This window comes from Ovis canadensis, chromosome X (assembly GCF_042477335.2).
Source record: "Ovis canadensis isolate MfBH-ARS-UI-01 breed Bighorn chromosome X, ARS-UI_OviCan_v2, whole genome shotgun sequence".
Taxonomy (NCBI): domain Eukaryota; kingdom Metazoa; phylum Chordata; class Mammalia; order Artiodactyla; family Bovidae; genus Ovis; species Ovis canadensis.
The window spans coordinates 55,649,521-55,721,609 of record NC_091727.1 but is presented as its reverse complement, the minus strand read 5'-3'; the positions used below and the strand labels follow the sequence as shown (position 1 = coordinate 55,721,609).

The window sequence follows — 72,089 nt, the reverse complement described above, 5'->3', positions numbered from 1 at the left end:
AGGGGAAATTTAACTAACATTGATTGACTATCACCTAGGCACCAGGCCTTCAATCTTCATATGGGCAAAGTTCGTACTATTAGTTTCATTCTTCAGGTGGGAAATTGAGGCTCATTGAGGGACTTTCCTAAAGTTACGTACCTAACAAGTTGGCAAAGGGGAATTTGAACAAAATGAGTCCAAGGTCCATATTCTTTCCACTACCCTTTGACAACTTCTATGGGAATTTTATTTACCAGGTTCATCTGTATCCTATATTTCCCAAGCTTTATCTCTTATCCAGTTCTCCAACTTCCTGTTTCTTCAAAGAACTAACAAAATTCACCTATGGAAGAAAATTATTCTTAGTAGTTGGTAGGGAGCAGAGTATAGGGGGAAGGTACAATGGAGCTTAATTTGATTTTCTTATTCCTCCCTTCCTAGTCTAGTCCAGGTTCTTGGAAAAGGGTAGACATCTTTTGACCTGGGATATTGGCCTCCCATAAACATCCATCCTAGCCATCCAAGGAGAGCCTGGTAGACTGGGTGAGTTTGATTTCCTTTTGGGTAGGTCTAAAAACGGCCAGAGGAGGAGGTATCTTCATCTTTCACAAGGCTTTATGATATCTGTGAGCCAGACCTCTGTCCCTCCATGGGTACTATGAAAAAACTGGGATTAAAAAACAAATCTGCTTGTCTTATGGACTTGGTTTATGCTGCTGCTGCTGCTAAGTCGCTTCAGTCATGTCTGACTCTGTGCGACCCCATAGACGGCAGCCCACCAGGCTCCCCCTTCCCTGGGATTCTCCAGGCAAGAGCACTGGAGTGGGTTGCCATGTCCTTCTCCAATGCATGAAAGTGAAAAGTGAAAGTGAAGTCGCTCAGTCATGTCCAACTCTTAGCGACCCCATGGACTGCAGCCCACCAGGCCTTTCGTCCATGGGATTTTCCAGGCAAGAGTACTGGAGTGGTTTATGCTAGGGGATCCTAATCCACCCATGTTTGTCCTTCTCAAGCCCAAGGAGTCTACTGAAAATGATCTATCTCTGGAAATGGCCCCAACTCCCTGCTACATCCCACTTAGTTCTCTACCCTGGGCATATGGGATTGGGAGTATACATGATTCAATCTGCCTTTTCTAGGTCAACAACAGGATAATTAAAATTGCTCAAAGTTTGTTTTAGGCTTTAAGTCATTTTTTCCCCCCGCCCTCGGTTATATTTCAGATTGGCTTGTTTCTGCTCCAGTGTCATCACACCATCAGTTCTGGGCAAAGTGGTACTATTAACTTTCCCTATCAGCTCCCTTCCACTTTCAATTTCTCTTTCTGCCCCCCTTTTTCTTTTCTAGCACTCCTCCTTTCCTCAGAGACTTTGAGCAATACCAAACCCTTGCTCAGGGACATAAAACTCATGGGATAAGTTCCAGTGATAAGCTAACAGGCGAGTGAATGAGTGTTAGTCGCTCAGTTGTGTCCAACTCCTTGTGACCCCATGGATTGGGGCCCCCCAGGATCCTCTGTCCATGGGATTTTCCAGGCAAGAATACTGGAGTAGGTTGCCATTCCCTTCTCCAGGGGGTCTTCCCCACGCAGGGATCGAACCCAGGTCTTCTGCATTGCAGGCAGTTTCGTTACTGTCTGAGCCACTAGGGAAGCTAATAGGAGTGATGGTTTAATACAGTGAGGAACTCAGTGATATCTTGAAATTCTACCATGTAAATATGCTCTGATTTCCCCCAATAAATACCCTACTTATGACCATGTACAGCCATGTAACCACTCTCAAAAATGGCCAAGGAAACTGAGGCAAACACATTCATTCACTTACTTATTGATTTAACGTTGTTTTTTTTGTTTTGGTCAGCTTAAGACATTCTAGGCAAGGGGAACAGCATGAGAAAATATGGGGGGGGTGGTTTAAGGGATAGCTTGCCTGATTCTAAGAACTGTAAGTTCTTGAACTTAAATGAAGTGTAGGATGCAAATGTGGGTCTTCCCTGGTGGCTCAGCAGTAAGGAATCTGCCTGCAATGCAGGAGACACAGGTTTAATCCTTGTGTTTGGAAGATCCCCTGGAGGAGGGAATGGCAACCCACTCCAGTATTCTTGCTTGGAGAATCCCATGGACAGAGGAGCCTGGTAATCTACAGTCCATGGGGTCACAAAGAGTCAGACACAACTGAAGCAACTTAGCAGACATGTAGGATGCAAATGTGCATGAGAATATAGATGAGACCCGAGAAATAGTTACAGGTCAGATCAGAAAGCGCCTTGCTTTTCATTCTGAGGAGTTTAGGACTTTATCTTGAAGGTAGTGGAGAACAGTTGAAAGACATTAAGCAGGACAGTGAGATGATCAGATGTATGTTTTAGAAAGGTTACTCAAGTAGTCACAGTGTGGGTAATGTTGAGAAAAACTAAAGACAGCTTCAAGATGTCAAGCAAATGTATAAACAGGTCCTTAGCCTATAAAAGTTACCGGAAAATCCTGCTTCTTTTATAAGGGTCATCAGAAAAAATTAAACTACAGCTTACTTAAAAGTAGCTGAGAGCACTACAGTTGTGTCTGCTCAGGACACCCCAAGGGACTCTGCTTTTGTTGGCAGTGGGCCCAAGCATTCTATCTATGACCTGACCTTGACTAATTTATGGTCCTTGGAGCTGAGAAATAGAGTTGGTACATGATACTTTCCCATCAGCAGTTATGAGTTTCTCCCATTAAGAAAAACAGCATCGCCCATTAAAAAAAAAAAAACTTCCTGGATCCCACACATTCCTCTAGCTATCACTTTATCTCTTTTTCCTCCTTTGCAACCACACTTGTGAAAGGTATTTCTAGTCTCATTTGTTTATTGTCTCACCTCCTACTCACTCCCCACCCTGATACAATCAGGTTAATGCTACCATTACTTGACCAAATACAGCTCTCACTAAGGTCATCAATAACTTCAATGCTAAATCTGATGGTCACTTGTTTGTTCTCATATTCTTTTCTTAATTCAATACAGTGCATAATTCAATATAGTTCATCACTTCCTTCTTGAAACTTTTTATTTAGCTTCTGAGTTCAGCCTTCTCCTGGCTCTCTTCCTGCCTCTTTTACCCTCTTAACCTCTACTCTATATCACGATGTTGGAATCATCTAAGTTACACTCTAGACCCTTGCCTTTTCTTATACTGTGCTTTCTCCTCCAGATGAACTCAACCATCCCCATGTCATCAATAATAACGTATATGCCAACAACTCCCAGTACTTCTAGACTTCACTTTTAAACTTCAAAATAATATATCAATCATTTACTTGATGTGCATCTGAAATCAAACTCATCCAAAACCAAACTCATCTTCCCTCTTTTTCAAACTTGCTAAAAAGACCACCATTCCTCCAGTGATGCATACCAGAATTCAACTATTCTTGAGACCTTCCTTTCCCAAATACAAAATAATTGTTATAGTCTAAATGGTGGCTGTATGGTTTGATCCCTGCTGAATTCTCTGGCCTCATTTTATGTTCTGTGTTCATGCCAAACTTGCCTTCTTTCAATTCTTTCAGAACACCTGGGTGGGTTTTATTTTGTTTTTGCCTCAAACTCTTTATATTTATGAAACCTCTTTCCTGGAACATCCTTTCCATGAATTTTTACCTGATGAACTCCTACTTAACCTTTATGTCTCAACTTGAATGTCATTTCCTTGCATAAATCTTCCTGAACCCATCTGACTAAATTGGCTCTTCCATCACACACTTCACATCTACTTCTGCTTCAATGACTATGCTAAAGCCTTTGACTGTGTGGATCACAAAAAACTGGAAAATTCTTAAAGAGATGGGAGTACAAAGCCACCTCACCTGTTTCCTGAGAAACCTGTATATGGGTCAAGAAGCAGCAGTTAGAACTGGACATGGAACAAAAAACTGGTTCAAAATTGGGAAAGGAGTATATCAAGGCTGTATATCATCACCCTGCTTATTTAACTTATATGCAGAGTACATCATATGGAATGGTGGGCTGGATGACTCACAAGCTGGAATCAAGATTGCTAGGAGAAGTAACATCAACCTCAGATATGCGGATAACACCACCCTAATGGCAGAAAGTGAAGAGGAACTAAAGAGCCTCTGATGAGGGTGAAAGAGGAGAATGAAAAGCTAGCTTAAAACTCAACATTCAAAGAACCCAACACAGCCAAATAAAACAAATAAATAAATATGGTTTTAAAATGAAGAAGAAAGGCCGTCTGAATTTGGGTGGCATGTTTCAGTATCTGATGAGTGGATAGTCTGAAAGATTGACATCTGTTTTTGACGATTCAGTGAAATTCTCAACAAAGTTCCTAAACACAAAAGTGTAAAAACAACCATTTCCTAATTGGAGGTGGATATTATACTTCTTTATCCTTTTTTTTTTTTTTTTTGGCCCAAGGCCTCTCCCCAGGGATTTATACCAGCTTTTCTTTATCTTTAATTGAAGCATACTTGATTTACAATGTTATTTTAGTTTCAGGTATACAATAATTTTATACATGATAATCCATTAAAGTTTTTACAAAATAATGGTTATATTTCCCTGTGCCATACAATATACCCTTGTCACTTATTTGTTTTATACATAGAGGTTTGTGTTTCAATCTGCCACCCTTATATTGCCCCTCCCTCTTTCCCTTTCCCCAGTGGCAACCACTACTTTGTTCTCTATATCTGAGACTCTGCTTCTGTTTTATTATATACATTTGCTTTATTTTCTAGATTTCACACATAAGTGATAACAGGCTATTTGTCTTTCTTTGACTTATTACACCAAGTGCAATACTCTCTAGGTCCATCCATATTTTTGGAAATAGTAGAATTCCATTCTTTTTATATGGCTGAGTAGTAGCCCATTGTGTGTGTGTGTGTGTGTGTGTGTGTGTGTGTGTGTGTGTGTGTGTGTGTGTGTAAACTCTTCTTTATCCATTCACCTGCTGATAGACATTCAGGTTGTGTCCATGTCCTGGCTATTGGGAATACTTCGGCTATGAACATTGTACATACATGGAGTGCATGTATTTTTAAATTAGTGTTTTTGTTTTCTTCTGATATATACCCAGAAGTGGAATTTCTGGGTCATATTGTAGTTCTATTTTTAGTTTCTTGAGGAAAACTCCATACTGTTTTCTACAGTGGCTACACCAATTTACATTCCCACAGTGTAGTAACTTTCCCTTTTCTCCACATCCTCATCAACATTTATTATTTGTGTTCTTTTTGATGATAGCCATTTTGACAGATGTGATTATTTTACTGTGGTATGGATTTGCATTTCTCTGATAACTAGCGATGTTGAGTATTTTTCCATGTGCCTATTGGTCATTTGTATGCTTTCTTTGCAAAAATGCCTATTCAGGTCTTTTGCCATCTTTTAATAACGTTGTTTGTTTTTTTCCCTGGGTTGGGAAGATCCCCTGGAGAAGGGAATGGCTACCCACTCCAGTATTCTTGCCTGGAGGACTCCATGGACAGAGGAACCTGACGGGCTACAGTCCATGGGGTCACAAAGAGTCGGACATGACTGAGCAACTTTCACTTTCAATTTTACTTTTGGCTTCTTTGACATTTTGGTATTTTAATATTTTTATGAGCTGGTTATATATTTTGGGCATTAACCCCCTATTGGTCATATCATTGGCAAAATATATTCTTCCATTCCATGGGTTGTCTTTTCATTTTCTAAATGGTTTCCTGTGCTATGCTAAGTTTGATTAGATTCCATTTGTCTATTTTTTCTTCTGTTTATTTTGCCTTAGGAGACTGATCCAGAAAATATCACTAAAATTTATGTCAAATAGTGTTCTGCTTATGTTTTCTTCTAGGAGCTTTATGGTTAAATGTCTTCATCAAAGTTTTATAGTTTTCAGAATATAGGTATTTCACCTCCATAGTAAAATTTATTCTTAGGTATTTTACCTTGTCTGATGTGATCTTAAGTAAGATTGCTTTCTTGTTTTCTCTTTCTGATGGTTCATTATTTCTGTATATAAAAGGAACAGATTTCTGTATATTAATCCTGTATCCTGCAATTTACTGAATCTATATATTAGCTCTCATACTTGTTGGTGGAGAATTTCTGTTGCTGTTGTTCTCCAGTTGCTAACTCATGTCCAACCCCATGGATTGCAGAATGCTATGCTCCTCTGTCCTCCACTATGTCCCGGAGATTGCTGAAATTCATGTCCTTTGAGTTGGCGATGCTATCTAACCATCCCATCCTCTGCTGCCCAGTTCTCCTTTTGCCTTCAATCTTTCCCAGCATCAGAGTTTTTTCCAGTGAGTCAGCTCTTCACATCAGGTGACCAAAACTTTGAAGCTTCAGTTTCAGCATCAGTCCTTCCAAATTTATTCAGGGTTGATTTCCTTTAGGACTGACTGGTTTGATCTCCTTGCTATCCAAGAGACTCTCAAGAGTCTTCTCCAGCACCACAATTTGAAAACATCAACTCTTTGGTGCTCAGCCTTCATTATGTTCCAACTTTCACATCTATATATGACTACTGGAAAAACCATAGCTTTGACTGTATAGAAATTTGTTAACAAGAAATATCTCTGCTTTTTAATATGCTGTCTAGGTTTGTCATAGCTTTTCTTCCGAGGAGCAACCATCTTTATCTTCATGGCTGCACTTATCATCTGCAGTGATTTGGGGGCCCAAGAAAATAAAATCAGTCATTGCTTTCACATTTTCCCCTTCTATTTGCCATGAAGTGATGAGACCAGATGCCATGATCTTACTTATTTGAATGTTGAGTTTCAAGCCAGCTTACTCACTCTCCTCTTTCAACCTCATCAAGAGGCTCTTTAGTTCTCTTTGCTTTCTGCCATTAGACTGCTATGATCTGCATATCTGAGGTTGTTGATATTTCTCCTGGCAATCTTGATTCCAGCCTGTGATTCATCCAGCCTGGCATTTCACATGACGTACTCTGCATATGAGCAGGGTGATGATATAAAGGCTTGTTATACTCCTTCCCTAATTTTGAACCAGTCCATAGTTTCATGTTCTAACTGTTGCTTTTCTGACCCACATACAGGTTTCGTAGGAGATAGGTAAGATGGTCTGATATTCCCATCTCTCTAAGAACTGCCCACACTTTGTTGTGATCCACACAGTCAAAGGCTTTAGTATAGTCAATGAAGCAGAAGTAGATTTTTTTTCAGGAACTCCCTTGCTTTCTCCATGATTCCATTAATGTTGGCAATTTGATCTCTGGTTCCTCTGCCTCTTCAAAACCCAGCTTGTACTTCTGGAAATTCTTGGTTTACATACTGTTAAAGCCTAGCTTGAAGGATTTTGAGCACAATGTTGCTAGCACATGAAATGAGTGCAATTGTATGGCAGTTTGAACATTCTTTGGCATTGCCCTTCCTTGAGTTTGGAATGAAAACTGACCTTTTCCAGTCCTATGGCCACTGCTGACATTTCCAAATTTGTTGACATACTAAATACAACACTTTAACAGTATCACCTTTTAGGATTTGAAAATAGCTGAGCTGGAAGTGCCTTCACCTCTGCTAGCTTTGTCCATAGTAATGTTTGCTAAGGCCCACTTGATTTTGCATTCCAGGATGTCCGGCTCTACATGAGTGACCCCACCATCGTGGTTATCTGGGTCATAAGACCTTTCTTTTATAGATCCTTTGTGTACTCTTGCCACCTCTTCTTCATCTCTTCTGCTTCTAATAGTTCCTTACCATTTCTGTCCTTTATCATGCCCATACTTGGGTGAAATGTTCCCTTGGTATCTCCAATTTTCTTGAAGGATTTCTAGTCTTTCCCATTCCATTGTTTTCCTCTACTTCTTTGTATTGTTCATTAAAGACCTTCTTATCTCTCCTCGGTATTCTCTGGAACTCCACATTCAGTTGTATAAATCTTTCTCTTTCTCCCTTTCCTTTCACTTCCCTTCTTTCCTCAGCTTTGTAAAGCCTCTTCAGACAACCACTTTGCCTTCTTGCATTCCTTTTTCTTTGGGAAGGTTTTTGTCACTGCCTCAAGAACAATGTAATGAACCTCCATCCACAGTTTTTCAGGCACTCTATCAGATGTAATCCCCTGAATCTATTAATCACTTCCACTGTATTATCATAATGGATTTGACTTAGGTCATACCTGAATATCTCAGTGGTTTTCCCTACTTTCTTCAATTTAAGCCTGAATTTTGAAATAAGGAACTGATGAATCACCATCAGATTCAGGTCTTTTTTTTTTTTTTTTTTTTTCCTGACTGTATAGAGCGTCTCCATCTTTGACTGCAAAGAATATAATCAATCTGATTTCAGTGTTGACTATCTGGTGATGTCCACATGTAGAGTCATGTCTTATGTTATTTGAGAAGGGTATTTGCTATGACTAGTGTGTCTTCTTGACAAAATTCTGTGAGCATTTGCCTTGCTTCATTTTGTACTCTAAGGCCAAACTTCTTCTTTTTGCTTTTTCATACTGTTCATGGGGTTCTCATGGCAAGAATACTGAAGTGGTTTGCCATTCTCTTCTCCAGTGGACCACATTTTGTCAGAACTCTCCACCATGACCCATATGTCTTAGGTGGCCCTACACAGCATGGTTTGGAGTAAACCTCATAGTCAAAAAGAGTCCCAAATGCAGTACCTGGGTGCAATCTCGAAAACAACAGAATGATCTCGGTTCACTTTCAAGGCAAACCATTCAACACCACAGTAATCCAAGTCTATGCCCCAAACACTAATTCTGAAAAAGCTCAAGTTGAACGGTTCTATGATGACCTACAAGACCTTCTAGAACTAACACCAAATAAATGATGTCCTTTTCATCATAGGGGACTGGAATGCAAAAGTAGGAAGTCAAGAGAAACCTGCAGTAGCAGGCAAGTTTGGCCATGGTGTAAAAAATGAAGTAGGGCAAAGGCTAATAGAATTTTGCCAAGAGAATGTGCTGGTCATAGCAAATGCCCTCTTCCACCAACACAACACAAGAGATGACTCTACACATAGACGTGATCAGATGGTCAATACTGAAATAAGATTAATTATATTTTTTTTCAGCCGAAGATGGAGAAACTCTATATAGGCAGCAAAAAAAACACCGGGAGCTGACTTTGGCTCAGATCATGAACTCCTTATTGCGAAATTCAGACTTAAGTTGAAGAAAGTAGGGAAAACCACTAGACTGCTCAGGTATGACCTAAATCAAATCCCTTATGCTTATATAGTGGAAGTGACAAATAGATTCAAGGGATTATATCTGGTCGAGTCTATGAAAAACTATGGACTTAGATCTATGGACAGAGGTTCATAACATTGTCCAGAGGCTGTGATCAAAACCATTCCCAAGAAGAAACATGCAAAAAGGCAAAATGGTTGTCTGAGGAGGTCTTACAAATAGCTGAGGAAAGAAGAGAAGTGAAATGCAAAGGAAAAAAGGAAAGCTATATCCATCAGAATGCAGAGTTCCAAAGAATAGCAAGAAGAGATAACAAAGCCTTCCTAAGTAATCAATGCAAAGAAATAGAGGAAAACAATAGAATGGGAAAGACTAGAGAGCTCTTCAAAAATCAGAGATATCAAGGGAAACTTTCATACAAAGATGGGTACAAGAAAGGACAGAAATGGTAGGGACCTAACAGAAGCAGAAGATATTAAGAAGAGGTGGCAAGAATACACAGAAGAACTATACAAAAAAGATCTTAATGATCCAGATAACCACAAAGGTGTGATCATGCACCTAGAGCCCGACATCCTGGAATGCAAAGTCAAGTGGGCCTTAGGAAGCATCACTACAAACAAAGCTAGTAGAGGTGATGGAATTCCAGCTGAGCTATTTCAAATCCTAAAAGATGATGTTGTTAAAGTGCTACACTCAATGTGCTAGCAAATTTGGAAAACTCACCAGTGGCCACAGTACTGGAAAAAGTCAGTTTTCATTCTAATCCCAAAGAAAGGCAATACTAAAGAATGTTCAAACTATCACACAATTGAACTAATTTCTCATGCTAGCAAAGTAATGCTCAAAATTCTCCAAGCTAGGCTTCAACAATACTTGAACCAAGAACTTCTAGATGTTCAAATTGGATTTAGAAAAGGCAGAGGAACCATATAGCAAATTGCCAACATCCACTGGATCATAGAAAATGTAAGAGAATTCCAGGAAAACATCTATTTCTGCTTCATTGACTATGCTAAAGCCTTTGACTTTGTGGATTGCAACAAACTATGGACAATTCTTAAAGAGATAGGAATACCAGACCTCCTTACCTGTCTCCTGAGAAATATGTATGCAGGTCAAGAAGTAACAGTTAGAACCGGACATGGAACAATGAAATGGTTAAAAATTGGGAAAGGAGAGGAACAAGATGGCAGACGAGTACATGGACATGGAATATCTCTCTCTCCATGGATACATCATGAATACACCTTCAGACACAGAAGTACATGCAGGACACCAGCTTAGAGTGGACAGGGGTACCTGTCCAGCAGAAAGAATGTATCAGTTCAGTTCAGTCACTCAGTCGTGTCCGACTCTGCGACCCCATGAATCGCAGCATGCCCGGCCTCCCTGTCCATCACCAACTCCCGGAGTTCACTCAGACTCACGTCCATCCAGTCAGTGATGCCATCCAGCCATCTCATCCTTTGTCGTCCCCTTCTCCTCCTGCCCCCAATCCCTCCCAGCATCAAAGTCTTTTCCAATGAGTCAACTCTTCGCAGGAGGTGGCCAAAGTACTGGAGCTTCAGCTTCAGCATCATTCCCTTCAAAAAATCCCAGGGCTGACCTCCTTCAGAATGGATTGGTTGGATCTCCTTGCAGTCTAAGGGACTCTCAAGAGTCTTCTCCAACACCACAGTTCAAAAGCATCCATTCTTCGGCACTCAGCTTTCTTCACAGTCCAACTCTCACGTCCATACATGACCACTGGCAAAACCATAGCCTTGACTAGACCGACCTTTGTTGGCAAAGTAATGTCTCTGTTTTTCAATGTGCTATCAAGGTTGGTCATAACTTTTCTTCCAAGGAGTAAGCATCTTTTAATTTCATGGCTGCAATCACCATCTGCAGTGATTTTGGAGCCCCCCAAAATAAAGTCTGACACTGTTTCCCCATCTATTTCCCATGAAATGATGGGACCAGATGCCATGATCTTCATTTTCTGAATGTTGAGCTTTAAGCCAACTTTTTCACTCTCCTCTTTCACTTTCATGAAGAGGCTTTTTAGCTCCTCTTTACTTCTTACCATAAGGGTGGTGTCATCTTCATATCTGAGGTTATTGATATTTCTCCTGGCAATCTTGATTCCAGCTTGTGCTTCTTGCAGCCCAGCGTTTCTCATGATGTACTCTGCATATAAGTTAAATAAGCAGGGTGACAATATACAGCCTTGACGTACTCCTTTTCCTATTGGGAACCAGTCTGTTGTTCCATGTCCAGTTCTACCTGTTGCTTCCTGACCTGCATATAGATTTCTTAAGAGGCAGGTCAGGTGGTCTGGTATTCCCATCTCCTTCAGAATTTTCCACAGTTTATTATGATCCACACAGTCAAAGGCTTTGGCATAGTCAATAAAGCAGAAATAGATGTTTTTCTGGAACTCTCTTGCTTTTGTGATGATCCAGCGGATGTTGGCAATTTGATCTCTGGTTCCTCTGCCTTTTCTAAAACCAGCTTGAACATCTGGCAGTTCATGGATCACGTATTGGTGAAGCCTGGCTTGGAGAATTTTGAGCATTACTCCTGCAAAATGCGAGATCAAGCCCTGAGCCTTTGGAGGGGGAGCAATGACTCCAAGACCCTTGATTACCAGAGAACTAACGCTAGGGAGTATCAAATAGTGAGAACTCACACAAAGGAAGCCACTGGAATATAAGACCTGGCATCACCCAACCACCAAAAGCACCCTGTGCAGGATGCCTCATCTAAACAACAAACAAAACAAAAATACAAAACAAATCATCAGCAGACAGGATTACCACCTCACTCAGCTTTGCCTCTCAGAAGAAAAACAAACAAACAAAAACTCAGCACATCTCACCCTATAAGAAGCTTATATGAACCACTGGACCAACCTTAGAGGGAGAAACCAAAGAGAAGAAAGAATTCAGCCTTGAAGCCTGGAAAAAGGAGATCTCAAACACAATAAGTTAAAAAAAAAGAGAGAGAGAGAAAAGGCAGAGAAATACTACACAGATGAAGGAACAAACTAGAAACACAGAAGTCCAAAAAAATGAAGAGGAAATAGGCAAACTACCTGAAAAAGAATTCAGAATAATGATAGTTAAGATGATCAAAAACCTTGAAAGCAAAATGGAGAAAATGAAAGAATCAATTAGCAAAGACCTAGAAGAATTAAAGAATAAACATGCAGAGACAAACAACACAACTACTGAAATTTAAAAAAAAAAAAAACTCTAGCAGGAATCAATAACAGAATATCTGAAGCAGAAGAACGAATCAATGAGCTGGAAGATAAAATGTTGGAAATAACTTCTGAAGAGGAGAATAAAGTAAAAAGAATGAAAAGAACTAAGGATAGTCTCAGAGACCTCTGGGACAATACCAAATGAACCACTATTTGAATAATAGGAGTCCCAGAAGAAGAAGAGAAAAAGAAAGGGTACAAGAAAATTTTTGAAGAGATTATAGTTGAAAATTTCCCCAACATGGAAAAGGAAATAGTCAATCAAATCCAAGAGGCACCAAGAGTCCCATACAGGATAAACCCAAGGAGAACATGGCAAGACACATAATAATCAAACTAACAAAAACTAAACACAAAGAAAAAATATTAAGAGCAGCAAGGGAGAAGCAACAGGTAACATACAAGGGAAACTCCATATGCTTACAGCTGATTTTTCAGCAGAAACTCTGCAGGTCAGAAGGGAATGGCAGGATATATTTAAAGTACTGAAGGGAAAAATCTACAACCAAGATTACTGTACCTGGCAAGGATCTCATTCAAAATTTATGGAGAAATAAAAAGCTTTTCAGACAAGCAAAAGTTAAAAGAATTCAGTACCACCAAACCAGCTCTACAACAAATGTTAAAACAACTTATATAGTCAAGAAATACAACAGAAGAAAAAAGATCTACAAAGTCAATCACAAACAATTAAGAAAATGGCAATAGGAACATATATATCAATAATTACTTTATTTATTTTTATTTTTATTTTTACTTTATTTTACTTTACAATACTGTATTGGTTTTGCCATACATTGACATGAATCCACCACGGGTGTACATGCGTTCCCAAACATGAACCCCCCTCCCACCTCCTTCCCCATAACATCTCTCTTCAATAATTATTTTAAATGTAATAGATTAAATGCTCCAACCAAAAGACACAGTCTGGCTGCATGGATACAAAAAGAAGACCCATATACATGCTGCCTACAAGAAACCCACTTTAGACCTCAAGACACATATAGGCTGAAAGTAAGAGAAAGGAAAAATATATTCCATGCAAATGGGAAGCAAAAGAAAGCTGGAGCAGCAGTCCTCATATCAGACAAAATAGACCTTAAAATAAAGAAGGTTACAAGAGATAAGGAAGGACATTACATAATGATCAAGGGATCAATCCAAGAGGAAGACACAACAATTATAAATATCTATGCACCCAACATAGGAGCACTTCAATACATAAGACAAACACTAACAGACACAAAAGGAGAAATTGACAGGAACACAATAATAGTAGGAGACTTAAACACCCCACTCACACCAATGGACATATCATCAAAATAGAAAATTAATAAGGAAACACAAGTTTTAAATGATACATTAGATGAGATAGATCTCATTGATATCTTCAGGACATTCCATCCAAATGCAGAAGAATACACCTTCTTCTCAGGTGCACATGGAACATTCTCCAGGACAGACCACATCTTGGGTCACAAATGAAACTTCAGTAAATTTAAGAAAATTGAAATCATATCAAGCATCTTCTCTGACTACAACATTATGAGACTAGATATCAATTACAAAAAAAATAACTGTAAGAAATACAAACACATGGAGATTAAACAACACGTTTCTAAATAACCAACAGGTAACTGAAGAAACCAAAAGGTAAGTAAAAAATGTTCTAGAAACAAATGACAATGAAAACATGACAACTCAAAATCTATGGGATGCACCAAAAGCATTTCTAAGAGGGAAGGTTATAGCAATACAATCCTACCTCAAGAAACAAGAAAAACACCAAATAGACAGCCTAACTTTACACTTAAAACAATTTGAAAAAGAAGAACAGAAAACCTGCAAAATTAGTAAAAGGAAAGAAATCATAAAGATCTGAGCAGAAATAAATGAAAAAGAAATGAAAGAAACAATAGTAAAGATTAACAAAGCTAAAAGCTGGTTCTTTGAGAAGATAAACAAAATTGACAAACCTTTAGCCAGACTCATCAAGAAAAAAAGAGAGAAGAATCAAATCATCAAAATTAGAAATGAAAAAGGAAAGGTTACAACTTACAATGCAGAAATACAAAGGATTACAAGAGACTATTATGAACAACTATATGGCAATAAAATGAATAACCTGGAAGAAATGGACAGATTCTTAGAAAAGTTCAATCTTCCAAGACTGAACCAGGAAGAAATACAAATTATGAACAACCCAATTATAAGCACCGAAATTGAAGCTGTGATCAAAAATCTACCACAAAACAAAAGCCGAGGACCAGATGGCCTCACAGGAAAATTCTATGAAACATTTAGATGATACCTAAAATGGCAACTCACTCCAGTATTCTTGCCTGGAGAATCCCATAGACAGAGAAGCCTGGCAGGCTACAGTCCACGGGGTCGTAAAGAGTCAGACACAACTGAGCAGCTTCACTTTCACTTTCACTATCCTTCTAAGTAAGTAAGTGTTAGTTGCTGAGTCATGCCTGATTCTTTGGGACCCCATGAACTGCAGCCCACCAGGCTCCTCTGTCTATGAGATTTTCCAGGCAAGGATAGTGGAGTGGGTTGCCATTTCCTTCTCCAGGGGATCTTCCCAACCCAGGGATCGAACCTGGGTCTCCTGCACTGCAGGCAGATTCTTTACCAACTGAGCTACAAGGGAAGCTTAAAACTCTTTTAAAAAATTGCAGAGGAAGGAACACTTCCAAACTCATTCTATGAGGCCACCATCACCCTGATACCAAAACCAGACAAAGACAACACACAAAAAAGAAAACTTCAGGCCAATATCACTGATGAACATAGATGAAAAAATCCTCAACAAAATTTTAGCAAACAGAATTCAGCAACACATCAAAAAGCTCATACACCATGCTCAAGTTGGGTTTATTCCAGGAATGCAAGGATTCTTCAACATATGCAAATCAATCACTATGATATACCATATTAACAAATTGAAAGATAAAAACCATATGATAATCTCAATAGGTGCAGAAAAAGCCTTTGACAAAATTCAGTACCCATTTATGATTAAACTGCTTCAAAAAATGGGCATAGAAGGAACCTACCTCAACACAGTAAAGGCTGTATATGATAAGCCTACAGCAAACATTATTCTCAGTGGTGAGAAACTGAAAGCATTCCACATAAGATCAGGAATAAGACAAGGGTGTCCACTTTCACCACTATTATTCAACATAGTTCTGGAAGTCCTAGCTACAGCAATCAGGGAATAGAAAGAAATAAAAGGAATCCAGATCAGAAAAGAAGAAGTAAATCTCTCACTATTTGCAGATGATGTGATACTGTACATAGAAAACCCTAAAGATACTATCGGAAAATTACTAGAACTAATCAGTGAATTTAGCAAAGCTGCAGAATACAAAATCAATATACAGAAATCACTTGCATTTCTATATACTAAAAATGAAAAATCAGAAAGAGAAATTAAGGAATCAATCCCATTCACCATTACAACAAAAAGAACTAAGTATCTGGAATAAACTTACCTAAGAAGACAAAAGAACTGTACACAGAAAATTATAAGACATTGATGAAAGAAATCAAAGATGACATAAACAGATGGAGAGATATTCCATGTTCCTGGGTAGGAAGAATGAATATTGTGAAAATGACTATACTACCAAACACAATCTACAGATTCAATGTGATCCCTATAAAATTACCAAAGGCATTTTTTCACAGAACTAGAACAAAAAATTTCACAATTCATAAGGGAACACCAAAGACCCCAAATAGCCAAAGCAGTCTTGAGAAAGAAGAATGGGGAGGGAGGAATCAACCTTCCTGACTTCAGATTATACTACAAAGCTGCAGTCATCAAGACAGTATGGTACTGCTGCTGCTGCTGCTGCTGCTGCGTTGCTTCAGTTTTGTCCAACTCTGTGTGACCCCATAGACGGCAGCCCACTAGGCTCTCCTGTCCCTGGGATTCTCCAGGCAAGAACATTGGAGTGGGTTGCCATTTCCTTCTCCAATGCATGAAAGTGAAAAGTGAAAGTGAAGCTGTTCATTCGTGTCCGATTTGTAGCGACCCCATGGACTGCAGCCTACCAAGCTCCTCCATCCATCGGATTTTCCAGGCAAGAGTACTGGAGTGGGGTGCCATTGCCTGCTCCAGTATGGTAGTGGCTACATGTAAAAGAATGAAATGAGAATACTTCCTAATACCATATACAAAGACAAAATGGATTAAAGACCTAAATGCAAGATAAGAAACTATAAAACTCTTAGAGGGAAACACAGGCAAAACACTCAGTGACATAAATCAAAGCAAGATCCTCTATGATCCACCTCCTAGACTAATGGAAATGAAAACAAAAGTAAATAAGTGGGTCCTGATTAAACTTAAAAGCTTTTGCACAGCAAAGGAAACTATAAGCAAGGTGAAAAGACAACCCTCAGAATGGGTGAAAATAATAGCAAATGAAACAACTGACAAAGGATTAATTTCCAAAATATACAAGCAGCTCATATAACTCAACACCAGGAAAACAAACAACCCAATCAAAAAGTGGAGAAAAGACCTAGACATTTCTCCAAAGACATACAGATGGCTAACAAACACATGAAAAGATGCTCAACATCACTTATTATTAGAGATATGCAAATCAAAACCACAATGAGATATTACCTCACACTGGTCAGAATGGCTCTCATCAAAAAGTCTACAAACAATAAATGCTGGAGAGGGTGTGGAGAAAAGGGAACACTCTTGCACTTTTGGGGGGAATGTAAATTGGTAGAGCCACTATGGAAGACGGTATGGAGATTCCTTTAAAAACTAGGAATAAAACACCACCATATGACCCAGCAATCCCACTCCTAGGCATATACCCTGAGGAAACCAGGGTTGAAAAAGACACATGTATCCCATTGTTCATTGCAGCACTATTTACAGTAGGTAGAACACGGAAGCAACCTAGATGCCCATCAACAGATGAATGGATAAAGAAGTAGTGGTGCATATACACAATGGAATATTACTCAGCCATAAAAAGGAACACATTTGAGTCTGTTCTGATGAGATGGATGAACCTAGAACTTATTATACAGAGTGAAGTGAGCCAGAAAGAGAAAGATAAATATCATATTCTAATGCACATATATGGAATCTAGAAAAATGGTTCCAAAGAATTTATTTACTGGGCAGCAATGGAGAAACAGACATAGAGAATACACTTATGGACACGGAGAGAGGGGAGGAGAGGGTGAGATGTGTGGAAAGAGTAACATGGAAACTTACATTACCATATGTAAAACAGATAGCCAATGGGAATTTGCTGTATGGCTCAGGAAACTCAAACAGGGGTTCTGTATCAACCTAGAGGGGTAGGATCGGGAAGGAGATGGGAGGGAGGTTCAAAAGGGAGGGGATAGATGTATACCTATGGCTGATTCATGATGAGGTTTGAGAGAAAACAAAAAAAAATTATGTAAAGCAATTATCCTTCAATAAAAAATAAATTAAAAAATAAAAATAAATTGGGAAAGGAGTTCGTCAAGGCTGTATATTGTCATTGTGCTTATTTAATTTATATGCAGAGTACATCATGTGAAATTCCAGGCTGGATGAAGCACAAGCTGGAATCAAGACTGCCGGGAGAAATATCAATAACCTCAGATATGCACATGAGATAGGCACCCTTATGGCAGAAAGCAAAGAGGGACTAAAGAACCTCTTGATGAAAGTGAAAGAGAGTGAAAAAGCTGGCTTAAAACTCAACATTCAAGAAATGAAGGTCATGGCATCTTGGTCCCTTTACTTCATGGCAAATAGATGGGGAAAGAATGGAAACAGTGACAGACTTTATTTTCTTGGGCTCCAAAATCACTGCAGATGGTGACTGCAGTCATGAAATTAAAAGATGCTTACTCCTTCAAAGAAAAGCTATGACAAACCTAGACAGCATATTAAAAGGCAGAGACAGTACTTTGTCAACAAAGGTCCATTTAGTCAATGCTATGGTTTTCTCAGTAGTCATGTATGGATGTGAGCTGAGTGTCAAAGAATTGATGCTTTTGAACTGTGGTGTTAGTCTCTTGAGAGTCCCTTGGGGTGTAAGGAGATCAAATCAGTCAATCCTAAAGGAAATCAGTCCTGAATATTCTTTGGAAGGACCAATGTTGAAGCTGTAGCTCCAATCGTTTGGCCACCTGATGCAAACAGCTGACTCATTGGAAAAGACCCTGATGCTGGGAAAGATTGAAGGCAGGAGGAGAAGGGGATAACAGAGGATGAGATGTTTGTATGGCATCACCAACTCAATGGTCATGAGTTTGAGCAAGCTCCAAGAGTTGATGATGGACAGGGAAGCCTGGCCTGCTTCAGTCCATGTGGTTGCAAAGAGTTGGACATGACTCAGTGATTGAACTAAACTGATAGAATGAGAATGTGATCAATTGATTACTGATGCCTTGATTATCCAAAAATGACCCAAAACTCCAAAGATAGCAGGTATCTCTGATGCCAAACAGAGCTTCAGAATGTGTCATGCTTAGCTAAAAGAAAACATAATCTTCTGGTTGTCTGGGAGTCATATGGTTCATAAGCAACAATGAGAGTCAAAATTCTATACTCAGGAATCCATGTGGGGTTACCTTACAGGGAAACTGAGTCTTCTTAAGGTGCTAAATACTAGTTGACAGCTTATATAGCAACCTATAAGATACAAAGAGAGGGACTCAAGTCTCCTCTTAGTTGGATCCAAATCCCAATGTATTTCACCATTTGAGAACTGTACAACCTTGGACGAGTTTTCTTGTCTGATCAACTTCCTTACCTATAAATGGGAATATAATGCTTAACTCACAGAGTTGATATGAAGATAAAAATAAGATATAATATGCAAAAAGATATAGTCTAATGCCAAATTAATAAAGATTTCTATAAAACATATGATACTCTCTGTTTTAAGGAAAATGATTTTTTTTAACACATCATCTAGAAAATAGGTCAATTTTTTAAGAACTCAGAAGAGTACTTAGACGAAATATCATGGTTATGGGAAATATATCTTATCCTTTATGTCTCTATTAAGGTTGTTATCTTCTTAAGATAGAAACTACCTGTTTTATCTTGGTATACCCCAACCTATCTCAGTGCCTAGCATAATACTGGGAGTGTGAAAGACAGAGGACTTGTCTTATTAATTTCTGTACTATTGAGGTCTAGTACTGTCTAGAACATATGCCTGTAACATGCATAATTCATGTAATCTTCACAATCCTCTAAAATATTTCTATTATTATCCTTCTTATTAGATGAGGAAACTGAGGCACAGAAAGGTTAAGTCAATTGCAAAAATTACAAGCTAGTTAAGTGGTTGAGCTAGAATTTGAACTTAGGTAGTCTGGCAATTGGCCTGCATCCTTATACCTTCCACAACTGCATAGGAGGTACTTATTAGATATTTCTTGAATGAAATATTGTAAGAAACACAATCATAAGAAAATACAAATTATAATCATATAAAAAGAAGGACTCCATTATACATGTGAACCTTAAACAATACTCATGCTTCCCCAAATAGGATGAAAAGCTATTTTTTGTAAATTTTATGCCTCTTACCAGTGTGTCCAGCACATTATAGTTTGAAAAGTTAACCCATACTGTACATTAAGGTTTCCTGTTGCTCAGAGCAACTTGAGGTGACCCATTTTGTTGTTTCAAAGAACGCTTTTTGTTATGTCAATAATCACCTCCTAAACTGTTCAGTTTACATAATTAATATGTTCACATATTACTTTTTCTAAAGCAGAAAGACCTTCTAAATATCCTTTAGTAGATCCTGTTCTAGTTGCCTATAACCTGTCCCTCCACTCCAACTCAACACTCTAACCATAAAGGCTAGAAAGACAGTTCCTGCCCTCTTCTGGGGGGTTAGGGCAGTAGCATGTATCAGGCCCACCAGGTGACATTTCCAGGAAATAATCATGTCAACTTCTTTCAATTCTGGTCATAGGAATGGAGTTAGTTTGGGGATCTTTTTCTGAAACAAGAAATAGGAAGTTCTGAAAAGAAGAAAGCTGACCTTTCAATCAGGCAAGTCTCCTGAAGCCCTGTGAGTAGAGGGATGGAATAAAACTTAGGGTGAGCTTTAGGAGGATGCTGAGTGGATATTTCCTTCAGTCGGGTACACTTTACATACAGTTTAAAATCATAGGCTATTAATGATAAATTTAACCATTTATTTAAGAGTATCTATATGCCAAGGAGAAATATCAATAACCTCAGATATGCAGATGACACCACCCTTATGGCAGAAAGTGAAGAAGAACTAAAGAGCCTCTTGATGAAAGTGAAAGAGGAGAGTGAAAAAGTTGGCTTAAAGCTCAACATTCAGAAAACAAAGATGATGGCATCAGGTCCCATCACTTCATGGTAAATAGATGGGGAAACAGTGGAAACACTGGCTGACTTTATTTTTCTGGGCTCCAAAATCACTGCAGATGGTGATTGCAGCCATGAAATTAAAAGACGCTTGCTCCTTGGAAGGAAAGTTATGACCAACCTAGACAGCATATTAAAAAGCAGAGACATTACTTTGCCAACAAAGATCCATCTAGTCAAGGCTATGGTTTTTCCTGTGGTCATGTATGGATGTGAGAGTTGGACTGTGAAGAAAGCTGAGCGCTAAAGAAGAATTGATGCTTTTGAACTGTGGTGTTGGAGAAGACTCTTGAGAGTCCCTTGGACTGCAAGGAGATCCAACCAGTCCATCCTAAAGGAGATCAGTCCCAGGTGTTCATTGGAGGGACTGATGTTGAAGCTGAAACTCCAATACTTTGGTCACCTGATGCGGAGAGCTGACTCATTGGAAAAGACCCTGATGCTGGGAAAGATTGGGGGCAGGAGGAGAAGGGGACGACAGAGGAGGAGATGGTTGGATGGCATCATCGACACAATGGACATGGGTTTGGATGAACTCCGGTAGTTGGTGATGGACAGGGAGGCCTGGCGTGCTGCGGTTCATGGGGTCACAAGGAGTCGGACACGACTGAGCAACTGAACTGACTGACTGATATGCTAATACTTTGTACATATTATCTCATTTAAATCTCCCCACAGTCCTAAAGAATATCCCCAATTTACAGTTAAGAAAGCTGAGATAGGGCTTCCCTGGTGGCCCACTGGTTAAGAATCTGCCTTACAATGCAAGGGACACCAGTTCAAACCCTGGTCCTGGATGATTCCCTATGCCACAGAGCAAGTGAGCCCAATAGCCACAACTACTGAGGCAATGCACTGCAACTACCGAGGACTGTGTGCCTAGAGCTTGTGCTCCACACCAAGAGAAGCCACTGTGATGAAAAGCCAGGGCACCACAACGAAGAATAGCCCCCCACTTGCCACAACTAGAGAAAGCTCGAGTGCAGCAATGAAGACCCACCACAGCCAATAAATACATCAATAAATCTTTTTTTTTTTTAAAAAAGAAAGCTGAGATTGAGAGAGGTTGAGCAACAGAAAAAAATAGCAGAACCAGGAATTCTAACCCAAATCATGTTCATTCCAGGGTAATATATTGTCTCTTTACTTCTTTTGATCCTGAATCAAAATCTCACTATTATGGCAGAAAAATGTTCTTGATGAATATAATTCCACTCAAATACCAGAGAAACATCAAAGAAAACTGGCTAGGAACACTTTACTAGTTGTTCTGACAACTTGTACTTTTATTGAGTTATGTTGGATAGAAAATAGGAAGTTTAATTTGTAACAGTCAGGGGTCAGGGGCCAAAGAGAATGTTAGGAGGCAGAGAAGGGGTAAGAAAGAAGGGAAAAGTGGTGTGGACATGAAAGACAGAGAAACTTCTGGGCTGCCTCTCCACAGCTCATAACAGGTCATTTCAAGGTGAGCCCAGCTTTCTGGAGAGCACAACTTGCATTAAATGTAATAATAATTAACCTGTGTCTAGCATTTACTTTGGAGAAGGAAATGGCAACCCACTCCAGTGTTCTTGCCTGGAGAATTCCAGGGACGGGGGAGCCTGGTGGGCTGCCGTCTATGGGGTTGCACAGAGTCGGACACGACTGAAGTGACTTAGCAGCAGCAGCAGTATTTACTTTGTGCCAGTCACTCTTTTAAGTCCATTACATGTATTAACTCATTTAACACAACAATCCTGTGAGTTGTCTTTTGATTAACCTCATTTTACATATATATAAGAAAATTGAAGCAGAGAGAGGCTACAGTTTCTATTTCACACATGAGGAAACTGAGGCACAGAGAAGTTGAGTAACTTGCCCAAGGTCAAGCTAATGAATGGTAGAGCTGGAGTCTGAATTTAGGATTTTTACTCTAGAGCCATGTTCTTACTCATCATGATATAGTATCCCTTCCAACATGTAAAGATAATAATTGTTTAAGGAAATGCTTACTTCAGGTATGTGTGTGTGTACATGCACATGTGTGTGTGTGTTTATAGTGGGCTGGATGTAAAGTGTATTTATTCCTGTGAATCACACAGAAGTGTCTGAAAGCTACTGTTCTAGCAATAGTAGCAATGCCTGAATTGCACATCTTCAAACTCACTAGAGATAATGCCAGATTGCTCTCTAAAACAACTGTACCAAATCACATTCCCATCAGCAGTGTAAGAAAGTTACCTGCATTCTACATCCTAACCTGAATTTAATAACATTAGACTTCTGATATGTTACCAATTCTAGGTGTGAAGTTGTCTTATGTGGCTTTAAATTACATTTTTCTGATTTCTTTTACGTCTTTTCATGTTTTGGCCATTCAGGTTTTGCCTATTGTGAATCATCTGCTTATATCCCTTACTTGTGTATCATTGTATACAATAAAAATGTACACAATACAACACTCACAACAACTCTCTGTAGGAGCCGGCAGTACAAATGAAGAAACTCATTACTCATTACAGATTACTGGGAGTAATCTTGTTAGAGGTCACCAACTAATAGGCTGTTGACTTTGGATTTGAGTTGAGACCTAGGGGACCCATATCTTTTGTTTTACAATACATGCCAGGGACCAAGGCCTAGTTAGGAAAAAAAACAGAAGAAGGGAACAAATAATTTCCAGCATGTAACCATGTATGTCTAATTAGGTTTTTTTGGGATGAATACAGATTATTTCCTTGTACCTTCACAACAAGCTGTGGGATAAAACATGTTATCTCCATTTTACAGGTGAGGAGACTGAGGCTCAGGGAAATGAGATTTGCTTTGGAGAGGTTAAATGACTGCAAATAAGAGACAGAATCAATAACAATCCAAACACAGGTCCGTTGCTTATAAAGTTCGTACCTGTTCCACAGAGCCATGGCTTGACTTTCTGTCCCACCTTCTCCTTAGAGCTCCAGGAAACTGCTTCTTCTTGGACAGGGCCCGGACTACACCTACCATTTTTCTGCAGAATCCTGGTCTGGGGTAGCCTTAACTAACTGGTTCAGCCCTGATGCCTCCAGTAACTAGCCAAGCTAGGTTATCTCCTAGCCAACTTCCATAGATTCAGCTCCCACTGCCCTATGCTTCTCTGATGAAACCCACACAGAATCTCAACACCTTCCATGGAAAAACCAGAAAATCCTAAGTCAGAGTTCTCAAACTTGGCTGCACATTAAAATCACCTGCTGAAATTTAAGAAATCCTGTTGCCCTGGTAATACCCCAGACTGACTCCATCAGAATCTCTGGGGATGGTACCCAGGCACCCATAATAGTTAAAACTCCCACGTGATCCCAGTATAGAGTCAAGATTGAGAACCACTGTTGGCGCATCTTCTTCAAGTTCCAGCAGCCATACTCACAGAGAGGTTCCCACGTTTTAGTATTCATATGAACTTCTTGGGACTTAAGATTCAGATTTCTGGCACTTATGCTCAGAAAGTCCATGTTTTCATCTGGACCCAGAAGCCCAAATTCTTAACAATCCCCTCAAATAGTTCCCTGCAAGTCCTTAGCAAACCACATTTTGGGAAATGCCACATTAGGAAAAGTATTACATGGAAGTAGGGTGGGAACAGGAGGCCTCTAGCCCTTTAAGGACTGATTAAGAGACTACCTTTAAAGTTGTGAAGCAGAGCAGGCTAGGGCTGCTTCTTTTCATCCTAGTGGATAAGGTAAGGGAGCAGGTCCTGGAATGGGCCTCTCCTTTTAAATACGATCTTGTTCCCAGCCCTGGAGAGCAGGATGGGCACGCTGCCTTGTCCCACCTGCTGTTTCTGTTTGTTTGATGCAAAGAGGACAATTTAGAAGACCTCTTTTTGGTTCAGGAGATCCTACCAGAGGAAGAAACATAGGACCTGCCTGCCAGCCTTTCATTTTTCCTTCCCCTATCCTTTGTGGTAGTGGAGCCTGGATGCTGTTACCCATGTAAAAGGAAAGGTTTAAAGCGTTATCCTTTGGGCTTTTATCAGAACATGTTGCTGAACACCAAGCTTTTCAAGATGGTCCTCCTGAGCATCCTTAGAATCCTTCTTCTTTGGGGACTGGTGCTTTTTATGGAACATAGGGTCCAAATGACACAGGTAGGGCAGCCCTCTATTGCCCACCTGCCTGAGGCCCGTACCTTGCCCCTGATTCAGGAGCTGCTAGAAGAAGCCCCTGGCAAGCAGCAGAGGAAGCCGCGGGTCTTAGGGCATCCCTTACGGTATATGCTGGAGCTGTACCAGCGTTCAGCTGACGCAAGTGGACACCCTAGGGAAAACCGCACCATTGGGGCCACCATGGTGAGGCTGGTGAGGCCGCTGGCTAGTGTAGCAAGGCCTCTCAGAGGTGAGTTATCATACTATATTGTTCTGGTGGGAGGGGGGGGAGAAAAATGGGGAAGAAAAGTGTAGAAAAAAGTGGATCTGTCAGTTTTCTGTCAGGCTTCACATTGCCTACAGGGTGGGTGGTTTTCAAAAGATGGCACCCTTGGGAGAACCTGGCTCCAAATTTGCTTCCCTTTAGGGCTCCAATTTAAGAACAGATTGCCTTGGGGCCTCCCTGAGGACTTTCTCCCAGGCCCCAGGGCAACTCATTGATGTGTCAGCTCCTAGCTTTCAAAGAAAGTTTTAATGCTTATTATATCACTGAAAATTATAACTGAGAAATACTCATTATGTTCTGTGGAGGGCTGTTTGTCTTGTTTTATTCTTAGAAGACAAAAGGTACAGGATGTTGAGGTACAGGCCTCAGAAAGGACAGAAACAGGCTCACACCTGAGAGTCTGTTATTGTATTTAATCCTTAATGATAGGGACTCTCCTTAGCTGTCCTGAAAGGCTTAGCCTGGTTTTTAAAGAAAAGGGAAACAGAGAGCAAAGTTAAATGACTTGCAGAGGTCACAAGGATGGGGTGGCAGAGGCAGGAGTTGAGCTTCAAGTCTGTCTGATTTTATAGTCTGTCCATAACTACTTAAGTGTTTTGAATGTCATACCCTGATATCCTTGTACATGAAGCAGTTTTTCTGTTTAGACTATGTTGCTAGTTTGGGTTTGTGGTACCAAATGTATTTTGGAATTTTCTTTGTTTCCCTCATAGTTGCTTCTGCTTTAAACATCTTCATTAGAGACTGATCTAGGGCAATAGTGGGCTTATGCAGTGCAGGGTTCTCTAGGGAATGAAGAAAGCCATCAATTTCAAGGAAATCTTGGGAACCTGGTGAAATCAATCTTAAGCCTTTGCTAGTCTCAAAGATGACAACAGACATGATTTACCTCCCTCCTCCAAGTAAAACAACCACCATTCCCTTAAGCTAAACTTTAGTGTGTGCTTACCATGTGCCGGGTATTAGGCACAGTACTTTTACAAACATTATCTTCCTTAATCCTCCCCAATATCATATGAAGTAGGTGTGTGTGCGAACTCAGTTGTATCTGATTCTTTGTGACCCCATGGACTATACCTGCCAGGCTCCTCTGTCCATGGAACTTTCCAGGCAAGAGTACTGGCGTGGGTTGCCATTTCCTCCTCCAGGGGATCTTCCCATCCCAGGGATCAAACCCACATCTTCTGTGTTTCCTGCATTGGCAAGAGGATTTTTTACTACTGCTCCACTATGGAATACTATGAATATACCCATTATATAGGTGAAGAAAATGAAGCTCAGTGTAACACAGCTAGTAATTAATAGAGCTGGATTTCTAACCCGGGCTTTCAGGCTTCAGAGCCTGTGCTTTTAATTACCCTGCTGAGCTGACTGCTTAACAGACTTTAATTGAGCACCAAGCACTGTGTTGGGGTTGGGTATAAAAAGGCAAATAACTGCTCGAGGAGCCCCCACTATAGTAGAATGGATATATAAGTAACAACATAATGGTGGTACAGCACAGCAAATGCTTTGAAAAGGATAAACAGTAGGATTCCTGGGGCTCCAAGAAGAAATGGGTTGCTACTTAGGGCAAGGAGAGGGAAATGCTGAAATAGTTGAAAGGCCTCATTGGAGAGGCGGCATTTGAGCCAGACTTTGCAGAAGGAGTAAAGAGACTATGGATACAGGGAGGAAAGTGCATTCTGATTGAGGAAAAAGAAGATAACTTGATAAGGTTGGAGATTCACTCGACAAGTATTTATTTAGCAACTGTTAAGTGCTAGGCATTGTTCTAGGTGTTGGAATGTGATCAAGATGGGCACGGTTCTCTGGGTGAGACAAGTAAGTAAACATGGATAGTAGAAAATTGTGGTAAATGCTACCAAAGAATGAAATAGGTGGTTCTGATAGAGAATAGCAAAGAAATCTTCCCTTCGCATGGGATTGTCAGTGAAGGCATGTTTGAAGAGGTGACATTTGAGCTGAGGTCTGTAAGGTAAGAAGCTTGGCATGAGAAGAGAGGAGAGAATTCTGATCTAGGCAGAGGGGACAACATGTACAAAGGCCTAAAGGTGGAAACAAGTACTTGAAGAATAGAAGGAAGATCAGGATGGTTGGAGCCTAGTGAGATTGTAGAGAGTCGTGGGATATGAAACTGATGAGGCTCAGGGATGCAGTGGTCATTACAAGCGATCTGGATTTCACTCATAAGCTGCATAAGTCAATTCTGTACAGATGATATGAGGCTAGAAAGTAGAATGTCTAGAATTAGGCCAGTATCTTGATCTGACTATGGGACATACTGGTATCTAGGGACTCTGGAAAGGATCCAGAAATGGATGACAAGAGAGTTGGGTCTGATCATTCCATCAGAGAGATGATCCAGCTGAATCAAGCTTGCTTTGAGAGCTATTCCAGGTTCAATCGCACAGGATGTGTGAGTCAGACATTTCCCTGAAAAGTTCTGAGCAGACCCTTCCTGGCCCTGATCCTTAGCAACCCCACCCTGCTTCAGGAAATATGTGATGTCAGGGTCTGAAAGGAAAGGGCAGTTCCTCACCAGACTGCCTGCTAGAGATTCGGTTTAGATTCCTTTTCAGGCAGGGTGGGGCAGATGTAAGGGTGGGTGTCTTGGAAAGATTATTACAGGATGGGAGTATGGAGTAACTCGAGAAAGCAATTACAAGCCTGGCTTGAGCTTTGTCTGAATGATATCCAAGTACCCCAAACTTGAGGGTGTATTAAGCATGAGTTGGAACCTGAACTTTAAAAAAAAAATTGATGTATGGTTTCACTCATGTCGAATATAAAAACAAAAATTAAAAACTCAAACAGATCAGATTAGTGTTTACCAGCAGGTAAAAGGGTTGGAGAGTGTGCGAAATAGGTGAAGGGAGTTAATTGTGTGGTAACAGATGATGGTAACTAAGCTTGTGGTGGTGATCACTCTGTAGTGTATACAGATGTTGAATTATGAATTATGATTATGAATTTTGCACCTGAAACTTGGATACATAACTAAAAAAATCCTGATGCATCAAAACATTCAAGAGCTTCTATGTTGAACATCCCAAGCTTACTGAATTCCAGGTTCATGGATTCAGTGGAGAAGGAAGATTAGGTAGATAATATGCAAATTAGCATGGCCATGGTTAGTGACTGGACATGGAAAAACAGACTGGTTCTAAATAGGAAAAGGAGTACGTCAAGGCTGTATATCGTCACCCTGCTTATTTAACTTATATGCAGAGTACATCATGAGAAACACTGGGCTGGAAGAAACACAAGCTGGAATCAAGATTGCCGGGAGAAATATCAATAACCTCAGATATGCAGATGATACCACCCTTATGGCAGAAAGTGAAGGGGAACTAAAGAGCCTCTTGATGAAAGTGAAAGAGGAGAGTGAAAAAGTTGGCTTAAAGCTCAACATTCAGAAAACTAAGATCATGGCATCAGGTCCCATCACTTCATGGCAAATAGATGGGGAAACAGTGACAGACTTTATTTTTCTGGGCTCCAAAATCACTGCAGATGGTGACTGCAGCCATGAAATTAAAATAAATAAGACACTTGCTCCTTGGAAGGAAAGTTATGACCAACCTAGATTGCATATTAAAAAGCAGAGACATTATTTTGCCAACAAAGATCCATCTAGTCAAGGCTATGGTTTTTCCAGTAGTCATGTATGGATGTGATAGTTGGACTATAAAGGAAGCTGAGCGCTGAAGAATTGATGCTTTTGGACTGTGGTGCTGGAGAAGACTCTTGAGAGTCCCTTGGACTGCAAGGAGATCCAACCAGTCCATCCTGGGGGAAATCAGTCCTAGGTGTTCATTGGAGGGACTGATGTTGAAGCTGAAACTCCAATACTTTGGCCACCTGATGTGAAGAGCTGACTAATTGGAGATGACCCTGATGCTGTGAAAGATTGGGGGCAGGAGGAGAAGGGGACAACAGAGGTTGAGATGGTTGGATGGCATCACCAACTCAATGGACATGGGTTTGGGTGAACTCCAGGAGTTGGTGATGGACAGGGAGGCCTGGCGTGTTTTGGTTCATGGGGTCACAAAGAGTCGAACACGACTGAGCAACTGAACTGAACTGATGGTTAGTGATAGGTGAAGATGACAGAAGGGTTTTTCTTGCTATTGACCTTTTTTGTAATCGTTGCTCTTGACCTTTGCCAGGAGAGGGCGCAGAAGGTCAGAGCACTGCAGGTCCTGCTTTTTAACGCTTTGGCCACTAGGTGTCAGCATCACAGTTTAGATTAAAATAATCACTTTGTAGCTCAGCTGGTAAAGAATCCGCCTGCAATGCTAGAGACCTCAGTTCGATCCCTGGGTTGGGAAGATCGCTGGAGAAGGGAAAGGCTACCCACTCCAGTATTCTGGCCTGGAGAATTCTATGGACTGTATAGTCCATGAGGTCGCAAAGAGTCAGACAAGGCTGAGCGACTTTCACTTTCAAAAGTTGCATCTTTTAAGTAGACTTTTTAGTTGAGATCATTTATATGACTGGGCCTTGTTGAAAACGGTATTTAAAATGAATGGGGTAAACGAAGAATCATTTCCAGTAAGGAATGGAAAAGAGGGAGATTGAGGATTAAGGGAGAACCCGCCCAATAATGGAATAGCTGCTCAAGAAGAAATTCAAATAGAAAGCAAAAGTAGTAAATACCTGTCCCAACTAGGAAAAATTATTTTGTGGCATCTCCAACCCAGATTTGAAGCAATAGCAGACCATACCCCCCAATATTGGACTGTCACCCTAAAGCTGCCACTATATAGTGATATAGCATGAGGATTTATTATTAATTCATATGTTTCAATGATCCTCTTAATTGGTCACCTTTTTAATAGTCAGCTAAATAATACAATATATACAGACAGTTCTGTATTTGAGGTGTTTTTCTCCGTCTAGGGGTATGAGTGATCTAAAAATGAGCCACAATTTGTCATCTTAAGGGAAAAAGACTTGGACTCAAATCTTTATTCTAACAAACACTGGCTTGTGTGTCCTCTGGCACAGCTTCTCTGAGCTTCAGTTTCCTCGTCTGCAAAATGGGAATAACAACTATCTCATAAGGCTATTGTGGATTCAAGAGCAAATGCATGTAAAGCATCTAATACATTATATAAGTGCTCAATAGATCGCTATTATGATCTTAAATTCATTTCAAAGCTGCTTGTCAGTTTGTACTGAGCAGGTCTGTTAGAGAGACTAAGGCTAGGATGTAAGAAGCTAACGCTTTGCTCTTGTTCCCTCTTACTAATGCAGGCTCCTGGCACATACAGACCTTGGACTTTCCTCTGAGACCAAACCGGGTAGCATACCAACTAGTCAGAGCCACTGTGGTTTACCGCCATCAGCTTCACCTAACTCATTCCCACCTCTCCTGCCATGTGGAGCCCTGGGTCCAGAAAAGCCCAACCAATCACTTTCCTTCTTCAGGAAGAGGCTCCTCAAAGCCTTCCCTGTTGCCCAAAACTTGGACAGAGATGGATATCATGGAACATGTTGGGCAAAAGCTCTGGAATCACAAGGGGCGCAGGGTTCTACGACTCCGCTTCGTGTGTCAGCAGCCAAGAGGTAGTGAGGTTCTTGAGTTCTGGTGGCATGGCACTTCATCATTGGACACTGTCTTCTTGTTACTGTATTTCAATGACACTCAGAGTGTTCAGAAGACCAAACCTCTCCCTAAAGGCCTGAAAGAGTTTACAGAAAAAGACCCTTCTCTTCTCTTGAGGAGGGCTCGTCAAACAGGCAGTATTGCATCGGAAGTTCCTGGCCCCTCCAGGGAGCATGATGGGCCTGAAAGTAACCAGTGTTCCCTCCACCCTTTTCAAGTCAGCTTCCAGCAGCTGGGCTGGGATCACTGGATCATTGCTCCCCATCTCTATACCCCAAACTACTGTAAGGGAGTATGTCCTCGGGTACTACACTATGGTCTCAATTCTCCCAATCATGCCATCATCCAGAACCTTGTCAATGAGCTGGTGGATCAGAATGTCCCTCAGCCTTCCTGTGTCCCTTATAAGTATGTTCCCATTAGCATCCTTCTGATTGAGGCAAATGGGAGTATCTTGTACAAGGAGTATGAGGGTATGATTGCCCAGTCCTGCACATGCAGGTGACGGCAAAGGTGCAGCTAGCTCAGGTTTGCCCAAGAAATTCGAAAAGGATTTATAATAAATACTGTTAAATCTGAGAGTGCTCAACCCAAGTGCTCTACCCAATCTGTAGATTCTATTCCTTGCCTTCAGCATTGTACTTTAAGTCTTCTTCCCCTATTTATGAGTGCCTCACTTTATAAAAACAGTTCTGATGCCAAATATCAGTATGTTTTGACCACTAGTCAATCTTCTGAGGATCTAGACGGTTTGGGGTGAAGACAGCAACTTGAGATTTTATACTCCTCTTCCTTGCCTCCTGAATGCTAGAAACTATTACCTAATTGAAGAGACTGCTTGCTTCTGTGTTTGGATTTCCCTCTAAATCTAAAACTGTTTCTTAGATGGACTAGGAAACTTAAGCAGTAATCTCCCTAGAAATCTTTTGAAGGGAACAGAAGGGAATCTTCTTCTAAGCCATCAGGGTTTTTCCTCTCAGGCTCTGAATCTGGCAGAAATGCCTGGAATGATCCCTTTATTACCCTGCTGTGAAGAGAGCAGCCTTTAATAAAGCCAGTAGGGAAATGTGTATGGAGCAGAGATGACAATCATTTCAAAACCTCTTATATCTATAGTGAAAAAATGAAGCGTTGTCATTGTTGATTAGATTTATGTATGGGGGAGTCATTTTAAAATTTCTCTGGAACAATAGATTTCACAGGGTATTTTCTCATTTTAGGTAATCCTTAAACCCTTGTTAATGATCCCACAGAGAAAGCTTGCTGGTGGCTCAGAGCCTGAGAGTTGGCTTGGTTGGGAGTGGAAGGCATAGAAGGCTGCAGTTAGGAAGGTTAATAGGGCTGTGGGGGAAGGATGAAATGTGCTGAGACCTGGGGCTGACTTCATACTGGGCTTGCTTGTTTGTATGTTAAGCTGGGCTCTGAGCATGGGTCTCTGGGGGAGACAGGCTTGCTGTATTGGGAGGCATGGAGTTCTGCCTTGGACTAAATAATGCTTGCACTGTGACTCTTTTCTATTCCTGTGCTGTACTGAAGTGATGGGGACTGGGTTGTGTTGCAAATAAATCATTTTTGTTGTTATCGAGTCTTGAATGTTTGGGAAATTGGGAGACAGTGGCTGGAAGGAATTTATTTCCTTTATTCCCTTAGGCAATGGCCGGGAACTCAACCCCAATCCCCCAGCATGTAGTTGGAGATCTCCCTGAAGGCAGCACTGCTAACAATCAGCTCTCATCAAAGGGACCCCTTGATGAAGCCCAGTAAGGAATTTCCCCTGCCCAATTGTTCCTTGACTAATCTTATGGTTGTTGTCAATGAAATGGAATGGATTTAGGGTGGTTTCATATATTGAAATATTTGCCAAACATATATCCCTATTCTTTTTTACCTATCCATCATACATTATTTTTACCACTCCATTCTCAATAATTGGTTCCAATTAAACTAAATATCTTACATGTCTATAAATACATAAATTTTATTCTTCCTGAGGGGTTATTCCTTATCCTTTTGTCCATCTACCTTCTTTACTGTATCTTTAGGAATCCGCTCAGGTATTTCTCTTCATCTCAATGTCCCTCCTGATACCCTTGACTCAGGCAGGATCTCACTTTCTGTGCTCACAGCGTTGTTTGCTTTCCTTTAAGACACTCTAGTGTAACTGTCCTTGTTGCCAAAAGATGAAGCTGCTTTTGAGAGTTTCAACTGTGTTTTACCCATTTCCTTATTATTGGAGACTGGTCCTTGATGGATACAAGCATCGGACAGTCACACTTTTTTTGTGAGGGATGCATTCTTCCTAACATGGAATATTTCAGTGTTCACATATCTCATTTTCCACTGGAATAAATACAATACAAGATAAACTTTGTATATAAAGCAGGATGAGTTTTTATGCCTCGTTATTTCAAAATCATGATTCAAATTAGAATGTGACAGCTGTGTTCTTGAGTAAGGTAGTTCTTGGGATTGTTAGATAGTCCGTGAGTTAAAATGGGAGAGTAAATGTTGGCTTCCAGGCCAGTGATTTCTGGGGTAGGCACAAATACCTAACAGGCCTGAATGCAGACCTCGGTCCCAGGACCAGATTCTGAATTCAGCATCTCAGTATTCTTTGGAATTTTCAGGAAATCATGATCTCCTAGCCTTGATTTCTGAATATGTCTAACACTTAATCTGTTTATGGAGGGCTCAGGGTTAATTCGGAGAAGGCAATGGCACCCCACTCCAGTACTCTTGCCTGGAAAATCCCATGGATGGAGGAGCCTGGTGGGCTGCAATCCATGGGGTCGCTAAGAGTCAGAAACAACTTCACTTTCACTTTTCACTTTCATGCATTGGAGAAGGAAATGGCAACCCACTCTAGTGTTCTTGCTTGGAGAATCCCAGGGATGGGGGAGCTTGGTGGGCTGCCGTCTATGGGGTCACACAGAGTCGGACACAACTGAAGTGATTTAGCAGCAGCAGCAGCAGCAGCAGCAGCAGCAGCAGCAGGGTTAATTGGCCCTATTATCCATTAAGCCCTGAGCTGTCAGAATATACAAGGAAAATATTGGCAAGATGAAATCAATTGTGGTTGATGTTACAGATTCTTTTCTTTTGAAACATTGCTTTCAACTCAGCACTTTTTCTGAAGTCCAAAGTAAGAGATCTATACCTCAAACCTTTGGGAGAAAGGAGATATGCTTGCTAGTGAAGGAGGATGTATGGATGGCAGTCTGTCTGCCAAAGTGGGTGGAGAGAAATACTTGGTCCAGAAACAGAAAGCAGAGAGCAAAGCCCACCTTGTCCCAGCTCCCCCACCGAATAGTGAAGTGAAGTCGCTCAGTCGTGTCGGACTCTTTGCGACCCCATGGACTGTAGCCTACCAGCCTCCTCAGTCCATGGGATTTTCCAGGCAAGAATACTGGAGTGGGTTGCCATTTCCTTCTCCACGGGATCTTCCTGACCCAGGGATCGAACCTGGGTCTCCCACATTGGAGGCAGACGCTTTACCGTCTGAGCTACCAGGGAAGCCCGCTGACTAGGCTTGAACTCTATTCAATGTGTCAGTGCCTAAGGAGCAGGCATTTGAGCTTGCTTCTGACCCTGGAGCTCTGTTGCATTTACCTTGGTAGTATATTTTGTCCAATTCTGGACAAAGTCGGGGAGCAGGTGAAATTTATCTTCAGTTTCACCAAATATTTGGTGCCTAGTTTTGTAAAACTTTTCAAATGTCTTCAGTTAAGTCTCCCAACAGAACTATAAAGCAGGATGGATAAGCCCCATTAAAGAAAAATTGGTTTGTTGAGACATAATTTGCATACTAAAGAAGCCACAATTTTAAGTGTTCAGTTCAGTGGTTTTCAGTATATTCAGAGTTGTGCAGAAAACACTGCAACTGATTTGACCACAAAAAGAAATCCCATGCCTGTTAGCAATTAATCTTCATTTCCCCCACCCTAGCCCCTGGCAACTATTAATCCATTTATTTTCTTTTTCTGTAGATTATGGATATTTAGAAAAGTCAAATCATGCAATATTTGGCTTTTTGTGACTGTCTTCACATTAGCATTGCACTTTCAAGGTTCATCCAAATCATTCATTCTTTTTCTTTTTTTTTTTTTTTTTGCTGAATAAAACTCCATTTTAGAATATGCCACATTTTATTTATCCATTCATCAGTTGATGGGCATTTGAGCTGTTTCTACTCTGGCTATTATGAATAATGCTGATTTGAATGTTCATGTGGAAGTTTTTGTGTGGACATATATATTCAATCCTCTTGCATAAATATTTAGGAGTATTAATGCTGAATCATATGGTATGTCTATGTTTAATATTTTGAGGAACTGTTAAACTGTTCTCCAAAGCAGCTGTACCATCTTACAATCCAAAACTGTCTGAGGGTTTTAATTTCCCTACATCCTCACCAACACTTTATTGTCTTGCTTATTTTAGCCATACTGGTAAAGAGCTATTTTGTTGTGTTTTTGAGTACATTTCCCTGATGACTAACTATGTTGAACAAGTTTATTTGCAACTTGCATATCTTCGTTCATTGAAGTCTGCCCAATTTTTAATTGGATTTTCTCATATTTTTGAGCTGTGTAAGTTCTTTATATGTTCTGGATGTTAGTCTCTTATCAGATGTGTGATTTGCAAATATTTCCTCTGATTCTGTGAGTTGTCTTTTGACTTTCTTGACTGTGTCCTCTGGAATGCAAAAGTTTTTAATTTGGAAGAAGTCCAAATTATTTTTATCTTTTGTTCTTATGCTTGTGGTATCATCTAAAAAACTTTGAATGATTCAAGATCATGAGAATTTACACCTATGTCTTTTTCTAAGCATTTTTTATAGTTCTTGCTGTAACGTTTAAGTGTTTAATCCATTTCAGTTAATTTTCACAGAGCATGTGAGATAAAGGTCTAGCTTCACTGATTTGCAAGTTGATGTCCAATAGTCACAGCACCATTTGTTGAAATGACTAATTTTTCCCCCATTGAATTATCTTGGCACTCTTGTCAAAAATTGAACATAAGGGTTTCTTTCTAGAATCTAAATTTTCTTTCATTGATTCATATGTCTATTATGCCAAGACATCACTGTCTTGATAACTATAGCTTTGTGTAAGTTTTGAAATTGGGAAATGTGATTCCTCCAAATGTTTTCTTCTTTACCAAGATTGTTTAGGGTATTCTGGATCACTTGTATTTCCATATGAATTTTACAATCAGCTTTTCAATTTCTGAAAAAAATACCAGCTGAATTTTTTGTTGTTGTTATGGACTGAATCTGTAGATAAGTTTGAGGAGTATTGGCATCTTAAAATTATTGTCTTCTGATCTATAAAAATGAAATGTCTTTCCATTTATTTAGGACTTCTTTAATTTTTTCTACAGTTTTGTCATTTTTCAGTATATGTCTTACACTTTAAATTCATTCCTTAGCTTTTTATTCTTTTTGATGTTATTATTAAAGGATTTTTTCTAAATTTTCAGGCCATTAATTGCTAATATATAGAAATATAATATATATATTATACTAGTACTCTGCAGCCTTGCTGAATTCATTTATTAGCTATAATAGTTTGTGTGGATTTCTTACAATTTTCTATATATAAAGTCATCTGTGAATATATATAGTTTTACTTCTTTTGATCTAAATTTCTTCTTTATTTCTACCTAATTACCCTATCTAGAACCTCCAATACAATGTTGAATAGAAGTAGTGAAAACAGATATTCTTTTTCCTGATCCTACAGGGAAATCATTCAGTCTTTTACCATTAAGTTTGTTAGTTGTGGCTTTCATAGAGCCTCAGCTTCTATACTTTAAAGCTATAGTGATCAACACAGTGTGCTATTTGTGAAAGAATAAACAAATAGATTATTGGAATAGAATAGAGAACCCCAAAATAGACCCACATAAATATAGTCAACTAATCTTTAACAAAGCTGCAAAGGCAATTAGATGGATAAAGCATAATCTTTTCAACAAATGGCACTAGAATAACTGGACAACCACATGCATAAAGAAATGAATCTGTACAAAGAGAAGGTATAAAATACAAATTAAGCACAAATACTAGTGTGTTAAAGAGCAATGCTGTTTTTACAAAAATGACTTTAATTGAGCATGGGGGAGAAAATCTAATATGTACAAAACACTATCCATATACAAAATAGCACAAATTTTACAATGAATACTAAAATAAAAAGCTGCACATGAGCACAGATATAAATGTCAAACACAAACTATAAAACTTCTAGACGATAACATAGGTAAACTTTGATTTAGTAATGACTTTTATTTCTTTCCTATATTTTGCTTTTTGCTTTTTTAGGGCTTTTTATCATTTTCTTTCATAAATATCTCATTTTAATTTACAGAAATGAAGGTTTCTGGAGACTTGCCCATAGTCATAAAGCATAGCAAATGAGTGGGTAGTTGGATCCTAACCCAGATCCATCTGATGGCCTGATGAGAACTTTTTAGACACAATAGCAAAAGCATGGTCTAAGAAGGAAAAAACTGATAAGTTGGACTTCATTAAAATTAAAAATTCTGCTCTGCAAAAGACACTACTGAGAATGTAAAGGTCAGCCTCAGACTAGAAGGAAATATTTTCAAAACACAGAAAAAAGACTTGCATTCAAAACATGCAAAGAACCTTTAAAATTCAACAATAAGAAGACAAACAGCTGAATTATAACATGGGCAAAATATATGAATAGGAACCTCATCATGGAAACCATATACATGGCAAATAAGCATATAAAGAGATGTTCCTCATCATAGGTCATTAAAACAACTTCAGTTCAGTTCAGTCGCTCAGTCGTGTCCAACTCTTTGCGACCCCATGAATCGCAGCATGCCCTGTCCATCACCAACTCCTGGAGTTCACTCAGACTCACGCCATTGAGTCAGTAATGCCATCCAGCCATCTCATCCTCTGTTGAATGGTTCAAATCCAAAACGCTGACAGCATCAATTGCTGGTAGGAATGCAAAATGGTGTAGCTGCTTTGGAACACAGACTTACAGTTCTAAAAATAATCTACATACTAAACAGAGTCTCACCATACAATCCAGCAACCACACTCCTTGTTATTATGATGAGTTGATCACCTAATCTATGACAAAGGAGGTGATAATATAAAATGGAGAAAAGACAACTTCTTCAATAAGTGGTGGTGGGAAAACTGGACAGCTGCATGTAAAAGAATGAAATTAGAACACTTCTAACACCATACACAAAGATAAACACAAAATAGATTAAAGACCTGAATGTAAGGTCAGACACTATAAAACTCTTAGAGGAAAACATATAGAACACTCTGATATAAGTCACAGCAGGATCTTTTGACCCACATCCTAGAGCAATGAAAATAAAAAAATAAAAGTTAACAAATGGGACCTAATTAAACTTCAAAGCTTCTGCACAGCAAAGGAAACCATAAGCAAAAGGAAAGGACAACACTAAGAATGCGAGCAAATATTTGCAAACGAAGCAACTGACAAGGGATTAACCTCCAAAATATATAAGCAGCTCATAGCAGCTCAATGTCAGAAAAACAAACAACCCAATCAAAAAATGGGCAGAAGACCTAAACAGACATTTCTCCAAAGAAGACATACAGATAGCCAATGAACACAGGAAAAGATGCTCAACATCACTAATTATTAAATGCAAATCAAAACTACAATGAGGTGTCACTTCACATCCATCATTAAAAATTCTACAAACTAAATGTTGGAGAAGGTGTGGAGAAAAGGGAACACTTTTGCACTGTTGGTGGAAATGTAAATTGATACAGCCACTATGGAGAATGGTGTGGAGGTTCCTTGAAAACTAGGAATAAAAATACCATATGACTCAGCAATCTCACTACTAGGCACATACCCATAAAAAACCATAATTCAAAAAGATACATGCACCATGCGCCCCAATGTTTGTTGTGGCACTGTTTGCAGTGGCCAGGATATGGAGGCAACCTAGATGTTCATCAACAGAGGAATGGATAGGGAAGATGTGGTATATATATACAATGGAATATTTTTCAGCCATAGAAATGAAATTGGATCATTTTATAGAGACATGGATAGTCCTAGAGACTGTTCTACAGAGTAAAGTAAGTCCGAAAAAGAAAAACAAATATCATCTATTAATGCATATATGTGGAGTCTAAAAAAATGGTATAGATGATCTTATTTGCAAAACAGAAATAGAGACTGAGACATAAAGAACAAATATATGGACACCAAGGTGGGAAAGGGGAGGTGGGATGAATTGGGAGACTGGAAGTGACATACATACACTATAGATACTATGTATAAAATAGATAACTAGTGAGAACCTACTACACGGCACAGGGAACTCTACTCAGTGCTCTTCTGTGATCCAAATGGGAAAGAATCTAAAAAAGAGGGAATATCAGTGGAAACTAACATAAAGTTGTAAAGCAACTATACTCCAATAAAAATTAATTGAAAAATAAAATGAGTTGAAAAGTTGTTGTTCAGTCACCCAGTTGTGTCCGACTCTTTGCAACCCTATGGACTGCAGCATGCCAGGCCTCCCTGTCCCTCACCATCTCCTGGAGTTTGCCCAAGTTCATATTCATTGCATCGGTGATGGCATCCAGCCATCTCATCCTCTGATGCCCTCTTCTCCTTCTGCCCTCAATCTTTCCCAGCATCAGGGACTTTTCCAATTAGTTGTCTGCTCACACCAGATGACCAAAATACTGGACCTTCATTCAGCTTCAGTATCAGTGCTTCCAGTGACTATTCAGGGTTGATCTCCTTGCTGTCCAAGGGACTTTCAGGAGTCTTCCCCAGCACCACACAGTTCGAAGGCATCAATTCTTTGGTGTTCTGCCTTCTTTGCACTCCAGCTCTCACAACAGTATGTGACCACTGGAAAGACCATAGCCTTGACTATACAGACCTTTGTCGGCAGAGTAATGTCTCTGCTTTTCAACATACTGTCTAGATTCATCATCACTTTCCTGCCAAGAAACAATCATCTTCTGATTTCATGGCTGCAGTCACCATCTGCAGTGATTTTGGAGCCCAAGAAGAGGAAATCTGTCACCTCTTCCACCTTTTACTCTTCTTACTCCATGCAGTAATGGGGTCAGATGCCATGATCTTAGTTTTTTTTTTTTTTAATATTTAGTCTTAAGCCACCCTTCTACTCTCCTTCTTCACCCTCATTATTTCCTCTTCACTTTCTGCCATTAGAGTGGTATTATCCACATATCTGAGGTTTTTGATGTTTCTCCCACCTATTTCGATTCTAGCTTTTAACTCATCCAGCCCGGCATTTCTCATGATGTGCTCAGCATATGGGTTAAACAAACAGGGTGACAGAAGACTGCCCTGTCATACTCCTTTCTTGATCTTGAACCAATCAATTGTTCCATACAGGGTTCTAACTGTTGCTTCTTGACCTGCATACAGGTTTCTCGCAGGATAGGTAAGATGGTCTGGTATTCCCATCTCTCTAAGAGCTTTCCACAGTTTGTCATGATCCACACAGTCAAAGGCTTTAGTGTAGTTAATGAAACAGATAAATGTTTTCCTGAAATTCTCTTGCTTTCTCTATAATCCAGCAAATGTTGGCAGTTTGAACTCTAGTTCCTCTTCCTTTTCTAAACCCAGCTTGGACATCGGAAGTTTTTGGTTCACATAATGCGGAAACCTAGCATGCATGATTTTAAGTTGAAAAGTTATGTCCACACAAAAACAAGCTCGTGACTTTTTATAGCAGCTTTATTCCTTCCTAATTGCCAAAACATAGAAGCCACCAAGATGTCCTTTAATATGTAAATAGGATAAACAAATTAGTACATGTATACAACATAATATTATTTAGCAATGAAAATAAATGAGCTATGAAGCCATGAAAAGACATAGAGGAATCTTAAATGCATATTGATAAGTAAAGTGAAAGAAAGTAAAAGTGAAAGTTGCTCAGTCATGTCAGACTCTTTGCGACCCCATGGACTATACAGTCCATGGAATTCTCCAGGCCAGAATACTGGAGTGGGTAGCCTTTCCCTTCTCCAGGGGATCTTCCCAACCCAGGGATCAAACCCAGGTCTCCTGCATTACAGGCAGATTCTTTACCAGCTGAGCTACAAGGGAAGCCAGTCTGAAAAAGCTACATACTCTATGATTCCATTCATATGACATTCAGGAAAAGGCAAACCTATAGAGAGAGTAAAAAGGTTAGCAATTGCTACCAGTTCAGAAGGAGGGGAGTGGGGAATGAATACATGGAGGACAGGGGACTTTTAGGACAGTGAGATGCTTCTGCATGTAATGGTAGATACATGGCACTATGTATTTGTCAAAATACCCATGTAATATACAGCTGAAAGAGTGCACTTCCTGTAAACTATGGACTTTCATTAATAATGATGTGTCAATATTGGTTCGTCAGCTGTTAACAAGTGTGCCACAATAATATAAGCTATTAATAATAATAGCTATTATTAGAAGAGGAAGGAAGGGTAGTATATGGAAAGTCTGTACTTCCTCCTGTTTTGCTCTAAACCCAAAACTGCTCTTAAAAAAAGAAAGTTTATTAAAACAAACAAAAAAGGCTTTTTGTGTGCAGTGAGCTCTGAGCCAGGGCAAATAATGTTGAGTCATATGCATGGGTGTTTCCAAGAACTTTCAGATAGGTCAAATTGTAACATTTCTCTGGAAATGGGGCTTTTTGAGGACCTCAAACCCAACCTGCCCCCTCCACTAGCTTCTGCTGTTGCTGCTGCTGCTGCTGCTGCTGCTGCTGCTGCTGCTGCTGCTGCTGCTGCTGCTGCTGCTGCTGCTAAGTCGCTTCAGTCGTGTCCGACTCTGTGCGACCCCATAGACGGCAGCCGCCATCCCTGGGATTCTCCAGGCAAGAACACTGGAGTGGGTTGCCATTTCCTTCTCCAATGCATTAAAGTGAAAAGTGAAAGTGAAGTCACCCAGTAGCTTCTAGACTACAAATTTTCACAGTTACTGGTATTATCAGGTTGTTATTTTTCAAAACTACTGTGGAGGCAATGAGACAGGGATTAGAATAGAATTCTGCACAACAAAGGAAAATATACGCAAGGTGAAAAGACAGCCTTCTGAATGGGAGAAAATAATAGCAAATGAAGCAACTGACAAACAACTAATCACAAAAATATACAAGCAACTTATGCAGCTCAAGTCCAGAAAAATAAACGACCCAATCAAAAAATGGGCCAAAGAACTAAATAGACATTTCTCCAAAGACATACAGATGGCTAACAAACACATGAAAAGATGCTCAACATCACTCATTATTAGAGAAATGCAAATCAAGACCACAATGAGGTTCCACTTCACACCAGTCAGAATGGCTGCAATCCAAAAGTCTACAAGCAATAAATGCTGGAGAGGGTGTGGAGAAAAGGGAACCCTCTTACACTGTTGGTGGGAATACAAACTAGTGCAGCCACTATGGAGAACAGTGTGGAGATTCCTTAAAAAATTGCAAATAGAACTGTCTTATGACCCAGCAATCCCCCTGCTGGGCATACACACCGAGGAAACCAGAATAGAAAGAGACACATTTACCCCAATGTTCATTGCAGCACTGTTTATAATAGCCAGGACATGGAAACAACCTAGATGTCCATCAGCAGATGAATGGATAAGAAAGCTGTGGTACATATACACAATGGAGTATTACTCAGCCATTAAAAAGAATTCATTTGAATCAGTTCTGATGAGATGGATGAAACTGGAGCCGATTATACAGAGTGAAGTAAGCCAGAAAGAAAAACACCAATACAGTATACTGACACATATATATGGAATTTAGAAAGATGGTAATGATGACCCTGTATGCAAGACAGCAAAAGAGACACAGATGTATAGAGTGGACTTTTGGACTCTGAGGGAGAGGGAGAGGGTGGGATGATTTGGGAGAATGGCATTGAAACATGTATACTATCATATAAGAAATGAATCGCTAGTCTATGTTTGATGCAGGATATAGGGTGCTTGGGGCTGGTGCATGGGGATGATCCAGAGAGATGATATGGGGTGGGAGGTGGGAGGGGGGTTCATGTTTGGGAACTCATGTACACCCGTGGTGGATTCATGTCAATGTATAGCAAAACCAATACAGTATTGTAAAGTAAAATTAAAATTAAAAAAAAAAAACATTTCCAAAACCCACTTTTTTTTTAATTCCTGGTCTCTAAAATAATATTATGTATGTGGTTACTAAAATGTGTTTGATGAATGAATAACTGATTCAATAAAAAGAAAAGGGATTTCAAAAAAAAATGCCACACAGCTCACTATTCTCATGGGGGTTGAGTCATTTTTCCTGAATAATTGCTTTTTGGATTGTTGCAAGCCTTTGGCTAATTCTACAATTCTGAAAAAGTTGAATTTTTAGAGGGGAGCTTTGCCACAGGATCTTAGCTCCCCAACCAGAGATGGAATCCATTCCCTCAGCACTGAAATCGTGGAGTCCTAACCACTGGACTGCCAGGGAATTCTCCCAAAATTGACTTTTAACATTTTTTTTTGCCAATGTTCTTATTGATTTTATTGAGTGGATTTCTGGAGGTCCTTGCTGAACCATTGCTGAAGTGCTCTTCCATTAGCCCCATTTCACTGTGATTTTCCCCATAGATCCAAATCTTCTCTACTCATTCATTTGTTCAACAGGTATGAAATTCCCCAGATAATATATTTCTAATCATTCTATAAAGCTTTAAATAGACTTAGAAACCAGAATGTTTATATACTTTTATGCCTTTCTGCATATCTACATATATACCCCACCCTTCACATACATACATTTAAATCCATCCATCCATCTATTCTGTATGCAATCTCATTTGTGACTATAGTTCATTGCTAGAATTCATTTGCAAGTAGAGGTAATGTGGAGGAAGATGATGTCCCTACACAGGGAAATCAAATGCTTTTATCTCTTTCTCCTCTTTGTAGATTTTAATGCTTTTATGGTCAGCAAGCTTAAACCTAGTGCTAGACCTTAAACCTAGTGCTTTAATCTTGCCCTGGGACTGCCAACAAAAAAATACCAGAGAAAGCAAGGTGGGAGGGGGTTTGGGTCAGAGAGGCAGAAGCAAAGGGATTTCCACACAGCAGAAATGTGTCAAATACTTGTACAATGTCACTTAAGTAGGAGGAGCACTCTCAAGAGTGGGTGTGGAGGGATGGGGTACAGATCATAAGGAAGCTTCGTGTAACTGTACCATTTCTCACAGAAATGACAAAACCCCAGCTAAAATCTGCCAGGATTCTTTTCTGGCACTACACGCATATTATACCTTACTGGAATCCTAATATATTTTGCTACTACTTCTGCTGCTGGCAACTCAACTGGTAAGTCTGATAGAACTTCAAAGTGCTAAGGCTTGGGAGATGAGCACCGATTGATTCTACCTTTTCCTTTTTTTCAGACCCTTACTCACCCAGCTGAAGATAATGTTTTTGAAGCTGAAATTGAGGCTGGGGCAAAACCCTTAAATGCCATGTATCTACCAATCATCTCCAGGTAGTGGCTAGGATGACTACATTCTATAGAATCTTTCATGGCAAACATGTTGGGATTGCCTGTGCTAGACCATAGCATGTGAAACCAATTACAGCAAGCAAGCGCTAAGTGTCCATGACAGATGAATGGATAAAAATGATGTGGTACATATACACAATGGAGCATTACTCAGCCATAAAAAAGAATGAAATAATGCCATTTGCAGCAACATGGATGCAACTAGAGATTATCATACTAAGTGAAGTAAGTCAGAAAGAGAAAGACAACTACCATATGATCTCACTTATATCTAAAAACAAAACCAACCAACCAACAACAAAACTTAAGCTTATAGACATAGAAAACAGATTGGTGATTGCTGGGTGCCAAGGGGAGAGACACAAAACAAATGAACAGGAAGGTCAGAATCATAGTGACTGAAGGAAAGTTACACGGCTCAAAATCGCCTGGAGTTAAAACTCCCCTCCGGGTCCTCCCCACCATCCTATGCAAAACAAAGAACTCTCTCACCCAAAGGAAAAAAATGGACATTAAGGTTGATTAGACTTCCCTGGTGGCTCATACAGTAAAGCATCTGCCTACAATGCGGGAGACCTGGGTTCGATCACTGGGTCAGGAAGATCCTCTGGAGACGGAAATGGCAACCCACTCTAGTACTCTTGCCTGGAAAATCCCATGGATGGAAGAGCCTGGTAGGCTACAGTCCGTGGGGTTACAAAGAGCAATTGAGCAATTTCACCTTACTTCACCTAAGGTTGATTAAGTCCATCTCCCAGCTGGTCCAGCCTCTGGCCCATCTCCAGAGTTCCTTGCCCCAGCCATTTGAGAGATAACTACTCTGAACAAACTTGGAGAAGAACAGGCCCCCTTAAGATAGTAGAGTTCCACATATATGCCTAGATAAACTTGCTCTTTTCTTGGGTTAGTGCACCAGCTCACTAATCTGACCGCTGCCCCTTCTCGCCTCATTAAAGGTGATCTGTTCCTGTAAAGTGCTGGTCTTGTTCTTTTTCCAAAACTTGTCTTCTCTAACTCCCTTGCCCTACAGTGACTATAGTTAATAATACTGTATTGCATATTTGAAAGTTGCTAAGAGTAGGTCTTAAAAGTCCTCAATATAAAAAAAAATTTAACTATGTATGCTGATGAGTGTTAAAGATATTACAGTCAGCATTTTGCAATGGAGACAAATATTGAATCGTGTTGTATACCTGAAACTAATACAGTGCTATATGTCAATTATACTTTAATAAAAAATAAATTTTAAATTGTGAAAACGTCAACCAATTTTAAATATTAATCATATCTACAAAATACCTTTACAATATTTAGACTAGTGTTTGAAAAACAACTGGGCACCATAATGTAACCAAATTAACACAGAAAATTAACCATTATGGGGTGTTTGGGAGAGTGGACATCTCTGGGATAGCATTGGTTTGATCCTCAAAGACAAAATCTGCTACCCCCTCATCAAATTGCTTATCAAGGTTGGAACCTCCTGACTCAGTGACTCAGCCATATTTAAAACACAGCATCTATTATATTGGACCACACTCTCTCTGTCCCTGGAAAGGCAAATACTAAGGTTAGAAGAAAAGACAGAGTTCAGAGTCCTGCCTCCAAATGGTCTTTAGAAAGAAGAGATTTTCTACCTTTGTCATATATCTGTCATCCAATAGTTTCTTCATCTATAGAATGTAGATAACAATTGTGTTTACCTCTTAGAGGTTTTGGAAAGATGAAATTGAATTAAAGTGCTTAAACCAATACCTTGCACATTAATAATCACTATGTAAACCAGCTATTATTATTATTGGCCTGTGGCTATTGTTATTTGCAGAGGCAGCATCTGCCTCATAGTGCCTTGCTTGGGCTTACCTGGTGGCTCAGATCCACCTGCAACGTGGGAGACCTGGTACGATCCCTGGGTTGGGAAGATCCCCTGGAGAAGGGGAAGGCTACTCATTCCAGTACTCTTGCCTGGAGAATCCCATGGACAGAGGACCCTGGTGGGCTACAGTCCATGGGGTCTCAAAGAGTCAGACACGACTGAACAACTAAGCACAGCACAGGTACAGCCCTCTGTAATAGTGTGAAGTCAGAAAATTCAGGACCTCTTTTGATATTGGCCTGTTCTTAAGCTCCAGTGACAGCACCTATAGGAAGCTTAGAGGGCTTTAGCTTTCACATCACCATAAGCTACCCCCAATAAATATATCACATGAATAAAAAAAGTCTGATACCACATTAAAACAGAACAAGCAAGTCCCCTAGCCTGTGCCCACCTCTTCTGTTCTTTTCACCCCATTATCAACCTCTTACAGAGAAATTCTTGAGACTCTAAAGCCGGTTACACAATAGCTCTATATTACCCACATAAACTGACCCTCTCTTCTCTTTCCCTCTCTTAATCAAAACCCTATGAATTAAGTAACACCGCCCTCAAGAAACTGAAGCGCAAGAGTTAAAGGGACTTTCCCAAAACCACACAGTTACTAACCAGTAGAGCAGGGATTTGAACGCAGATATGTGGGACTCAAGCCTGGCTTTGTCCATACTACCACACTAATGCATCCCAAGATAACCATGGTTTCAAATGGCTTAACTCATAGCTTAAACAGAGTTTGCATTCCAAACCAGGAGTCATGTAGACACAAAAAGCATGAATCTAAAGGAAGGAATTTTAAAATTAAATTGTAATTTCTTTGAGCTATGGAAAGAAACATGATGAAGATAGATTTTTAAAACAGACAAAAAAGGATGCCTTCCAGAATTAACCAGTTACCTTTATCCTTGTTATAAATAATTTTAGCATATGTTCTTGGTAATGTCATACAGCAATCAATTTATACAACTGGAACGTTTAGGCAGTGTGGCAAGACAGTAGGGCAGAGATCTGGAGGCAGGAGGTCTTTTAGAGATGCTACCAAAGCATACCTTTGCATAAAGTCTAGACCTTAGACTTAAGGTGGCCATCTTCCTGACAAGTCAGTTCAGGTGGAGGCAGAAGATTAAGGAAGTCTCCTTATGGCTCTTAGTTTGGGAGAGGAATGACAGCAGAGACTGCTGGAGAGTCTAGTGTTAAGATCGGAGCCCTGTAATGTTCTCTTTTTCTAGGCATGCACTCTGCCAGGCTGCAGAGAACTTGAAAGAACTTTGAATTACTTTGGGATTTGCCATATCTTACCTAAGCTGTCAGTGTGGAAAATCACAAAGTAACTACGAGTGCTTTCACTGTCCTTCTAAATTAGACAATAAATAGGATGAATCACTGAATCCGTACTTTCCAAGCTCACTGTAACATACTGAGAAAGGTAATTACTGAGTGAAAAGCCAAGAGCTACCCAAGCCAATGTAGCCTCAAGGAATATGTGTGAAAGGGAGATTTAGAACACATACACCTGTATATTATTTGCATCTTACATATCATGAAACATAGCAAGATATTCTAAATTTGCAAACAAACACAGCTACAAAAAAGTCCCTCATAGCTACTCTCTTCCACCCCACCCCACAGACAGCTGCTGGGAAGCTTTTGCCAATTATTGAAAGCCCCACAAAGAACTTACCTATTCTTCCCATTTGCTGACCATCAGCACCACCAAATCAACAGCGTGGAACAACTTGATCTCCTTTGGCAACGAAAAACACACTCACATGCAAACACAAACACCAGTTTAGTGGATGGGAGCACTTACACTTCTGAAGCAAGGTCCTGGAGAGACACCCCACCATGCATGTGGGGTATGGTGGACAGGCAGGATATGGTGGCAGTCTTCAAGCAAACACCATTGTTATAACACTGCCCCTGCACTGCCCCTACCCCCGCTCAGAAATTTAAAATCATTCCCAGTGCCCACTGCATCAAGTCCAAGTTCTGAAATTCCCTGATTTTAGAAATGAAGTGTTTCATAATCAATTTCACCCCTATTTCCCAGCATATAAAATTCTTTACAGGACTCACTGTCTTCCTATGGAGAGGAAACTTAACACTTTGGGATTTCCACTTGTGATTTTAACTATATATAAGTGCAATGCCAATGTTCAACTTCAGGTTAAAGTCTGCAATTTTGCTAAAGCATAGGTCTGAATTAGCCTTGCTGTGGAAGTTGGAATGCAACATCTTGACCTTTAGCTAGTCATGGCACCTAATATGCCCTCTAGCATACATGTTATGATATAGCACTACTGTTCTTCCTAAGAGTCAGTGACATAGGAGTACTATCCCTGTTTTACAAATGAGGCAATTGATGAAATTAAATATGATATATTCATTTAACATACAGTGATAGAGTGCCTATTCTGGAAATTAGGGATAAAGCAGCAAACAAAAGAGCAGTTCTAAAGCTTATATTGTTGAATGGTAAGCATGAAAATAAATAAAGCATAAAGAAGGCTGAGCACCAAAGAAATTGTGGTACTAGAGAAGACTCTTGAGAGTCCCTTGCAGGAGAACAAACCAGTCAGCCCTAAAGGAAATCAATCCTGAATATTCATTGGAAGGACTATTGCTGAAGTTCCAATACTTTGACCACCTGATGCGAAGAGCCCACTCACTGGAAAAGACCCCGATGCTGAGAAAGATTGAAGGCAAAAGGAGAAGAGGGCAGCAGAGGATGAGATGGTTAGATAGTATCACTGACTCAACGGACATGAATTTGAGTGAACTCTGGGAGATAGTGGGAGACAGAGGAGCCTGGTGTGCTGCAATCCAGGCAGTTGCAAAGAGTCGGACACAACTTAGCAACTGAGAAACAGCAACAAAACATAAAAATAATCAAGTAATCTAATAAACAATATGATCACAGTGAAGAAATGCTTTTTGAAAAGACGTCTAGTCTTAAACAGAAGGATGAGAAAATGACAAGATGAACAAAGACAAGATTATAATTCCAGCACAAAACAAAGTAGATACCAGACAAATGGCTGAATGCAGACTCTCACACCACTTCATGCAAAAGCCCCCAGTGCAATGAAGCAGTTCTTTTTATTTTTAATTTTTTTTAATGAAGCAGTTCTTGATGTGATGTTGTTGAAGTGAATAAAACAGAATATTAAGCCCTACTATACAGAGCCTTTACCAAAAATGCTTTGTGCTTTTTAAATGTATGCTTCAAAGTAAAATACAAGAGACGTTCATTTAGCTGATCAAATTTTTAGAATTTACTATGTGTAAAGTGCTACTCTATATATGGAGGATACAGACGTGAACAAGACTAAGTGAATTTTTGCCCTCTAAGAGCTGAAATTTGTGTGGAAAAAGGAAAATAAAATAGTCTACAAATATACAAATTAGATTATTTTACATATGAATATTTTATTGAATGCATATAATTAACTAAAGGTCAATATTTTGTAGTTCCTTGTTTCTTATGAAATAAAATTTAGGTACAATAAGGTGCACACATTTTGTACTTTTTTTAAATTAGGGAATAACAATAGCTTTGGTAGGTGAAGGGGGAAAACAATGGCAGAAGAAAGGAGCAAAAAATAATGATTTTTCCTTTATACAAAAAGTATAGGTCTCATATATTCATGTAAACACTTGTATGACAGTGTCTAGGTCCATCCATGTCTCCGCAAATGGCACAGTTTTGTTCCTTTTAATGGCTGAGGAATATTCCATTGTATATATCTACCACATCTTCTTTATTCATTTGTCTCTTGATGGACATCTAGGTTGCTTCCATGTCTATTGTAACCAGTGCTATTGTAACCAGTGCTGCAATGAACATTGGGGTACATGTGTCTTTTTGAATTATGGTTTTCTCCAGGTATATGGCCAGGAGTGGGTCTGCTAGATTATATGGTAGTTCTATTTTTATTTTTTTAAGAATGAATACCAGAAGTAGAATTACTCTCTTAGCAGTGAGTTTACCTTTTTAATTTTTTTTTCCCCTTTAGTTTTAACACAGAAGTGGGCACAATGGCATAGACATAAAACTCCAGAAGTCCTCTAGTACTGTCTTGAGGATCAGGAAAGGTAATTTTTACTGCTTAGAGGGAGTACAGAACTCTCTCCCCTTTTTAACCTTCCCACTAACAGTGTACAGATTTTTAAACAAGAGTGATGTAGTCTTATTGAGGGTTTTAAGGATCACTCCAATTGATGGGTAGAGAATGGTATGTAAGGAGGGCTAGAGTGAAAGCAGAGAGAGTAGTAAAGAATCTATTGCAGGAGTTCTGGTTCTAGGTAAGATGGAGTGAGCATGCTTCACCCTGTCTGTTGCATTGAAAACAAGTATAAAACCAGGACAGAATACACCACAGCAATTTAAGTTCTCTGTAAACAGCAGCAAGAAAAAGGAACAAAAAATACCAAAAGTAGAATTACCTGTTAGCAGCGAGTTTACTCTTTTTTTTTTTTTAACTCTTTCCCCCCTTTTGTATCCCCTAGCCTTAACACAGCCTAAAACACAGAAGTGGGCACAATGGCATAGACAAAGAACTCCAGAAGTCCTCTAATACTGTCTCGAGGGCCAGGAGAGGTAATTCCTAGTGCTCAGAGGGAGTACAGAACTCCCTCCCCTTTTTAATCTTTCCACTAAGAATGCGCAAGTGTTCCCTTTTCTCCACATCCTTGCCAACACTTATTTCTTGTCTTTTTGATAATAGCCATTCTGACAGGTATGAGGTGGTATCTCATTGTGGTTTTGATTTGCATTTCCCTGATGGTTAGTGAGGTTGAGCATCTTTTTATGTGCCTGTTGGCCATCTGTATGTCTTCTTTGGAAAAATGTTTATTCAGGTCCTGTGCTCACTTTTTAATTGGATTGAGGGTTTTTGTTTATTTTTTTGCCATTGAGTTGTACTAATTCTTTATATATATTGGTCACTCTGTCAGATATAAATATATGATTTGCAGATATTTTCTCCCATTTAGTTGGTTGTCTTAATTTTATTGATGATTTCCTTTGCTGTGGATAAGCTTTTCTTTTGGATGCAAACTAGCTTGTTTATTTTTGCTTCAGTTGCCTTTTCTTATAGTCATATCCAGAAAACAAATAATCACCAAGACTAATGTCAAGGAGCTTACCACCTTTATTTTCTTCTAGGAGTTTTGTAGTTTCACATCTTACATTCAAATCTAAAGACTTGTTTGAGTTAATTTTTTTTTAATTTTAGTTTTTTATTTTTTAAATTTTAAAATCTTTAATTCTTACATGCATTCCCAAACATGAACCCCCCTCCCACCTCCCTCCCCATAACAACTTTCTGGGTCATCCCCATGCACCAGCCCCAAGCATGCTGCATCCTGCATCAGACATAGACTGGCGATTCAATTCACATGATAGTATACATGTTAGAATGTCATTCTCCCAAATCATCCCACCCTCTCCCTCTCCCTCTGAGTCCAAAAGTCCGTTATACACATCTGTGTCTCTTTCCCTGTCTTGCATACAGGGTCGTCATTGCCATCTTCCTAAATTCCATATATATGAGTTAATTTTTGTATGTGATATAAAATAGGGGACTAGTTCCATTCTTTTGCATGTGCTATCCAGTTTTCCCAACACCATTTATTGAAAAGACTGTCCTTTCCCCACTGTATATTCTTGGATCCTTTGTCATAAATTAATTGACCATATATGCATGGGCTGATTTCTGAGTCCTCTATTCTGTTCAGTTGATCTATGTGTTTATTTTTATGCTGATATCATATGTTTTGATTACTATAGCTTGTAATAAAGTTTGAAATCAGGGAGCAAGATGTCTAAACCTTTTCTTCTTTCTCAAGTAAATCAGTTGACTTTAAATAAAATAAATTACCCTTAATAGTGTGCTGATCCAAGCTCTACAAGCAAAAACTGAAGTTTCCCAGGAAAATTCTGCCTAAGAGGTAACATAGAAATCCTGCCTGATTTTTTAGCCTATTAGCCTACATATTTTGAAATTGCCAGCCCCCATAATCACATGAGCCAATTCCGTAAAATAAATCTCTTTATTTATACATTTCCTATTGATCTTGTTTCTCTGGAGAACCCTGACTGATACATACTCCATGGTCTGCTGTCTTTGATAGTGACCAAAAAAAATTATTGCAGTCAAAAAAACATGAACATGCTATACCTTCACCTCTTCCTCACCCCAACATGCTTAATATCTCTGCAAGCCATTCAGCCTCCTGGGACTCTAAGTTCCTCTTAGTACCTCAGATGAACATATTGACCCCTACCTTGCTGATTGTGTTCAGAATATTTAATAAATGGTATGGCATGTACTCTGACCAATCAGAAAGTGCACTGCCCAAAAACCAACTAGTCAGCCATATTGATTAAAAAACAGCCCTTGCTTATGGTGAAGATCCATTGTATGAGGGAGCTTATTAAAAAGTCATAGTCTTATTTCAAATCAGCAGCTCTCAGTGGCTTGGAGGAATCTGTGTTTTTAACAAGTTCTCTAGGGATTATGATTATCAAGCAAGCTTAGTAACTGCAGAAATAATGTCCAGAATCTAGTATATATGGTAGACTCTTGCATTTTAAACATCACTTGTTCCTATCAAAACCCTTTGGAAAAGGGTATGAGTAATGGGTTATTCTATCTCTGGAAGAACAAAAACAAACCTCTAACTGATGACTTATTCAGAGAAAATATGCAAGGATTTCAGATCATACTATAACATGCAAACATTTTATTCATGGGAGCCCTGGTCTATAGGAATGGGGAATTTTCCCATAATGAGAAGAAATAGAGTGTCACATGATTTTGATCAGTGGCCTGTGATGCTTCAATCTTGAAATTCAGAAACATGGGGTTCAGTCTGACTCCAAGAAACTAGTTACATGACTGCATGCAGGACATAAAACATCTCTGAACTTCCAGTTTTCATTTAAACAATGGAGACAATATTTGCCCAGTTTATTTTATAGGATGATGTGATAATCAAATGGGATCAGGAAAAAAGAGCACTTAGAAATTAAACTCTATGTCTAACTTCTTCATTGTATAGATGAAGAACCCGAGGACCCAAGAGAAAGATATGTCTAATGGTTTCTAAGCCACTCAGTTGGAATTAGGATGGCACTCCTATGAGTAGAATTATGATGTCATAATGCTACCATAGAAAATGTATGACTTTGAAGTCAGTCAAGCCTGAAGTCAGTCCCCATTCTTGCATTTACCCTTTGACCTTAGACAAATTATTTCACATCCACATGCCTCAACTTCTTTATTAGTAAATGTGTGGGAAAAGAGTACCCATCTCATAGGATTGTGTTGAACAGTAAATGGATGTAAAAGATGTGATAGACAGCAATTGCTCAGTAATGTCAGTGCTTTTTCTTTGTTCATCCAGTGCTCATTCTCTAATCTTACTGTCACATCATGACAGTTTCCAGATCTCATGAATTCCCTGTATTTGCTTGTGACAGACAACATGGCAAGTGTTAGAGTGGGATGGTAGCATGGGAGTGGGGAAGTACATTTTTTTTCCTATAGATTAATCACTGTTTTCCTACAGAACGGACCTGAGGTGAGGTTTCCAAGTATGTTCTAAGGGCCTCTTCTTCATAAAAAGTATGTAATCTACAGAAGTCGTCAGCACAAAAAATTTGGAACGACAATATTTATGGTTCTTGTTATTTGCACTGGATCCATTCCTATCTTTTCCAAAGATGGCTTTCAAAACACATATTTTAGATCTGCTCTCAGACTGCTCTTAAGTTTAAACTCTCATATTAAATAGAGAAGTAATTGTTCCCTCCTCTAATTTTATCTTTTCAAGATACAAATACTTTGCCCAAACTAGGGTGCTATTATGGGCCACAGTGCCATACATTAAAGACCTAAGTACTGCCTCCAGAATCATATGTTCAACTTAGCAACTGAACAACAACAATTCTCATATTGAATTCTTACTATGTGCCAGGCACCATTCTAATAGTTTTGAAAGTATTAACTCATTTGATCCTCAGACACTCCCTAACAAAGTAGACACTATTATTTTCTCCATTTTATAGATGAATAACCGAAGAACAGAAAGGTTAAGAGATATATTCAGAATGACAGAACTAGTCAATGGCAGAACCAGGTAACCCTGGTTTCTCTGATTTCATTGGCCTTGCAGGATGATAGCAATAATAACAAGTATGAGTTATTATATGCTTTCAGATATTATACCTCCTAATCATCACAACAGCCTTAGGAGGCATTTGACAAATGAGGAAATTAAGGTGCAACAAGATAGTGTAACTTTCCCATGGTAATGTAGCCAAGTAACAAGTACAACAATGACTGAAGCCAGACAGTGTAAGGTCAAAGCCTTATAACAGTCTAAATACTGCCATTTTACTGCCCTATCAAGAGCCTAAGCAATAACCACAATGGACTTTCACACTTCAGTAAAGATAATGGTACTGCTTTCCTTTGGTCTAATGGAAAAATACATAGGTGTTGAAATCAGATCTAACTCCAAATTCTAGTTGAATCACTTGCTGTGTAACCACAGGCAAGTAACTAAACCTTTCTGAGCCTCTGTAAAATGGAGATGAAAATAATACCCAACTCATCTAGTAGATGATAACATACATAAGAAGCCTAGCATAGTTTCTGGCAAACAAATAGGAGCTCCCAAATCGTAGGCAGTTACTCCTTCCCTGTTCTTTTTCCTTCTGTTGACAGATCAAGCATGATTTTCTGCTTGAAAATGGAGAGTTTGTTTCATGCTGCAGTGCCCTTGTTATTGCCTGACACTGATTTCTTCCTTTTGAGAAAAAAGATTTTACCTCTTTGGAAATTCAGTTTGAGGTAGACATTCCAGTCTTCCCATATGAAATATCCTCCTACTCAATCTTAATACAGTATTGAAATGTAGCTGCTTTAAAACCTTACAAAAAAATTAAGTTGAATAGTCTAACAAAATAACTTGGCTTTCTTTTTCTTCTCCAACAGGTTATCAAGCTGTTGCTTCCTGCATGCAGCAGAGCTGGAGATAGTCTGTAAGGCTTCCCTCTTTTCCTATGATCCTCTATTTCAAATTTGGCACCCTGCAGGGGAGTCAAGCTCGTTGGCACTTAAGTATTTGCACTTTATATCCAGAAATAAAGATGTCAGCTGCTTGGGGCAGGGAGCCCTTGGTGGAGATGGTCACTAGTTTTGTCTCTATTTAGGCATAAAAATTCTCCAGAGCCCCTCTGATGAGTCCAAGGGCATCCGGTGGTACTTCAGATGAAATGCCTAGACAGGAACAGAGATGAGGGCAGGAGAGGGAAAAATTAAGCTATGTATTTTATAACCACTGTTTTTCTTTTAGTTGATCCATTTTTACTTTACCCTGGTATGTAAATTTATTTACATTTACCTCATTATCTTTGGAGTATGCACCTTAGCTAATGTTCACTTATTCTTACCTTCCTTTTGCAGGAAAAGGTCAGTTTTCATTCCAATCCCAAAGAAAGGCAATGCCAAAGAATGCTCAAACTACCACACAATTGCACTCATCTCATATGCTAGTTAGGTAATGCTCAAAATTCTCCAACCTAGGCTTCAACAATACATGAACTGTGAACTTCCAAGCTGGATTTAGAAAAGGCAGAGGAACCAGAGATCAAATTGTCAACATCCGCTGGATCATCACAAAAGCAAGAGAGTTCCAGAAAAACATCTATTTCTGCTTTATTGACTATGCCAAAGCCTTTGACTATGTGGATCACAATAAACTGTGGAAAATTCTGAAACAGATGGGAATACCAGATCACCTGACACGCCTCCTGAGAAACCTATATGCAGGTCAGGAAGCAACAGTTAGAACTAGACATGGAACAACAGACTGGTTCCAGATTGGAAAAGAAGTACGTCAAGGCTATATATTGTCACCCTGCTTATTTAATTTATATGCAGAGTACATCATGAGAAACACTGGGCTGGATGAAGCACAAGCTAGAATCAAAACAGCTGGAAGAAATATCAATAACCTCTGATATGCAGATGACACCACCCATGCAGAAAGTGAAGAACTAAAGAGCCTCTTGATGAAAGTGAAGGAGGAGAGTGAAAAAGCTGGCTTAAAGCTCAACATTAAAAAAAACTAAGCTCATGGTTTCTGGTGCCATCACTTCACAGCAAATAGATGGGGAAACAGTGGAAACAGTGTCAGACTTTATTTTTTTGGGCTCAAAAATCACTGCAGATGGTAATTGCAGCCATGAAATTAAAAGATGCTTGCTCCTTGGAAGAAAAGCTATGACCAACCTAGATAGCACATTAAAAAGCAGAGATATTACTTTGCCAACAAAGGTCTGTCTAGTCAAGACTATGGTTTTTCTAGTAGTCATGTATAGATTGAGAGTCAGACTATAAAGAAAGTTGAGTGCCAAAGAATTGATGCTTTTGAACTGTGGTGTTGGAGAAGACTCTTGAGAGTCCCTTGGACTGCAAGGAGATCCAACCAGTCCATCCTAAAGGGGATGGTCCTGAGTGTTCATTGGAAGGACTGATGTTGAAGTTGAAACTCCAATACTTTGGCCACCTGATGCGGAGAGCTGACTCATTGGAAAAGACCCTGATTCTGGGAAAGATTGAAGGCAGGAGGATAAGGGGACAACAGAGGAGGAGATGGTTGAATGGCATCACCGACTCAATGGACATGAGTTTGTGTAAACTCCAGGAGTTGGTGATGGACAGGGAGGCCTGGCATGCTTTGGTTCATGGGGTCGCAAAGAGTTGGACACGACTGAGCGACTGAACTGAGCTGAACTCCTTTTGCATGCTATAGTTTCCTAAATCACATTTATTAACTTTATTTTGCCATAATCTTATTTGCTTTCAATCATCTTTATCTTTGTAACTAATATTTGTCTATTTATAAGACACTGCTTGTATGGATGTCCAGAGGAAAGCACCCTTCATGTTCTTAGCTAAGGGAGGGATGGTCAGTTACCTTTTAATTTTGATTGCCAGACCTTAGCAGTAGGAAGCCCTTCTCCTTCTAACACCAAACCCTTGACCCTGAAACACTGAATTTGAACAATCACATAATTCCATAAGACATAATTCGCATCCCAAAATAACAGAAGGAATTGAATGAGTATTCCTCTCCAAGGAGAGACTCTCAATGGAACATCCCATTTTTCTGAATTATCAGATAATCATTAAAAAAAAAAAAAAAAACTTGGGAAGTACACAAAAGAAGATGTCACCTTAACTAGCAGGCAAGTGATCTTGAACTATCCCAATAAGATTCCATGGGAGTACACTTTGCAGGGGACCTATAATTGTACTTTCACTTTATTATTATTATTTTTTTGATCCTGTACATCTCCTCACATACAGAGTACTTAAGGGGGGAATTCAATTTGTGTGGAATTTCCACAACATCTACCCTTACCCCTTTGCCCCAAGGGATATGAATAAGTTGACTAGGGCCAGGATTGGAAATCTCTCCAGTGGTTATTTATAGAATGGAGGTAAACTGTTTTTAAGTACAAACACTCTATACCTTTAAGAGCTATAATAATAATAAAAGAAAAAAACAGCTTACCAGTTACTTGAGGGTGGCTAAAATTAGGCATCTTTTTCATCTTCCAACCAGAAACCTTAGCTTCTCATAAGTTATACAGTTAAACAAACAATAGCCACAGAGCCAGACAAAGGACATCCAGGACATCCAGAGCCTAAAGCAAAGGACATCCAGGACTCCACAGGCTCCTTAGAATACCTATTCCAGTATCTAGAGTCTCTTTAGAAATGTGGAAAGATGGGATCCCACCTGCCTTATAAAACACTTCCTAGATGCTGAGCAACTGTTCTGAACACATTATATATATTAATTCATTTCATTTTCACAGGACTTCCATGGTGGTCCAGTGGTTAAGAATCTGCCTGCCAATGCAGGAGACATGGGTTCAATCCCTGGCCTAGGAAGATTCCACATGCCAAGGGGGCAACTAAACCCGTACACCACAACTACTGAGCCCGCACACCTGGAGCCCAAGCTTCCCAATGAGAAGCCACCACATTGAGAAGCTTACACACTACAGCTAGAGAGTGGCCCCCATTCACCTCAATTAGAGAGAGCCCTGGTGCAGCAGAAAGACCCAGTGCAGTCAAAAATAAATAAATAATCAACAATTATTTATTTTAAAACAATTATTAATTTTTATAGTAAAACCTCCAAGGAGATATTAATATTTTTATCCATATTTTATAGATGAGGAAACTGAAGTAAAGAACCATTATGTAACTCACCTAGGGTCACACTGCCACTAAAGTTCCAAGATTTGAACAAAAGCATCTCTGATTTTATAAACAACGTTCTTAATCTTCTATGGGCTACAGTGCTTTGTTTTTTCTAGGCCATTATCTTAGATGTACCAGAAGTAAAAAAAAAAAAAAAGGCAGTGTAAAGAGTGGGTTAGTAAAGTCAATCTCAGTTAATGTCAGAGGAATCCTCTCTGTACTGACCAGAATATATTAATAATTAAAACTAATTTCTCTTGATTTTGACCTGGGGCCTCAAAAATACGGGCACTCTCTGTCTTAATATTTACATTTTCCAGCTAGGGTGCATGAAGATGGTTCAGGTGTCTATTCTCAGTTTGACAGTCTCATGCAGTCAATGCAGCCAAAGCCTGACATACAGTTAGGCATGCCACTCCAAAGCTTCTTGCCATTCTTGATGGAGATTGAGAAGAATGTTTCCTTTGAGGACAGCTATGGGATTTCAAGAAGAAAACACCTGGCTAGAGACATCAAGAAGTATAACCTAGTCTCAATGGCTTCCTACTAAGAGGGTCTGAGGGACTCCTGCTTATATCTGCAATGTAAGAACTGGTGTTCATTTATTCAATCATTAAACATTCATTTATTGAATGCCTACTATGTGGAGGCACTAGAGATATAGGGAATAAGACAGACAAACCTTGCTATCGAGGACTTGTTCACAATGTTCAGCATGTCTTTAAGGACTGCTCTCCTTAGATTTGAGGTCTTTGGCCACTGACAGTGATTCCTTCTCTCAAAATATGACACTCAAAATTGCCCGAGTCTCCCCACATGTAAAACAAAGGTGGGACTGAGTTCTCCAGGGAACCTGACTGACTCAGAGCTTAGTGTGCAGAAAGTTTATTGAGATGCTCTCAGAATGGTGGCTAAGATGGTAAAGTGTCTGTCTACAATGTGAGAGACCTGGGTTCGATCCCTGGGTTGGGAAGATTCCCTGGAGAAGGAAATGGTAAGCCACTCCAGTACTCTTGCCTTGAAAATCCCATGGACAGAGGAGCTTGGTGCAGGCTACTATCCATGGGGTCGCAAAGAGTCGGCACAACTGAGCGACTTCACTTTCACTTTCAGAATTGACTGCTGACGGGGGAAGGAAAGAAGCAGGATTAGGCAGACACAGATGCTAAACTATGATAAAGCCTCAACAAAGACTCTAGGTGATCCCACAGGAATTTTGGAATTGGGACGGCCCTCCTGAAATGGAGCCAGCCATCAGGTTTTTTCTTTTTAACCTCAATATAAGGCAATGAATACTTGCATCTTTGGGAATGCAGCTTTGGGCAACACAGCTTTCTTCAGTTCAGTTCAGTTCAGTCACTCAGTCATGCCCAACTCTTTGTGACCCCATGAACAGCAGCACACCAGGCCTCCCTGCTCATTGCCAATTCCCGGAGTCCACCCAAATCCATGTCCATTGAGTCAGCGATGCCATCCAACCATTTCATCCTCTGTCGTCCCCTTCTTCTCCTGCCTTCAATCTTTCCCAGTATCAGGGTCTTTTCCAAAGAGTCAGCTCTTCGCATCAGGTGGCCAAAGTATTGGAGTTTCAGCTTCAACATCAGTCCTTCCAATGAACACTCAGGACTGATCTCCTTTAGGATGGACTGGTTGAATCTCCTTGCAGTCCAAGGGACTGTCAAGAGCCTTCTCCAACATCACAGTTCAAAAGCATCAATTCTTTGGCACTCAGCTTTCTTTATAGTCCAACTCTCACATCCATACGTGACCACTGGAAAAACCATAGCCTTGACTAGACAGACCTTTGGTGGCAAAGTAATGTCTCTGCTTTTGAATATGCTGTCTAGGTTGGTCATAACTTTCCTTCCAAGGAGTAAGCGTCTTTTAATTTCTGGCTGCAGTCACCATCTGCAGTGATTTTGGAGCCCCTAAAATAAAGTCTGCCACTGTTTCCACTGTTTCCCCATCTATTTGCCATTAAGTGATGGGACTGGATGCCATCATCTTAGTTTTCTGAATGTTGAGCTTTAAGCCAACTTTTTCACTCTCCTCTTTCACTTTCATCAAGAGGTTCTTTAGTTCTTCTTCACTTTCTGCCATAAGGGTGGTGTCATCTGGATATCTGAGGTTATTGATATTTCTCCCAGCAATTTTGATTCCAGCTTGTGCTTCATCCAGCCCAGTGTTTCTCATGATGTACTCTGCATAAGCAAAACAAATCTAATATTGTAAAGTAATTAGCCTCCAATTGAAATAAATAAATTTATATTAAAACAAAAACAAAAACAAAAAATAAGCAGGGTGACAATATACAGCTTTGACGTACTCTTTTTCCTATTTGGAACCAGTCTGTTGTTCCATGTCCAGTTCTAACTGTTGCTTCCTGACCCGCATACAGGTTTCTCAAGAGGCAGGTCAGGTGGTCTGGTATTCCCATCTCTTTCAGAATTTTCCACAGTTTATTGTGATCCACACAGTCAAAGGCTTTGGCATAGTCAATAAAGCAGAAATAGATGTTTTCCTGGAACTCTCTTGCCAGTGGATGTTGGCAATTTGATCTCTGGTTCCTCTGCATTTTCTAAAACCAGCTTGAACATCAGGAAGTTCACGGTTCATATATTGCTGAAGCCTGGCTTGGAGAATTTTGAGCATTACTTTACTAGCGTGTGAGATGAGTGCAACTGTGTGGTAGTTTGAGCATTCTTTGGTATTACCTGTCTTTGGGATTGGAATGAAAACTGGCCTTTTCCAGTTCTGTGGCCACTGGTGAGTTTTCCAAATTTGCTGGCATATTGAGTGCAGCACTTTGACAGCATCATCTTTCAGGATTTGAAATAGCTCAATTGGAATTCCATCACCTCCACTAGCTTTGTTTGTAGTGATGCTTCCTAAGGCCCACTTGACTTCACATTCCAAGATGTCTGGCTCTAGGTGAGTGATCACATCATCGTGATTATCTGGGTCATGAAGATCTTTTTTGTACAGTTCTTCCATGTATTCTTGCCACCTCTTCTTAATATCTTCTGCTTCTCTTAGGTCCATACCATTTCTGTCCTATAATGAGCCCATCTTAGCATGAAATGTTACCTTGGTCTCTCTAATTTTCTCAAAGAGATCTCTAGTCTTTCCCATTCTATTGTTTTCCTCTATTTCTTTGCATTGAATGCTGAGGAAGGCTTTCTTATCTCTCCTTGCTATTCTTTGGAAATCTGCATTCAGATGCTTATATCGTTCCTTTTCTCCTTTGCTTTTCGCTTCTCTTCTTTTCACAGCTGTTTGTAAGGCCTCTCCAGACAGCCTTTTTGCGTTTCTTTTTCTTGGGGATGTTCTTGATTCCTGTCTCCTGTACAATGTCATGAACCTCCAACCATAGTTCATCAGCACTCTATCAGATCTAGTCCCTTAAATCTATTTCTCACTTCCAGTGTACAGTCATAAGGGATTTGATTTCCATCATACCTGAATGGTCTAGTGGCTTTCCCCACTTTCTTCAATTTAAGTCTGAATTTAGCAATAAGGAGTTCATGATCTGAGCCACAGTCAGCTCCCAGTCTTGTTTTTGCTGACTGTATAGAGTTTCTTCATCTTTGGCTGCAGAGTATAATCAATCTGATTTCTGTGTTGACCATCTGGCAATGTCCATGTTTAGAGTCAAATGACAATTCCCAAAAAGCTATCTTCAGACACTGCTTCTAGCATCTAGGAGATTAAAAATACTGGAGTCCTGAAAGGGATTTGGACAGTGCATTAAAACATCTACTACAGAAGAAACGGACTCTAATATATGAGTTCCTGTCCGAAGTTACAGCCTGTGACCTCATGCCTTTGTTGTTGTTGTGCAGTCACTAAGTCGTGTCTAACTCTTTGGGACTGCATGGAATGCAGCATGCCAGCCTTCCCTGTCCTTCACTATCTCCCAGAGTTTGCTCAGATTCATGGCCATTGAGTCAGTGATGCTATCTCACCATCTCATCCTCTGCTACTATCTTCTCCTTCTACCCTCAGTCTTTCCCAGCAACAGTTATTTTCCAATGAGTTGGCTCTTTGCATCAGGTGGCCAAAGTATTAGAGCTTCATCTTTAGCAACGGTCCTTCCAATGAATATTCAGGGTTGATTTCCTTTAGGATTGGCTGGTTTGATCTTGCAGTCCAAGGGACTCTCAAGAGTCTTCTCCAGCACCACAGATCCAAAGCATCAGTTCTTGCATGCTCAGCCTTCTTTATGGTCAAACTCTTACATCCGTACATTACAACTGGAAAAATCATCACTTTGACTATACGGACCTTTGTCAGCAAAGTGATGTATGTCTCTGCTTTTTAATATACTGTCAAGGTTTGTCATAGCTTTCCTTCTAAGAAGCAAGTCTCTTTAATTTCATGTCTGCAGTCACTGTCTGCAGTGCTTTTGGAGCCTAAGAAAATAAAGTCCAACTGCTGCAAGCTACCACTTGGACCCAGTAGGCTCTGAGGGGTCTCCTAGACCAGGCCCTTCAGGGTAGACATCAGTGCCTTGAGTTCCATCATAGGCTTCTACAGACCTGGGTGTAGTTACACCTTGCCTAATCTTGGTGAACAGGATTTTGAGAATATTCTAGAGAGCTCAGTCTGGTTTCTGTATTAAGTTACTTGAGAACATCCTAATTTATGAAAGAACTATAAACAAAAGGATGCAATGTCTCTGGGATATATGATTTTATTAATTTGTGCTGCCTCCTGGTGGCCACTCGGCTAACGCACAAAAGAGAAGCCAAGAATTTAATTAATAGAATGATTACCCAGGAAAAGCCATTTTTAATACGGGCTTTTTTCCCCCCTAGGAAATGAAGAAACAAATGTCTAAGTTTTGGGTGAAGCTGTCTTGAACAGAATTATTCCTGTATTTCATGCCTCAGCTCAGATGTTTCCTCTCTAAAAAGCCTTCCCAAACCAACCCAGCAATCAGCTCCTCCCTCCTCTCAGCTTCTGTTGGACAGCTTATGTGTCTCTCTAGCCGCAGCCTGGATTGCACTTAAGTGGATTACCTTATTTAAGGCTTATACAAGTCCTGTGAGCTAGGCATTATTACGATACCTACTTTAAATTTGAGGAAACTAAGACAGAAGAATGAGATAATTGCTTGAAAATCATTTGCCAGATGGACAAGAGCAGGCAGGAAGGAACTGTAGGAAAAGAGAAGTGGGCATGCATATAAGTGTAGGGAAACATGATATGCTTCCTCCATCTGGTATAGTCAGGGGCTTATTAATAGTTTAGGTTTTCTGGAGTGAGGTATAAAGTGACAAAGCAGGGGGTATGCTGAAAGAATTGCACAACTAGAATTGTGTTTTAAAAGCAAGACAAGGAGGAGGATCAAAAGGTACAAACTTCCAGTTATGAAATAAATGCCATGGGAATGTGTAAAAGAGGCAAAAATAATAGTTTCCCTGCTTAAAAATATCCAATGCTTCCCACTAAAAGAATAAAATCCAAACAGGGCTGCATGATCCTGACCATCTCCCTTTCTGATGTCATCTCCCTCTCTCTCTGCCCTTCTCTTTCTGCTGCAGCCACACTGACATCCCTGTCAGCCAACTGAATTCCTGAAACCCAAGGAACCTCCTCTAGGCTCTAGCAGCTTTCCCATGGGTCCAGTTATTTTTATGACTTTCAAGGTCTTCCTCCCAAGTACCCCTTTCATTTCTTGAAGCTCTCTTGTACCCTTTTCATCTCTAGATCACATAAGCTATACTCGCTTTCCTCATTTCCTGATCAAAACCAAGCACATCAGTAGTTTCATCCTAATTGTAAACTGCAAGGATAATTTAAAAGAGAAGAGTGTTCTACAACAAAATGCTTTGCAAGGTAATGAGCTTCTCATCACCAGATGTATTCAAGCAAAAGTTAAATGTCTACTCTAAAGGACCTGTAGAAAGAAAATACTCATTCAGTAGGATTGCACAGAAGACCTTTAAGGTCCTTACTACCTCTTGAGATTTTATTCTAACTCCACACAAACACATATACATATATTTTCAATTTTACTAAAAGAATTCATGTAGCCCATGATTAAGTAAAATATATAAAAATATAGATTTCTCAAATAAAGTAAGAGAGGCTATGGTATATAAAAGAGATCAACATGGGGTTTTAAAACTAGAGTCCTAAAATATTTGAGTTAAAAGGGACTGAGTTTAAAAAGACAAGAATACTTTTTAGTCAATTTTCTTAGCATATATACTTAGAATATTGCCTGGTATATAGCAGGAGCTAAATAAATGTTGAATGAATGCATAACCAAAGGAACAGCTGTAATTTATATAAAAGTTCAAGAACAAAAGCTGTTCCAAGTAAAACCTCCACAAGTTAGGTTAGGAGAGCTCCATTTGGGAGATTGTTGTTGACTTCAGATAACAGTATCTTGTTTTGTTTAATTTGGGCTTTGCTCTTTGGTCATTCCTGGGGAGCAAAAGGCAAATAATATTTTCTGGTGACAGTCACATCACTATTAAAATTTTGGATAATCAATAATCTCCTGAAATAATCTTTCCATGTCGTTGAGTCATATAACATTCCAAAAAGATGTGTGAGAGGAGGGATATTCTCTCAGAACTCCTTTATTTAGGATATTATTGCCCCCCCTTACATGTTTGATCTATCCGCCCTACCCCACCCCAAGCTTCTGCTCCATGCCATCTCCTGGTATGTGGAGAGAATGCCAGACAAGGAAATTACAGTCCTCATATGGCAAGCCCAGACAGTAAATGACAGGTCAATCTGAGGGGTTCAGATTATGAGGTTCACATCTATACCAAACTCAACATCTTGGTGACCAAACTTATCAAGAAAGAGGAAGGTGTTTTTTAATCTTTAAAGAAATAGTTTTAATTGACAAATAATTTTATATTAGATGTATGATATATTGATTCAATATTTTTATGTTATAAAATGATCACCATAATAAATCCAATTATTATATGCCACATATAAATTTGTTACAATATTATTAGTAATATTCCTATGTGTACATTATGTCACTGTGACATAGCTGGAAGTTTGCACCTGTTAATCCCCTTCAACTCTTATCTGTTCTCTTATCTGTTCCCCTCCCCCTTGCAAACATCAATTTGGTCTCTATGAGTATCTCTGAGTATCAATTTGGTATCTATGGGTCTGTTTTTTTTGTTTGTTCATTTGTTTTGTTTTTTAGATCCACATATTAGAGAAATCATGTAGTATTTGTTTTCTTCTGACTTATTTCACTTAGCAATATACCCTGCAACTCCCTTGATTTTGCCACAAATGGCAAGATTTCATTCTTTTCTATGGCTGAATAATATTCTTCAGTGTATACATACGTGTGTGTGTGTGTGTGTGTGTGTGTGTGTGTATCTACTGGTTTGAGCTCCTTGCAGCCCAAGGGATTCTCAAGAGTCTTCTACGGCACCACAATTCAAAAGCACCAATTCTTGGGCACTCAGACTTCTTTATGGCCCAACTCTCACAGCTGTACATAACTGGAAAAACCATAGCTTTGACTATATGGAACTTTGTTGGCAAAGAGATGTATCTGCTTTTTAATATGCTAAGTTTGCCATAGCTTTCCTTCCAAGGACCAAGCATTTTTAAATTTTATGCCTGCAGTTATTGTCCACAGTGATTTTGGAGCCCAAGAAAATAAAGTCTGCTACTGCTTCTAGTTTGGATTACTTATCTATCTTCACCTTGTTTGATTATTGTGGCTAGAGTTTCTAATACTGTTTTGGATAAAAGTGATGAAAGTGAGCATCCTTGTGTTATTGCTGCTCTTTCAGCTTTTCTCAGTTGAATATGTTAGGTGTGGATTTGTCATATATGCCCTTTTTACGCTGAGGTATGTTCCCTCCACATACACTTTGTTGAGAGTTTTTATAAAAAATGGATGTTGGATTTTTTCCAATGCTTTTTCTGCACTGACTGAGATGATAATGAGATTTTTTTCCTCTTTTATATATGTCTTGTTAACATGGAAAATCATGTTGACTGATTTGGGGATCACATTGATTTACTCCTGCATCCCTGGGATGAATCCCATTTGATCATAGTGTATGATCATTTTATTTTTGTATTTGGCTTGTATTTTGTTGAAGATTTGCATATATATTCATCAGGGATATTAGTCTGAAAATTTTTTAGTGGTAGTGTCTTTTTCTAGTTTTGGTATCAGGGTAATGTTGGCCTCATAAACAAATTAGGGAGTGATCTTTGTTCTCTGCTGCTGCTGCTAAGTCGCTTCTGTCGTGTCTGACTCTCTGTGACCCGGTAGATGGCAGCCCACCAGGCTCTCCCGTCCCTGGGATTCTCCAGGCAAGAATACTGGAGTGGGTTGCCATTTCCTTCTCCACTGCATGAAAGTGAAAAGTGAAAGTGAAGTCACTCAGTCGTGTCCGATTCTTTGCGACCCCATGGACTACAGCCTACCAGGCTCCTCCATCCATGGGATTTTCCAGGCAAGAGTACTGGAGTGGGTTGCCATTGCCTTCTCTGCTTTCCTCTCTAATTTTTTAGAATAGCTTCAGGAGGATAGGTATTAACTCTTCTTTAAATGTTGTGCAGAATTCACCTGTGAAGCTGTCTGTTCCTGGGTGTTTGTTGTGAGTGGTTTATTGTTATTATTATTATTGATTCAGTCCCACTATTGGTAAAGTCTATTCAGATTTTCTATTTCTTCCTGACTCCGTCTTATAAGTTTGTACATTTTCTATAAAATTATACATTTCTTCTAGGTTGTCCAATGTGTTTTTATATAGTTGTTTATAGTAATCTCTTGTGATCCTTGTGCATTTCTGTTTTGTTGATTGTAACTTCTTTTTTGTTTCCAATTTTAGTTATTTTGGCTCTCTTTTTTTCTTGATGTGTCTGGCTTAACAGCTATTAGTTATGTTTATCTTTTCAGAGAACCAACTCTTAGTTTCAGTGACCTTTTCTATTGGTATTTTAAAGTCTCTATTTCATTTATTTTCACACTTGTCTTTTATTACTTCCTTCCTTCTAGTCACATTGGCCTTTATTTTTTCTTCATTTTCTAGTTCCTTTGGGTATAATGTTAGATTATTTATTTGTAGTTTTTCTTCTTTATTGAGGTGAGCTTGTATCATTATAAATTTCCCTATTACAACTGCTCTTGCAGTGTCCTATAGATTTTGATAACTTTGTTTACATTAATTTGTCTCAAGGTATTTTTTTATTTCCTTTTTTATTTCTTGGTTGACCAATTGGTTGTTTGGCACCATGTTGTTTAGCTTCCATATGTTGTGTTTTTTCCAGTTTTATTATTGTAATTGATTTCTAGTTGCATACAATTGTGGTTAGAAAGAATACTTGATATGATTTCAGTCTTTTTAAAGTTATTGAGACTTTCTTGTGACCTAGCATATGATGTATTTTGGAGACTGTTTCATGTGCACTTAAAAAGAATGTGTATTCTGACACTGTTGGATAGAATGTTCTGTATATATCTATTAAGTGAATCTGGTCTAAATTATCATTTAAGACCAATGTTTCCTCATTGATTTTCTGTCTGGATGGTCTAACTATTGATATAAGTCTAAAGTAGCATTTAAAACCAATGTTTCCTTATTTTCTGTCTGGATGATCTAACCATTGATGCAAGTGGAGTGGTAAAATGTCTTACTATTATTGTGTTTGTTACTGTTTATTTCTTCCTCTGTATTAATATTTGCTTTATGTGTTTATGTGCTTCTATACTGGGAGCATAGATATTTATAAATGTTATATCCTCTTGTTCAATTGACCCCTTTATCATTCTTACTATCTTGTTATAGCCATTTAAAAGTGTATTTTGTCTAAGAATTGCTACTCCATTACATGGAGTATCTTTTTCCATCTCTCCATTTTCAGTCCATGTGTATATCTTTAGATCTGAGGTGAGTCTCCTATAGCCAGTATATAAATAGGTCTTATTTTTTTAACCCTCAGCTACCCTATGTACCTTGATTGGCACATTTAATCTATTTACTTTTAAAAAGTATTGATAAGTATATACTTACTGCCATTTTGTTAATTGTTTTCTGGTTGTTTTGTAGTTCTTCTCTGTCTCTTGCTCTCCTTTCTTCTAATTTGATGACTATTTTTAGTGTTACATTTGGATTTCTTTTACTTTTTGTGGATCTATTATAGATTTTTGGTTTGTGGTTAATATGAGACTCATATGTAACAATCTGCGTATGTAGTTGAGCATTTTAAGTTGATGATCTCTTAAGTCCAATGCATTCTAAAAGTTCTACATTTTTAATTCCCCCATGTTTTATGTTTTTTATGTCATATTTTACAATTTTTTATCCCTTAACTACTTATTGTAGACATAGATGATTTTTTACTACTTTTCTTTTAATGTTCCTACTAACTTTCATCTTTTAATCAAGTGATTGATTTACTACCTTTATTATACATTTTCATTTACCAATGAGATTTTTTCCTTTCATAATTTTCATATTTCTTGTTATGGCCTTTTCTCTTCCTCTTAAACAAGCTCCTTTAACATTTCTTGTAAGACAGGTTTAGTGTTGATAAACTCCTTTAGCTTTTGCTTGTCTGTAAATCTCTTTGTTGCCTTCAGTTCTGATTGACAACCTTGCCAAATGGAATAGTCTTTGTTGTAGGATTTTTTTCTTTTCACACTTTAAATATATCATGCCATGCCCTTCTGACCTGTAGAGTTTTTACTGAAAAGTCAGCTGATGATCTCAGAGTTCCCTTGTATGTAACTAGTTATTTTTCTCTTGCTGCTTTTAAGTCTCTCTTCATTTTTAATTTTTTGAAATTTTAATTATAAATTAATTATATAATTTAATTATAATTTTTATTTTTATGGACCTCTTTGGGTTCATCTTGTTTAGGACTTTCTGTGCTTCCTGGACTTAAGTATTTGTTTCCTTCTGCAGCTTAGTGAAATTTCCAGCTATCAATTCTTCAGCTAAGTTTTCTGCCCTTTTTCTCTCTCTTTTCCTTCTGGGACCCCTACAATGCAAATATTAGTATTCTTATTGTTGTCCCAGAAGTCCCTCAAGCTATGTTCATTTTGTCTTATTTTTTTCTTTCCAGCTTGTGCAATTTCAATACTCTTGTCTTCCAGATCATTGATCTCTATATCATCTAATCTACTGTTGATTTCTTCTAGTGAATTTTAAATTTCAGTTATTGTATTCTTCAAATATAATTAGTTTTTTTTTTTTGTATATTCCACCTCTTTGCTAAAGTTCTCACTATGCTCATCCATTCTTCTCCCAAGTTTGGTGAGCATCTTTATGATCATACCCTAGAACTCTATATTGGATATATAGCTTATCTCCATTTCATTTAGTTCTTTATCTGATATTTTATATCATTTTGCCTAATTTTCTGTGTTTATTTCTTTGTTAGGTAGTTTCATTAATCTCCTTCTTGGATAAGTGACCTTTTGTAGGAGACATCCTATGGGGCCCAGCAACATGTTCCTCTCTGACCACCAGAGCCAAACACTTCAAGATTGTTCCCTACGTGGGTTGTGTGTGTTTTTCTGTTGTGGCAAGGCTGTTTGCTATGTGCATATTGGTGGGCAAGGCAGGCTTCCAGCATAGCTGTCCATGAGATCCAGCAGCATGCAACTGCTGCAAGCTTTCTGGTAGTCAGGATAGACTCCCAATGCAACTGGCCGTGAATCTTGGCAACTGCTCCAGGCACACTGGTATGTGGAGCAGGCCCCCAGCATGGCTTGCTGTGAAGCCAGTGTCATGCTACTACTGCTGGCATAGCGGTATGCTGGGCAGGCCTCTGGGTGGCTGGCTGTGATACCCCATACTGTGAAACTGCTGTGAGTGCACTATTTGGTGTGGCAGATGCCAGTGCAGCTGGCTTCATGGCCCAGCAGCATGCAACTCCTGTGGGCACAGCTGACTGTGTGGCCTAATGGTGTGCAGCTGCTGTGTACATGCTGGTGTGTATGGCATGCCCCCAGCACTAACAGGCGAGAAGGAGGATTCCAAAATTCACCAGCACCAGTGTCAGCACAGAGAAGGAGATCACAAAAATGGCTGCTGCCAGCATTTATGTCTCCAAGGGGAATCCCAACTGCCCCCTGTCTCTTTTTAGAGGCTCTCCAAGATCAGCAAGTAGATCTGATCTTGGCACCTTTCAAACTGCTATCTCCGCACTGTGACTCAGAGTGAGTGAGTTTTTGTGCACTCCATTTAAGAGTGGAGTCTTAGCTTCCTATAACCCAAAGACCCTCATGAACATGTCCTGCTGGTTTTCAGTGTCAGACATTTTGAGGGCTCATCTTCCTGGTGTGGGTCCCCTGGGTTTGGGAGCAAGAAGTGAGGATCAGATTCCTTGCTTTGGGGAGGACCTACATGGTTGTGATTTTCCTCCTGCCTGTGGGTTGCTGCACTGGGGGTATGGTTCCTGACTAGAACACATCTGTGCCCATCCTACCCATTTTGTTGTGGTACTTCTTTGTATTTTTAATTGTGAAGAATCTTCTCTACTAGTCTTCAGGTTATTCTCAGAGATAGTTGCTCTGTAAGTAGTTATAATACTGGTGTGCCTGTGGGAGGAGGTGAGCTCAAGCCCTTCCTACTCCTTCATATTGATCCAGACCCCACTGGAAAAAGCAAATATAAAACACAGTTTAAAAAAATCTATCTGCTTAAAATGAAAATATCTCACAATACTAAGTATTGTCACCAGCATGGAGAACCAAGAACTTTTATGTATTGTGGAGTGTAAAAGAATACAACCACTTTAGAAAACATTTTCTAGCAGAGTTGAGGTTATTACTCACTGTCACTCTTCTATGACTAATTTCATTTCTAGATATGTACCTAACAGAAAAGTGTGCATCTGTGCAGATGGATATATAGATGTAAATATTAACAGCAGCATTTTTCATGATAGCTAAAAATTGGAAAATTCTAAATGTCCATTAACAGTGGGTTACACAAATACACTTTGGTGTGTTAATATAATGGAATATTCTCCAACAATAACATGAATGGCTTTCACAAATATAATGCTGGGTAAATAGAGCCAAACACAAATTACACATACCTTCTGATTTTTTTATATAGATCTAAGTAACTTGGAGAAGGAAATGGCAACCCACTCCAGTGTTCTTGCCTGTAGAATCCCAGGGACGGGGGAGCCTGGTGGGCTGCCATCTATGGGGTCACATAGAGTCAGACATGACTGAAGCGACTTAGCAGCAGCAGCAGCAAGAAACATGGAAAGTGAAACTGTACTGTTTCAGAGATATGCATATGTAGGAAAAATTACAAAGCAATGAAGAAATTACTAAAAATGAATAGTGGATACTTCAAGGAGTGAGGGTGATACTACAGCAAGAAAAAGACACATGGGGACTTCAAGAAGGTTGGCAATGTTTTATTTCTTGACCTTAGTGATAATCCACAAGTATTCATTTTTATATGCATATCTATATTTCATTCTCATTTTTCTACATGATATCAAAACAATAACTTAAAAATAATGAGAAAATATACAAAATTTTATGACAACCTATGTGAATATTTAA

General features: G+C 39.3%; 1 protein-coding gene across 1 annotated transcript; it reads left to right on the top strand.

Moving 5' to 3' along the window:
* Positions 1-24,839: 24,839 nt before the first annotated feature.
* Positions 24,840-31,520, top strand: BMP15 (bone morphogenetic protein 15). The gene is made up of 2 exons (XM_070289591.1): positions 24,840-25,167; positions 30,466-31,520. The coding sequence occupies exons 1-2, from the start codon at positions 24,840-24,842 to the stop codon at positions 31,320-31,322; spliced, it is 1,185 nt and encodes a 394-aa protein (XP_070145692.1). The 3' UTR covers positions 31,323-31,520.
* The last annotated feature ends 40,569 nt before the right edge of the window (positions 31,521-72,089 follow it).

Coding starts and splice junctions, on each gene's coding strand:
- BMP15 (XM_070289591.1), top strand. CDS start 24,840: ATGGTCCTCCTGAGCATCCTTAGAATCCTTCTTCTTTGGGGACTGGTG. Junction 25,168..30,465: donor TGTAGCAAGGCCTCTCAGAG/GTGAGTTATCAT, acceptor TTACTAATGCAG/GCTCCTGGCACATACAGACC.